The sequence below is a fragment of the Apium graveolens genome, chromosome 6, assembly GCF_009905375.1.
Source record: "Apium graveolens cultivar Ventura chromosome 6, ASM990537v1, whole genome shotgun sequence".
NCBI lineage: Eukaryota > Viridiplantae > Streptophyta > Magnoliopsida > Apiales > Apiaceae > Apium > Apium graveolens.
In genome coordinates this window covers 169954853-170026941 of record NC_133652.1, presented here as the reverse complement: position 1 = coordinate 170026941, position 72089 = coordinate 169954853, and the positions used below count along the sequence as shown (strand labels likewise).

Genomic DNA, 72089 nt, shown 5'->3' with positions numbered 1-72089 from the left:
TGTTTCGTTGTAACATTGGATGCTAGTTTTCTTGCTTTGAACTTATTTACTCTTGTGACGTACTCTGTTTTGATATAATTAGTTTATTTATTATTTTATTGTGTTTGTTTATCATGATTTCATATGAACCCATGATGACGATAAGTGCTATTATGGGCTAATCGTGATCATGGGGTTGCAACGGATTTATTATGGAATTCTTTAGTTAATTGTTTAATACTTTAGCGTGTGATGATTGCATGATATCTAGTATTGGTTGTGCGTATTCGTCTTATGTGCGTCGCGAACATATAAGATAGGGTGTTAATCTCTTGTGAAGCGACGGTGGATCTTGAGATTTAGAACTTGCCATGCTAGCATAGGTTCATGTACGTTGTGCATGATTAGTGGGTAACTCTAACAGTTTTATTTACCCTATGTAATCAAAAGGAATAACTTGTGCTTAAATCGTTGTGTTGTTAATTTCTGTAGACATATGGGAACTCAACATAATTGATGACTATTCAACTTCTATCTTAATTGTGGATGTTTGGTAGAATGGTATTAGTAGAATGAAAGTTGGCTTTTATCAGTTTCGTGTTATTCGATTAATATCATCACTGTCACATGCTAAAGGTAATAACAATGGCTATAGAAGGAAGTAATAATGAAGTTGTGATCTCATGAGTGTTTTATTATTGATAAATTGAAGTGTTAGTTAAGTGATTAATTAAGTAGTTAATTATAGTTAATATTTAATCAACAATTTTAAGTGTTAGTGTCTTAACATTGAGAAGTAATCATACATTGGTGAGTGAGTTTAATTAGACAATAATTTAGTCTGAGTCTCTGAGGGAACGAACTAGAAAGTATTCTATATTACTCGCGAACGCGTATACTTGCGTGAATATTAGCGCGTGTTTTCGCCCTAACATGGCACCTCTTCAACTTTTCCCCAATAGTTACAAGTTTGTTCTTGCTTTGTATATTATATATATGGACTTAGTATTTCCTCAACCCACCGTGGATGAAGTAAGCTACTTCTTCAGCCTAAGGAAATCTGATCATGGATATTACTATTTGGTTGTGGACAAACAACACAATAAAAAAGGATTTTCTTCAAGAAAAGTAAGTCTTGAAAAGGGTTGGAAGGAGAACTTCTTTTACTTCTATGACATTCTGAGGATTAGAATTCAATTTAACACTTCTCCAACTAAGGGCGAGCCTTGTCTTGCCCTAAACTTTCTTATTTCTTTTCTTTGCATACTTACTCATTTTTCTTAATTTTATTTTGTTAGACAAACTGATAGTAAGAGAGCTCGAGGGCATGCCCAAAAAGCGAGCAGAAGCCTTGTTTAGAGTGGCTGCTGAAAAGTGGAACTTGAAAATGTTAGTCACCAGGACTAACTTGATGTGAGCGGGAATCCAATATGACCAGGTAGGGACAAAATGTACATACATAAAATTTAGGAAGGGTAACCCTATTTCCTGTGTTATTAATGTAGACAGTGACGAAAAGATTTTAGAAGAAGAAGAAAAAGAGTTGGAAAACATTACTCTTTAAGGAGAAACTTCCACAAGTTTGATTTAGTGTAATTGTTTGGGCGCGCCTTCACCTTTGGGCGCATCCTTTGTTTATTTATGTGCTATAATTATTTCCTTCATTTGCACAGAGTTACTGTTTTCTATTTAGCAATTATCAAGCTAATTGTTTAAATATTTTATTGAGAGGGCATGCCCTATAGAAGCGGAACGCCTTTTCTTTCTTCTTTTTGTTGGACTGATTAATTTTCTTGGTTCTTACACAGATATGGCCCCTTCAAGAATCCCCAAGTCATTCGGGGGCGCCCTGGTGACAAGCCCAAAGTGCGAGTTCAGAAGAAAGATGCTCCAAAGACCCAGACACCTACTCCAACCCCCATCCCAGTATCTCAGCCAATTCTTGTTCCCAAAAGGTCTGTTATGGACTTGGCAGAGGGACAGGGCACGCCCAAGAGGGTCAGGAAAGGTGGCACACCTTCTAGCTCAGAATCTTTGGCGCTTAATCATCTTGGCCCCATGGCTTCCCTCTATGTGACAGATGAGAAGGTCCAAGAGTGACAAGCCATGGGTTTGGAGGAATCTAGTAGGGCTTCTATCAAGACATCTTGCCAATTGCTATTTCATTTCACCCAATCTGTGAACAGGAAGTTAGAGGAGAAGGCGCGCCTTGAGAGGCTGCAGGGAGATAAAAAAATCCTTCAGAATAATCTCAAAGATAAGGATATTCTCCATGCCAAAGACATCAAAGCTAAATATTCCCAAATATTTTTTTTACAAGGTGAACTTGAGAACCAGGGATCCCAACTCACCATTACCACTGAAACTGTCACTAATCTTCATAATGAGCTGACCGAAATGAAGTTGAAGGTGGAGTATCTCGAAGAGAAGCAAAAGAATGGTTGGTTGGAGGAGAAGAGGGAAGTAACAGATGATGCCTTCCCTCACGGTTTCCACTTCTACAAGATTGGGTTTATGGCAAATGACCCAGACTATTTCTTTGAGAAGTTTGGTGACAAGACTGTTGCAGAAATAGAAGAGTTCAAGAAGGAGTATGTTAGTGAGATTAGAGAAAGGATAGTTGAACTTGGTCTAGAGGAAGAAGTTGAGGGCGTGCCCACAAATGAAGACAAGGACGCGCCTGAAGTTAACCGATCTGATCCCCTTCAAGTAATTCCTCCTGGTGAAGATACTTAGGGCGCGCCCTGAATTTGTTTTCTTTTACATCATTCTCAACTGATCTCCTAAATACTCGAGGTGCCATCCCTCTTTTGAAGCTATGCAAATTATAAAACCAAATACTTTGATTTACTTTTGCATATTCTATCATGATAATTATTTGGATTTATCCTTTCTCGCTTCTATTCTTACCAATTACATGCCTTCTATAAGCATATAGGGAGCTTCCATCCTTGGGGCGAGCCAAAATTAGGGTGCGTCCACTAACGAGACATGCCTCATAGCTTTGGTTTTCAGAGCATTTTGTCATTACCTCTTCTATTTCTTTTACAAGTAAAATTTCCTAAGTCACAAATATATAAGGCGCTTCGAGCATTAGGGCGCGCCCTAAAAAGTAAATGCTATCTTAGAATGCATAATATTTTAAAGATCAAAATATTTTCTAAGTCACAATATTGAGGACACGCCTGTTTAGACATGGCATGTCCCAGGACTTTTGCTTTATCCGACCACAAATACCTTATTTGCTGCTTTTGCTACAGATTTAGAACATGCCTCTTGATTTTATATAAGAATCAATTTTTAAACAATATAAGTTAAGTATTATTTGGGCGTTTCCCTTCACAGGGCGCACCCTCAAACCTTCATTTATGAGTTTACCGTAAATTCCACAAGTAAATTTTGTTGAGGCGCTTCCACCCTCAGGGTGCGCCGTAATTTAACCATTTCAATATAATGTTGTGGGAGCGCTATAAATAACTTAAGACGCGTCCTATAAGTCATGTTGTTGGATACATTTCTTTCTTTTATTGATAATGCACTCTAGTGTGAAAATTACACCAGTCCCATGGCTACTATGCTCTGTGGGGAAATTATTTAAAATTTTATCCTTCAACTAGTTCTAAGGTACGTAGTCATATATACCACCCCCTAGGCTAAGAGGAATTTATTTGCTACTAGTGTATTACATAGAATTAGTCCTAGAAATGAGGGGGCCATAGCCGCACCCTACTGTTAATACTTTTGCAAGTGCTCCGCATTCTAGACCCGAGGAATGAGCTTGCCATCCAAATCTTTCAAGTGATAAGTCCATTTCCAAAGTACAACTTTAATTTTGTATAGTCCTTCCCAATTATCTCCGAGCACTCCATGCTGCGTAATCTTTGTATTCAGTATAACCTTTCTCAACATGAGATCTCCCACTTTGTGAGGTATGGATTTGACCTTTTTGTTGAAGTATATGGAAATCTTCTGCTGATAAGCAGCAAGCTTCAACTGGGAGTTTATTCTAGCTTCGTCCAATAAATCCAAGTGGAGCCTCTGATCAACTTATGCATCTTCCTCAACGAACAAGTCTCTTCGGAATGATCCAGATCTCACTTTCACGGGAATCATAGCTTCATACCCGTAAGTTAACATGAAAGGGGATTATAATGACTCGTATATTTGGTAATATTAATAAGTACATTTGTTGATTAATAAATAAATAAAATATGTTGTGATTGTTGCCAGTTTTGTGTTTTATATAATATTAATTGTATTTGGTTTAGTAACTACTACTAATTGATTTTATTCAATCGATTCTGTAGATTATTAGTTTGTTTGCATTTTTAATAGTAATTTAGTTACAAAATTATTTTATAAATCTGGGAATTACTTCTAAAATTATTTTTAGTGTTTTATAATTTCAATATATATTTTTAGTAATTTTTGAAATTTAGAAAATTATATTTTATTAATTAATTATTCATGTATGATTTTATGAGTGTATTCAATGGTAAATTTGATATTTAATTGAGAAATTTTTTAAAAATCTAGAAAAATATATTTTATTAAGTTTGGAATATTTAGAGAATTTTAAAATTATTTTGAGAATTTTTCGGATTATATTCATCCGCACATTTGTTCGTTAAATCGTAACACACGGTCGGATGCGCGTTTCAGAAATGCTTATTAAATTGAGAAAATTTTATGTTATTAGTATTTAATTATCTTGAAAAATTTAGTATTTATTTGGTAATTTTCCAAATTAAGTTTAACCGCAGATTGTTCGATAAAATGCATAATGCGAGATAAAACTCGGGCCTTCGGAGATTACAGGGACACGTGTCAAATTTTATAAAAGAATTTTAACACGTATCCGGTCTAATTGATACGTGTAGGCTCGACATAACTATCAATTGCATGTTACTAATTTATTTCCTAATTTCTAACATTAATTTTTAATCTCTTTCTATTCTATCTCTCTTATCATCTCTCTCAATCTCTCCTCCCAGTCTCTCTCTCGCGAATCTCTTTGTTTCTTATTCCAGTCATTCCTCTTTCCTTTTTTTCCCCGCTGCTTCCCCGTGTATCACCGTTTGCTTATCCCCCGTGCATTTTTCTGGCTACCCGGGTCATTCTGTTTCTCTGAATTACATACACACGTATGTGCATATATATATATGTGTGTGTGTGGTAATCTGTGTGAGTTTTGTATATGGTGGCTGCTTGATTCCCTGTTGATTGTTCCAATCATTTTGGTGGTTTCCGGTGGCATGTGTGTTACACGCGAGTGTGTGCATATATGTGTGCAGTCTGTGTTATTGCGTGCATAGTGAATTAGTTTTTTATTTTACTAACTTTTAATTCCTTTTTATGCAGGAAATTATTTGAGTGATATTTGTGAAATAAATTTCGTGCGAGAATTATTAATCATAATCAGTGGAATTTGTTTGGAAACCCGAATTATTCGGGCACTGACAAATTTTGTCGTCGTCAACAATGAGCCTCGGTGAGCTGACGATGGACAATGATGATTTTATCTGAATCCTACAATAAATAAATAAATAAAATTAGTTTGTACTTTTGGTTTTTGGGACAAAATAGTTATTTAGAAAAATACTGTGATTGGATTGAATTGATTGGTTTGATTGAATTGTGAGTCGATTATGTTTCGACGGGGTAGTCCAATAAATAGAGGAGTCGCTGCCCAATTTTCAGAAAAAATTATTTTCAATACGAGAAGCGTATTTTATTATATTAAAATTTTTCTATTATCGCAAGTATTGATTATGAGAATATCGATAAAAGTATTATTATCCGTGACTTGGTGAAATATTTTGCAAGATAGAAACCAACTCTAATCTATGGAATCGATATATATTTTACAAACGTAACTCCAACCGAGATGTGAGCGCGTGAAACCTTATGTTCTGTATGTTATAATATTGTATATTATACGAGTCAGGTTTATTAGATTGGGTTAGTTAGATTCCGAGGATTTCAAGCTTGTCATAATAACTAATTAGGGTATTATGTTACTGTAGATCCCAATCGAGGTTTACGAGGACTAAAGACAAACTAAAGAAGCTACCCTAGGAATTTCTGAGAAAGCGTTGCAAGGAAAATACCCCTGACCATACTTTTATGGTTCAGTATATATGAATAAACTATTATTTTATTTTCAAACAGGAACAAAAATGTTTTAAGTTACGTATCCTCTGTAGTTATAATTATTTGTTTAAATCCTATTTTGGGGAAAAGTAACTTCGAAAAGGTACCTATCTTCAACGGAAAATGAATTTTGAACAAAGTTTATGTGTGTTGTTGAATAAACTGTTTTAAATTGAGACAGGTAGAAATGATTTGAAAATTGGGTAAAAAGGATCAGATATTGGATGAGGTTGCGTAAAAGGCCAGAGTGGGCCAGGTTGGTTGCGTAAGAGGCTAATTCAATTACACACACTATTTAACTGATTAGTCCAGCATGTCAGGGACCTAGCTAGTCTCTGAGTTTCGGAACACGTAATTGTAGGATTTCCAGGGGAGCTATTCCGTGTTGATGGGCTGATCAGCTATCTTCATACTTGAATGTCCAATACATATCTGATTTGGTTTGATGGTTCCCGTAACGAAACAAGTGATTTGATACATTTGAGTTACAAATGTGAATAGCATGCTAAAATTAGACTATGGTGTTTACACAACACACATCTATGTTTTGTTTTATAAAGAGCATGCTAGTTAGTGATATCCAGTTTTTTCTTGGTTTTGACAGAGATTTACAATGATTTACAGATTACTGTTGTCATACTGCTTTATAATTATGTTCCTATACATGTTTAGTATAATATGTTTTTACTCTGTTATTCATATGTGGTACTGCTGAGCAATTATATATTCACCCTTCCAACCTGTTACATATATATATATATACATGTCACAGATGCCTAGGAGACCAGTTCGTCATGTTCAGGGAAGTATTTCAGTGCCACCGGTAGTAGGATCAGTTGAGGTAGTTTTGCGAGACCTATTTTAGGTCTGTGAGTTGCTGTAATAAGTTAGTGTGTCAGACTTTTAAATAAATGGTTGTTGTAATAGTAAATAGTTTAAATCATACTTGAACCTGGAAAAGATCTTGGTATTGGGGTTGTGATATTGTAGTAATAATAATCTAGTAATTTATAATTGTGGTTTGATATGATTAGTGACGTCAACTCCTGACCCCGAGGTTGAGGCCGTCGCAGTTGGTATCAGAGCTATAGGTTTAAGTCCCTGATTTAAGTTAGGAATTGAGTCATTAAGGTATAAGTCAATAACTCACATAGATGAACGAGTTTAAGAGTCTAGTCGAGGGTTTCGAAGGCATGACCCTGGCATCTAATGATGCTTTGATGAACTGCCCTAACCTTCTATTGTGTCTGCCTTGTATATATAGTATTGGCAGCGTCCGATAGAGATTTTTAGTTCTCCCTCTCGAGAGAGCGAGTCTGATCATGAGAGTTCGGATTCTGAGCAGACCCATGATGTCTTGGATGGAGAGAAACCAGTGTCATCCCCATCAGTCACTTATTCTATGCCAGGTAATGTTGCTGGACCGAGTATGTGACCTCAGTGAGTTCATATAGTATGTTATGATTATAGTCGACGACGGCTATGACAACCAAGTTTTGTTGTGTGTGGATTAATACTATTGTTGTATTTTGAACCCTTATACGCACTCTTTAAGTTACATTTTGTTTTCCAGAATGTTAGTATATCTCATAATAAGTTGCTTGTTTCCTGTAAGAAGGTCAAACTCGAAGTAAGAAAACCCAAAGTTGTGTTGATTCCATTATAACCTAGATTTTCCTCCCTACCCATTAATTTTCTATTTAAATATTATTTCCTTCCTCAGTAATTCTATTGGGTGATTGAGGCAGACAATGCACATGATTTGATTATTTGTCTTTGTGATAAAAGGTCAGGTGGGACGCCACCTAATTATGTGTTGTAAACTATATGGTACTTATATTGGTCATCTTATGTACTTATATGGTTGTTCTCAGTCATATTTTCATAGAAACAGTAATAGTGACAACTGGTCCTTCTGCCGACACCGATCTTGTAAGTATAGCCTTCTTTCTTGCACCTATATTGGTTCTCAACCTTTGAGGCTCCTTGGCCCCTTCTACTTCAACATCAACCTTTATTTCTACATCTAAATCTTTCTCTAGCTCATTGGCTAGCTACATTTGATGATCATTAAACTCATCATTTCTTTTATCTACTTTTTCTCCTTCTGCTTGCTCAAGAGTAATTCTTTCTAGTTCCTCAGCCTTGGCATCTTCATAACCTTCATGTCCAGGAAAAATATGAATGGTTTCTCCCCCTCTGTATATGCATGCCCTCATTTGTTTTAAAATTAGGTTTGAAGCAGTTTTGTATTTTTTGATTTGAGCACCTAATATCTTCCATTCATCCTTATCAAGCATGGGACTTGAAAAGTGCACAGCTCATGATGGCTTCTTTCCCTTTAGATCATTTCTCATAGCAGGTGATCTAGCTTCAAAAGACTTGAATTCTTAGATGAATTCATTTATGGATGAAGGAGATCCCTTTTTCCTTATTTTGTTAATTGAAATGTCCGGAGTTATATTCTTCATGAAATTGGTTGTTGTTGGGATATTTGATGGCTTTTGCTTGAAGGTTTCAGATAGATAATTCAGTCTTTCATATATGTTGTAATACACCTTGATTTTATCCTCTTTGCTGACAAGGACTTGAATTTGAAGTTGTTGAGTAAAGGAAAGACTTGCAACAGTAGTGGCTGATGTAGATGTAGAATGAACAGTCTCAATTGCTTGAGCTACTCAATTCTCTCCCTTTTTGTTATCATCAAGGGTTGGAATAGTAGTAGAAGAGTTGGGGATCTGTTGCTACAGTTGTGTTTGAAAGGCCATTTATTTGTCAATATTGGTCATTTTGACCTCCATGAGACTCATTCTCTTGTCTAAAATAGCCAAAGTCTTGGAGTTGGCCCCTTCTTTATTAAGCCTTGAGTGGACTTTACTAACTGTGTTGAGAGGTAGCCTTAACTCCAAGTCTTCTTTGAAGTTTTCATTCACTTTATGAACTTCAATCATTATAGACTAGAAGTCTTGTTTTTTCTGAAGAATATGGAGTGTGTGGAGTTTAATGTTTGATTGCTGAAGCTTGACCACTAGTTAAGTTGGAGTTGAAGAATGTGATTGTTCAATTAAAGATTATTTTTACTGATTTAGGAGCTAAACATTTAGCTCTCCTGGTTGGACTATGTTAGAGAATAACCAATATGGAAGTTCTGTGGTAGATATGCCTGCATATCCTCCTTCACCATCTTAAGAATTATCATCTGCATCACTTCCAGTGGCATCATACTCAAAGTCATCATCAGCATCAACATATAGATTTGTAATAGCATTCTTAGGTCTCATCATAAATTCTGTAGTGTGAACCAAATTCAGAGTAACTTTAGCTTCCAAAATTTGATCGACCAGCTAGCACTTGGTATGTTGGAACATGATGCTCAAATATTGAGGCATCTAGATTCACACTACCCAAGACGACTTGATATTTTGAATGAAACAGAGCTTCACTAGTTTGAGTTGAAGGCATTCCCATTCAAGCATCCAATGTCTCCATCCTTATGACTCATGTACCTCCATTTGTCTCATTTTTTCTATTTTTTTGCATCAGGGCCTGCCTCTGGCTCACAGTCATCACGCCATCATCTTGACCTACTAAGGTGGAACTCTCAATCTCACTTGTTAAGCCTGAAAAAATGGTTAGGACTTTCTGCCCTCCTTCTCCGTTTGCCTGCTCACAAAGCAGCCTCCCACTCTCAGCAAGTGTTTCACTCCCTATCTTTACTCCTGTGAGTGTTAGAACAATTGTCTGATCATCTACATTAATTGTTGGAATTATTAAATGAGAGAGTTGAGACTCCTCTAATACAACTGGTGCAGAGTGATAATGTATGAACGGCTAAGAGATAGCCGTTGATGAGACAATTGGAGCTATCAATGGTTGTGCTATTAAGCTAGCCGTTGATGGACTAACACTTGTCAACTGCTGATAAATAACTATTAGTGAAGAGAATAAAATAGAAGTTGAAGTTGTTACTATAGTAGAATCTTTAAAGATTGATGAAATATTGAGGGGCATATACAAACCAGTATGGACTGGAAGAAATTATTGATGCTCCAACAAATCATCTAGAAGATGATGAGTATAAGTTTAAGAATGGGGCTCCTCCATTAATGTGAGAGATGGAGAATCAGTATGGGAAGAAGATATAAGATCAACATCCATGAGAGAAGTTGGTGAGCTATGTATTACTGTTTCAACAGTGATTTTGTAAAGAGTTGGGATGTGACTCCACATTTACAAGAGTCACATCAAGTTGAGTTTGAGAAGGCACAAGCTGAATAGGCGAGATAGCATATGTTGTGTGTGCACCATATGCACCCTTTGAGGTTTTTCCCTTCTTAGAATAGACATGTTTAATCGGTGAGCTTTAGCTATCAGTGTCCCTCCCCCTCTTCAGTCGTGTTCCTGGATGGAAACTCTTTTCAATAGTGATATCCTTTTGGGAGAATACCACTAGGGATGTGCTGATTTCCTTTTCAATGCCCTTGTCCTTTTGAGAAGACAAGTTTCCTTAAAAGATCATTAACATATTTTGTTTGACTTATAAAAATTCCTTCTTCCACTTGCTTAACTTGTAAACCAAGGAAATAGGTTAATTCACCCATGATGTTTATTTCAAACCTGCTTTGAATTAGTTGGCAAACTTTTTGCAAAATTTCTCATTAGTAGATCCAGAGATTATGTCATCCACATAAACTTGTACAAGTATACTAGAGCCATTGACATTTCTATAAAAGAGAGTTTTATCAACTATACCTCTAGTAAAAATGTTTTACAAGTAAAAACTGAGATGGAGTGTCAAACCAGGCTCTAAGTGCTTGTTCCAATCCATATAGTGCTTTTGAAAGAAGATACACATAATCTGGAAATTTTGAATCCTCAAAACCAGGTGGTTGGTGTAATAACCCCAAAATTTTGAACTTTTTGTAACCCTTATGAATAGTGTTTTTGCTGATATTGCTGAATAAGAAAAATTTTCATGCCACACTATGTAGGGGTTTTTATATGGATATTCTGAGATTTTATTAGTACTCTATATGGTATATAAGTGTATGTAAAGATCGTCAGAATCCAAATCCGAACACTTTGAATTTTCCAGGAAATCCACTAGATACAGAAAGAATTGAGTATAAGGTAACAGGATAAAAAGGATTTAAATTAAAGGATTATAAGAGAGGATCATAAAAGGAATATAATGTATTGAGAAAGGTTAAGGAATCCCAAGTAATAAGATCCCGGGTATGATCCCTCAAATGAGAAATGAGAACGAAAGTTAAGCGAACCGTATAATAGATCAGCGGTCATTAGGCGAACAATTAGGAGTTAATCAAGGAGGTTAGGGATGATGAGGTCATCAAACCAATAAGAAGAGGGCAAGTAAGGGGTGATGACATAGCAAAGGTGACATAAGCATGACATAGGGGGGGAGGAGGTGTGGTTGGTTTTTAACCACACAATTTTCAAGGTTAATAAGGTAATTAACCAAAATCAAATCAAAAGCAACCAAGCTAAGCTAAACAAATCACAAACACAAAAATCATTTCCTTTCTTCTTCAACATTTGCTCTCGGCTTTTCTTCATTTCAAGAAGAAGAAATTTCAAGTTCAAGTTCCAAGCTTCCTTAATTAGTAAGGTAATTATCTAGTACTCCTTATGCATAGATATGGCTATCCTATAAGTTTAAGCCTCCAATTCATTCTCAATCTCTTCAAGAAATCAATGAAGAAGATTATCAATAGTGATTTCAAGATTTTTAACTTGATTTTTCTTGCTTTTCCTTTAAGATCCAAACATCCCTAAGACATCTCAAGGCTTCTTAAGGCTTCCTAGCTACTCACATCACTTCAAGGAAGGTATAACATCTCCAAACCCTAGATTTACTTTGTATATTAGGATGATTTTGATTCTTATGGTAAAAGAGTAGCTTGATGCTTGCATGTTTAGAGTTTGGGTTGGAGTTGTAGTAAATTGGATGTTGAAATCTTATTGATTAGTTAAAGGACTTAAGTATAGTTTTAAATTCATGTTTGAGAATAACATAAATTGGACAACTTGAGGTGTTGGGGCTGTTGTAGTATGGCATGGATGGATTTTGGTTATATGAATGAATTGGGGTTGCTTGGTGGTTGATTTGGAATGGTATAAATTTGGGAAATCGCGTAAACATAGCCGTCGTAATGCCCGATTTACTTTAGACTGGTTTTTCTCTTAACATTAGGACCCGTGAACTCACTGCCAGGTTTTGACCATTGCCATGTTTAGATAGTTCATGTTACGAGCTTCGTTTTGATATGTGTTTCGTTTGATTCCGATGTACGGTTTAGGAGAAACGGCCGTTTTAAGTAACGACGTTTCGTGAACGAACCATTACCCCTCGCCTTACTTTGAAACATAGGTTAAAGACCTTAAAGGACTAATTGGAGTATGAAACATTTAAGTAAATTGTAATAGGCAGTCGGTAAGACACTCGCGAAAGAATCGCCTTAAAACTCGTTATGGTTAATTTATTAAAAATGGTGGAGCCGAGGGTACTCGAGCGACTTAAGTGAATCGTTAAGCGCAAAGCGAGCGTTAGAGTCTAAATTAGTTAAAGTATAGATTTATAAGTGACTTTGGTTTAATTCCAACTTATATGTTGTTTATAGGTTACCAGACTCGTCCCGAGCCATTTGTAACCCCCAGTCGCTCAGGCAAGTTTTCTACCCGTATAACTGTTGTTGTGATGTATATGTGTATATGCATGATCTTGTGATAAATGCATGTTTGTTATTAGCAAATTCTTGCGATATATTGTAGCATTTGATATGGTATATATGCATGCATGTTTCGTATTCTTGAATTATATATCTGTTGGTACAAATGCTTATTAGTTGCGTATACCCTGAGGATAGGGGACCCAAAAGTGAACCCTTTTCTAAAACCGGGAGTAGATGTTCCCGAGTATATGATATATATATAGTTATATATATATTGATATAGTTTTCAAAACTATTAATCGAATAAGGTTTATTCGATAACTTTATTTTATTTAATGAATATTACTTGAATATTCATTCGAGGACTTATGACTCAGTTTATATTATTTAATGAATATTATTTCAAATATTCATTCGGGGATTATGACTCCGTTTATTTTATTAATGAATATTATTTTGAATATTCATTCGAGGGCTTATGACTCCGTTTATTTTATTACTGAATATTATTTTGAATATTCATTCGAGGGCTTATGACCCCGTTTATTTTATTAAGGAATATTATTTTGAATATTCATTCGAGGACTTATGACTCCGATTATTTACTAAGTAATATTCTTTATTTTATTAAAGAATAATGTTTCGATAATCAAACTTATTTTTGATTATTCAAATAAAGATAATACTTTCGTATAAGTATATCTTTGGTTATTTAATACCCATTTCAAGTATGAGTTTAACAATTCTACTTCGATTATTTTATAGAGATTATCCTTTTTGGGAATATTATTATTTAAATAATAATATTCAGATATTTTCTAATATATTGGGACTGATTTATTTTAATAGATCAGCAGTACTCCAAACATTCTTAAAAATGTTTTCGAGTCTTCAAATTGACTTTTAAAGTTTAGAGCGGATCCCAAAACTCGTTTTCAAATTTAAGATCTTCCTTTTGAAGGGGACTTGAATACTCGTTCAAAAATCTAAAGGATCCAGCTCTGTGGTGTATTTTATATTCGCAACGAGGTTGCTGTTTTGATAAATGAATTGATTACTTACCCAACGTTCGGGAAGTAAGTCCATCTATTTGAGTCTGCATAAGCAACATGGGTTCAGTGGGCGTCCATGAAAGTGTAAGTGGCTCAGTGGGAGTCCATTAAATGCGTAAGTGGCTGAGTGGCAGTCCAGCATAAGGTCCTATTGCGGCCAGGGTGATGACCAGTGGGGAATTCGTCCATCTACTAGTAGAAAAGGTTACTTATTGGTATCTTTGCCTGATCAGCAAGATATCAGGTTTATGCCAAGGTTTTCTCCTTTCCAAAATTCATTGGATATTGCAACTCTGTTTATAATTTTTATAACAGAGGTTTTCAAGGAGTGTATGAAATGTATATATATATAAGTGTATATATATATCGGGACTTAATGAAGTATCTCGTAACTTCATTATTTATAATGATATTTCAAGGATTGAATCTATTCAAGTCTTATCTTGTAGTCTCATCTGGGTGATGAACTTTTGAAACTGATTATAACTTGAACGGTGGTAGTTCAAGTAGTATTCGGATATAAGTATATTGGAGTATCTTGTAATTTCATCTTTTAAACTTATATCTAGTAAATGATTATCTTGTGCATGTCAAAGATTTTCGGAAAAACGTTGAGACAAGGTTAGATATAAGAGATCACCTTGCAACGATATTTTATACAGTTTAAACGGGAACTCTGTGTATATTATACATGTCAGAGGATTTCAAAGATTGTGAAAAGTATATATGTACATACATACTGAATATTTTGCGACTTGGTCGCGGTAAGATATCAAACTTGGTTCATTTCTTCTTGACCAAGACTTTCATGAGTACTATGAGAATGCTCATATATTGTAAATCATTATACATATTATTTTGATGGGCTTGTTGCTCACCCTTACTTTCTTCTTTCATCACACAACATCAGCTAGACAAGATGAACAGGACCAAGCTTCCAATTCGCAAGCGGTTAGAAAATGTTCCGCAGTTTGCTGGAAGCGTTGATGCCGCCGTAGCTGAGGTAGGAGCTACCAATAGGCTAGGTTTTCAACTATTGATGAACCAGATTTATGTATATTTATGAATTGTAATAATGGCAAAGAAATGTAAATTTATTCAGAAACCCTTTTAAGGTGTATTGGCATATAATTGTGGAATAAAATGACTTGTGATTATTTTTGGATATTCATCTCTGAGACTATAACTTGTAGTGTGTGTGCTTATGGTGGGGTCACAGTACAGAATATTTGATTATTTATTAAGATTGGGTGTTATTAAAGGAAATGGAACTCGTGACAACCCGGATCCCCGACCCCGGATTTGGGGGTGTTACAGAAATGGTATCAGAGCGAAGCGTTATAAACCTCAGAGATGATGTGACATTAAGATAATAAGTTCACTAAGATAATAAGAACTCTTGCCAAGTTCATAGTCTGACTACCTAACATAGTACTGACAGTTAAAACCCTTATGGGAACCCTTATAAATATCGTGATAGTAACGTAGTTCGTTCTCGTATAGGGCAGCGGGGCACTGAACCCTGAGGTTCAGAAGCATCAGCAAGAGGATGTCTTATTACATGTTGGAGATCAAATTGTGAATCTGATAGAGTAACCTAACGAGGGACCGGATGAGATTCATAATGAGAATGTTACGGTTGAGGATGTTATCCCAGAAGGGATTATTGCCGAGGAGGATCTCATGGAGGATCCTGACGAGAATGAAGAGAGGACCGCTGAGGAATTGATGACCGTAGTCAGGGCGACTACCAGAGCAAGAGTGGCCGCGAGGGTGGCACTAGAGAATGAAGAGTTACCAAGGGCACAAAGGTTAATGAGGGCAGAAGGAGTGGGGCCTTCCACGACACCAATTATACCAGTATCAGACCCTCTTCCCGAGGCTCCTGAGGACATCCATGAGGTTCCACCAATTCCTGTTCCCTCCCCTGTACAGAGCCCAACACCTACTGAGGAAATGCCACCTTTATCTCCTGCACCATTGTCACCTGATACCGTGCTTGGTTATCCATTTGGATCCCCTGGGCCTGCACCACCTGCACCCCATGGACTACTAGATGCAACCACTCAGGCTTCTCTTATCGTCGACTATTACATGACTTTGGGTGGCCTGTTCGAGGCCCGTAATGTTATGAGTGATCTGTTTGATCGACTTACTGCACCAAGGATTGAGGGCGGGGTACTTCCGGCAGGATTAGCTCATAGCATGGAAAGGATTGAGGCTACCACCCTTGTTACAGCTAGAGGCCATCTTGAGGGTCAGATTGATCCCGCTCTACTTGCCACTATCTTAGACCTCATCACCTATGTGATGGAGCAGGTTAGGGATGTTGTGCGTGCCCGTATTTCTTGATCCATGGTAGTGTGTAGAGCCAGAGCGATCAGACAAGGGTTTCATGTAGCACCGCTTTTGGAGGATTAGCCTAAGTTATGAATGATTAGTTTTAATGACGAGATGATTATCCATGGTAGTACTTTTGGGATATAAGCGATCAGATCAAATGATGTAATTCTCTTTAATGTGTTCAGTAGTTGTACCCTCGAACAAATGGTTATGTATATATTTGTTAATTTCAGTTCAGATCAGTTGTTTGTGATAAGTTCATATTGTTAATTGCACTATTAACACTTAAGAGAGTGTCATGAAGTTTATAGAACTTGAGAATTCATAATTTGCAATCATGCAAGGACAGAACAAGGGAAAGACTTAAGCAAAGTAAGTAAAATGAATATCCAGAGATTCTTAAAAATTTTCCAAGCATTATGCCCCCATGAGGAATAAGATTAGGGGCAAACCTTGAATGTGATAATTAGGGAGGTCGTAATTAAGATATAAGGAACCCAAAATATAATGAAGTGGAAAATGAAGATTTTAAATTAAAAGATGACCCCAATTATGGGGAGTAGGAAGAAATATTTAGACTGAGAAAATAGAAGTCGAGCAAGATAGGAAGAACCAGGATGGTACTCCTATTGGGCAATCCATAGACCTGCCTAAAACAAAACTTATACTTTTACCCTAACCACCACCTTGAGGAAACAATGTGGTGTGAAATTCTTTCAGGACCTTTAAGTCGCTAAGCTCTCAGAGTTCCAAGGGAATAGCTGACCCAGCCGAGGCAAGAGCCTGGCTAAAGGAAATACAGGAATCATTTGAGATTCTAAATGATTGACGAATCAGAAAATAGTGTTTTTGTCACTTACCCTCCTAAGAGAGAGACCACCCACTGGTGAAAGACCAAGAAAGGCACGGAGTAAGAGGTTATGATAAACTGATTACAGTTCAGTCAATTGTTTCAGGATAGTACTTCCCAAGGTTATGGAGATAGTGTAAAAGCTTTAGAGCCAGAACAAGGCGGACAAGTATGATGAATTATGAATCTAAGTTGTAAAAGTTGTCAAGATTCGTTCTGAGGACACGAATCCAGAATGACGGGATGTTTGAAATCAATGCTTATGTTGTGTTAGTTCAGGAAATAATGATAAGAGAAAGGAAAATAAAAAGAAACTGAAGTGGAAAGGAATATAAAGGCAATAGAGTTTGAGGAATAATAAGGAATTTGGGTATGAGGAAACCCTAAAGACTCGTAGCAATAGAAATAGAAAAGTAAGTAATCGTCAGGATGAGGGTGATTCACCATGAGTTAAGTTGATGGTTGAAGGCATAAGAGATACATATATGTTGTACCCCCTTCAAGTTGGAAGGATTCGGGAAACCTTGAGATAGTTCGAAGGATAAATAATGAGACGCGGATAGACCGAGGAGACAAGAAAGTAAGAAATTAGGAAAATTGGATGAAGGAAGTGACCTTCAAGAATGTGGAGTGTGAGACCGGTGGCTTGATACCCAGGAAGGAAGACACCAGGAATGAGAGATATCCCAACATTGAGATGACTGTTGAGATAAACAACAAAAGTAAATACGGAATTATTAAGAAGGAGTTCACGTTGAACACGACCAATATCTTCCAGAACATCCTTGTTATCATTACCGAATCAGGCAAGAAAAGTGGATAACCGTTATTGTCTTTTGAGGCCATATGGATTGACCTCATTTTGGATAAGGATATTATTATGAAATTAGGCATTTACTATCAAGGTGGGAATGATTGAATAAAGACACCCTCATCAGGGATATATGACTTGATTTATCCATGGAAGGATGCATGTACCTTTTTAGAGGTGGAATTAAGGATATAACATCGGTAACTTAAAACGAATCCTAGGGGAATGCATAAGGGTTGGCATTTCACCCTTAATAGGGACAGCATGAGTTTTGACAAGTATGAATTGGAAAGGATCAAGGTAACAACAACCTTTAAAGATCAGTAAAGAAATTTTTCAGAAGTACATAGACAATGGTTCTAGTATTAGTAAATGGTATTTTGATATGCCCTGTATCTAGGGAATACAGGAGGAACGATTCAAGGATAACCTTAGAGGTTTTACAAGGAGAAAGGTAATATTCAAAATTCTCAAGAATAGAAATATTGATAAAGGAAATATGACGTAATTATAATGATGCCAAGTGGGGCACGTGTTAAACCACGAGAAAGTATGGATCGAACCAGTAAAGGTCGAAATTATTCAGGGAAATTAGGACCTAAGATAAAAAATGTTCTAAGTATGATTGAGAGTCAGTCGTGACAGTGAGTAACCTCTAAAGACTGAGGCAATAACTTATGGAAAAATGATGATATTTTTTTTTACTCATCAGATTTTAAGGAAAACATCTTCACATAAGCAGTGATTGAAATGAGGTAGAAAATTTATTTGGAGGTGGTTAAAATGACATTGACTGTAAGGAAATTTTACTATCAGGAAAGGCCAAAGAGGTGGCCGACACTTTAAAGGTAAGAGGATAATTATAGGCGCTTGTGCCAAAGGAATACAGTGATGATGGTTAAAGCTGTGAAGGTTGTATTATGGTTTGGAAGATTGACATTCCTTCTGATGGCTATGCAGTACCCAAACGTAATAGTAGTTGGTAAAGGTTTAATTCGTGTAATCGCCATGAGCGGGCTATCTATCTCAGAAGGTACTATCTTGAGATAAGCCAGGACCATGTTTCAAAAAGGACTAGACGAACCTTTGAGTTAAGTCTTCTATTGAAGGCATATGATTAAGAATGGTATTAACCTGTTATCGTTGCTTTGATTGAAACTCTTCTGTAATTTTATATGCTTCATGTCTTGAAAGTACGTCAGGATCTAGAGTGTTCTTCATGAATTATGAATGGTAATTATGTTAACTCAGAAGAATTTGATACGACGGGTATGGACTCCGTATGGTTAGCTATTAAGATTCCAAGGAAAATGAATGACGACAGTAGGTCAGTGGTGGACCATAGTAATGCAGCAACGATTCTTTGAATAATGAGCCGATTACAACCGTGAGAGTTGTAGTGTAATGGATGTTGAGATTGGGTACCCCTAATCGGCTTGTGGTGATGTATAAGTTATCGTTGAATAGACTGGTTAAGTAGATTATCTACCTATTGAATATTTATTTTCTTCTTATCAATAGAGAGTCGTATTACTATACGAGGAAGGTTGCGATGCAAGCATAGAATTCTAGTAACGATGGTGTCTAGAATGAGATCCCAGATTCAATTTTCGATGTCGAGGGAGTTTCAAAGGTGATTATGTATAAGCTCGAGGAAGAGCATGGGTCCATAGAATGATGGACGGAATAGCAAAAATATTTAGGCATGTGAAATACGATGCTATAATACTTGATGTTGATATAAATACATATATGTTTTATTCTCCTATGACAAACCTCTATAGTTCAGAGGTAGATTCCAAGCCAGATATTTTATGGCAATATTTTTACATATATACAATTCTCTTCAGTTCGTTCTTTTCTCTTCTTTTCATTTCATGTAAGCTGAGAAGAACAACCCTTCCAGAAGGGGAGGTATTGCCGAATGACTATCTATCTTTGTGATAGAAGCCTAGTAGGATACCACATGTCGTTTAATTGCTTGTCAAGTGCTAAAGGCTGGCCACCTTCTGTACTAACTATGCAATAGAACAAGTGTTCATGATCATAGTGATCTCTCAACAAATTCCTTTACTTCTATATAATGGATCAAGCTTTCGAAGATGGAAGCAGCTAAAGGAAGTAGTATCAGTACGATGGTATTCCGATTCTAACGCGTTAGTGATACTAAGGTTGACGTGATTATTAAAAGGTTATAAAACGCTAACGAGCAAAAGTATAACCAGTATAATATTAGGAACGGAAGGTAGTAGCGATTACGAACTGGAAAAGAATGGGTATTGAGAAGCAAAAGCTCTAATGCTAAAAGCTATAATGAGAGTCTGTGCAATAGACTTGAGAGAATTTGGAATGATCACTTAATACGGATTGAGTTTTCTCACGATAATAGATCATATGTCAGGTATCGAGATGTCGTCTTATGAGATCTTTGAGGGAAGAAAATGTCGATCTCCCTTATGTTAGGAGGAAGTTGTAGAGCGCAAGATGCTCGGACCAACAGTGGTCCAAAGGACCAAGGATATGATAGATCTAATCCGAGGACGGCTGGTAGTAGCCCAAGATGGACATGAGAAATATGTTAATTTGACACGAAAGGACAAAGAATAGGAAATAGGGGACCTAGTAATGTTAAAGGTATCCCTTGGAAAGGATTAATGAGGTTCAAAAAGAAAGGAAAGCTAAGCCTACGAATTGTTGGACCCTTTGAGGTATTGGGGAAGTTAGCATATGAGCTAGCCCTACCCCGAACATGTAGTAAGTTCATAACGTGTTCCACATATCAATGTTAAGGAAGTGTAATTCGGATGCCAAACAAATAGGGGCATATGAGTGCATAGACATGCAACCAGACATAACCTACATGGAGCAACCAGGAAGGGTTATAGATCAAAAATGGACAAATGCTTAGGAGAAGAGTTATCAAACTAGTCAGAGTTTGATGGTAGAACCACAATGTGGGAAAATTATGTAAGAGTTAGAAAGTGCAATGCTAAGAAAATACCCCCATTTGTTTTCTATTTGATTCCGGGACGGAATCCTTTTAAGGAGGGGAGACAGTAATAACCCCAAAATTTTGAACTTTTTGTAACCCTTATGAATAGTGTTTTTGCTGATATTGCTGAATAAGAAAACTTTTCATGCCACACTATGTAGGGGTTTTTATATGGATATTCTGAGATTTTATTAGTACTCTATATGGTATATAAGTGTATGTAAAGATCGTCAGAATCCAAATTCGAACACTTTGATTTTTTCCGGAAATCCACTAGATACAGAAAGAATTGAGTATAAGGTAACAGGATAAAAAGGATTTAAATTAAAGGATTATAAGAGAGGATCATAAAAGGAATATAATGTATTGAGAAAGGTTAAGGAAAACCAAGTAATAAGATCCCGGGTATGATCCCTCAAACGAGAAACGAGAACGAAAGTTAAGCGAACCGTATAACAGATCAGCGGTCATTAGGCAAACAATTAGGAGTTAATCAAGGAGGTTAGGGATGATGAGGTCATCAAACCAATAAGAAGAGGGCAATTAAGGGGTGATGACATAGAAAAGGTGACATAAGCATGACATAGGGGGGGAGGTGTGGTTGGTTTTTAACCACACAATTTTTAAGGTTAATAAGGTAATTAACCAAAATCAAATCAAAAGCAACCAAGCTAAGCTAAACAAATCACAAACACAAAAATCATTTCCTTTCTTCTTCAACATTTGCTCTCGGCTTTTCTTCATTTCAAGAAGAAGAAATTTCAAAGTTCAAGTTCCAAGCTTCCTTAATTAGTAAGGTAATTATCTAGTACTCCTTATGCATAGATATGGCTATCCTATAAGTTTAAGCCTCCAATTCATTCTCAATCTCTTCCAAGAAATCAATGAAGAAGATAATGAATAGTGATTTCAAGATTTTTAACTTGATTTTTCTTGTTTTTCCTTTAAGATCCAAGCATCCCTAAGACATCTCAAGGCTTCTTAAGGCTTCCTAGCTACTCACATCACTTCAAGGAAGGTATAACATCTCCAAACCCTAGCTTTACTTTGTATATTAGGACGATTTTGATTGTTATGGTAAAAGAGTAGCTTGATGCTTGCATGTTTAGAGTTTGGGTTGGAGTTATAGTAAATTGGATGTTGAAATCTTATTGATTAGTTAAAGGACTTAAGTATAGTTTTAAATTCATGTTTGAGAATAACATAAATTGGAGATCTTGAGGTGTTGGGGCTGTTGTAGTATGGTATGGATGGATTTTGGTTGTATGAATGAATTGGGGTTGCTTGGTGGTTGATTTGGAATGGTATAAATTTGGGAAAACGCGTAAACATAGCCGTCGTAATGCCCGATTTACTTTAGACTGTTTTTGCTCTTAACATTAGGACCCGTGAACTCACTGCTAGGTTTTGACCATTGCCATGTTTAGATAGTTCATGTTACGAGCTTCGTTTTGATATGTGGTTCGTTTGATTCCGATGTACGGTTTAGGAGAAACGGCCGTTTTAAGTAACGACGTTTTGCAAACGAACCATTACCCCTCGCCTTACTATGAAACATAGGTTAAAGACCTTAAAGGACTAATTGGAGTATGAAACATTTAAGTAAAGTGTAATAGGTAGTTGGTAAGATACTCACGAAAGAATCGCCTTAAAACTCGTAATGGTTAATTTATTAAAAATGGTGGAGCCGAGGGTACTCGAGCGACTTAAGTGAATCGTTAAGCGCAAAGTGAGCGTTAGAGTCTAAATTAGTTAAAGTATAGATTTATAAGTTTCTTTGATTTAATTCCAACTTATATGTTATTTATAGGTTACCAGACTCGTCCCGAGCCATTTGTAACCCCCAGTCGCTCAGGCAAGTTTTCTACCCGTATAACTGTTGTTGTGATGTATATGTGTATATGCATGATCTTGTGATAAATGCATGTTTGTTATTAGCAAATTCTTGCGATATATTGTAGCATGTGATATGGTATATATGTATGCCTGTTTCGTATTCTTGATTTATATATCTGTTGGTACAAATGCTTATTAGTTGCATAATACCTATGCTAGAGATAAGCAGTAGTTGCGTATACCCTAAGGATAGGGGACCCAAAGGTGAACCCTTTTCTAAAACCGGGAGTAGATGTTCCCGAGTATATGATATATATATAGTTATATATATATTGATATAGTTTTCAAAACTATTAATTGAATAAGGTTTATTCGATAACTTTATTTTATTTAATGAATATTACTTGAATATTCATTCGAGGACTTATGACTCAGTTTATATTATTTAATGAATATTATTTCGAATATTCATTCGGGGATTATGACCCCGTTTAATTTATTAATGAATATTATTTTGAATATTCATTTGAGGGCTTATGACTCCGTTTATTTTATTAGTGAATATTATTTTGAATATTCATTCGAGGACTTATGACCCCGTTTATTTTATTAATGAATATTATTTTGAATATTCATTCGAGGACTTATGACTCCGATTATTTACTAAGTAATATTTTTTATTTTATTAAAGAATAATGTTTCGATAATCAAACTTATTTTTGATTATTCAAATAAAGATAGTACTTTCGTATAAGTATATCTTTGGTTATTTAATACCCATTTCAAGTATGAGTTTAACACTTCTACTTCGATTATTTTATAGAGATTATCCTTTTTGGGAATATTATTATTTAAATAATAATATTCAGATATTTTCTAATATATTGGGACTGATTTATTTTAATAGATCAGCAGTACTCCAAACATTCTTAAAAATATTTTCGAGTCTTCAAATTGACTTTTAAAGTTTAGAGTGAATCCCAAAACTCGTTTTCAAATTTAAGATCTTCCTTTTGAAGGGGACTTGAATACTCGTTCAAAAATCTAAAGGATCCGGCTCTATGGTGTATTTTATATTCGCAACGAGGTTGTTGTTTTGATAAATGAATTAATTACTTATCCAACGTTCGGGAAGTAAGTCCATCTATTTGAGTCGGCATAAGCAACATGGGTTCAGTGGGCGTCCATGAAAGTGTAAGTGGCTCAGTGGGAGTCCATCAAATACGTAAGTGGCTGAGTGGCAGTCCAGCATAAGGTCCTATTGCGGCCAGGGTGATGACCAGTGGGGAATTCGTCCATCTACTAGTAGAAAAGGTTACTTATTGGTATCTTTGCCTGATCAGCAAGATATCAGGTTTATGCCAAGGTTTTCTCCTTTCCAAAATTCATTGGATATTGCAACTCTTTTTATAATTTTCATAACAGAGGTTTTCAAGGAGTGTATGAAATGTATATATATAGGTGTATATATATATCGGGACTTAATGAAGTATCTCGTAACTTCATTATTTATAATGATATTTCAAGGATTGAATATATTCAAGTCTTATCTTGTAATCTCATCTGGGTGATGAACTTTTGAAACTGATTATAACTTGAACGGTGGTAGTTCAAGTAGTATTCGGATATAAGTATATTGGAGTATCTTGTAACTTCATCTTTTAAACTTATATCTAGTAAATGATTATCTTGTGCATGTCAAAGATTTTCGGAAAAATGTTGAGACAAGGTTAGATATATAAGATCACCTTGCAACGATATTTTATACAGTTATAAACGGGAACTCTGTGTATATTATACATGTCAGAGGATTTCAAAGATTGTGAAAAGTATATATATACATACATACTGAATATTTTGTGACTTGGTCGTGGTAAGATATCAAACTTGGTTCATTTCTTCTTGACCAAGACTTTCATGAGTACTATGAGAATGCTCATATATTGTAAATCATTATACATATTATTTTGGTGGACTTGTTGCTCACCCTTGCTTTCTTCTTTCATCACACAACATCAGCTAGACAAGATGAACATGACCAAGCTTCCAATTCGCAAGCGGTTAGAAAATGTTCCGCAGTTTGCTGGAAGCGTTGATGTCGCCGTAGCTGAGGTAGGAGCTACCAATAGGCTAGGTTTTCAACTATTGATGAACCAGATTTATGTATATTTATGAATTGTAATAATGGCAAAGAAATGTAAATTTATTCAGAAACCCTTTTAAGGTGTATTGGCATATATTTGTGGAATAAAATGACTTGTGATTATTTTTGGATATTCATCTCTGAGACTATAACTTGTGGTGTGTGTGCTTATGGTGGGGTCACAGTACAGAATAGTTGATTATTTATTAAGATTGGGTGTTATTAAGGGAAATGGAACTCGTGACAACCCGGATCCCCGACCCCGGATTTGGGGGTGTTACAGTTGGCATATATACATTTCTTCCTCAAGTTCTCGATTCAGAAAATCACTTTTCACATCCATTTGATAAACTTTGAAGTTGGCATGAATTGCATAGGCAAGAAAAACTCGATTATTTTCAGTCTTGCTATTGAAGCAAAGGTTTCATCAAAATCAATTTCTTATTCTTCAGAGTAACCTTTAGCAACCAAACTAGCTTTATTCCTTGTAACTATGTCATTTTCATCCATCTTAATTCTGAATACTCATTTTGTTCCAATGATTGATCTGTCTTTTGGTCTAGGTACCGGTTTCCAAACTTTGTTCATTTTAAATTGGTTTAGCTCTTCCTGTATGGCTAAGATCCAATCTGAATCTGGAAGAGCTTCTTCAATTCTTTTAGGCTCTTCCTTTGAAATAAAGTTGCTATATAGATGACAACCCCCAAATTTGGATCAGGATTGGATGTCACCAAATAACTTTAAATAGTATAAACCTTTATATTAATACGAATATACAGATGACCTCTCATCTCTGGATCGATTACAAGTTATGGTATGAAACAAGAATCTGAACATCTCAATTTTTATAACAACCAACTCAAAAATTTTATTACCTCTTTACCAATTTCCTTGTCTTATCCATTCTGACATAACCAACTTCCTGAAGCTTGGATCTCACCATTTAGCTGCCTATGGTTAGCTATCTATAAGGTATCCTCAGGTAATACTGAAATAATAAGAAATAACAAAGTAAGAGTGAGCTAAAAATACCCCATAAATATCATAACTGGTTTCCAATTATCATTATCAAGAGAAACTCCCGGAGATAACATTTAAATGATTTTATAAACATCTTTATTTATTTAAAAAATTGAGCGAATAAAACATCGGCCCTTAACAGCCTTCAATCATAGATAAAAAATCAACAAAAATTTCACTGATTCATCTCCTAAATCAATTCTTTGTTCGGTGTTGTACTCATAAAACTTTCAAAGAAGCAATGCCATTAATGACAGTCAACAATAAATTAGAATGGACACTGGAACTAGCATATGTACTATACTTTGCTGATCAGTCAGAATATAGTATAGATCTATGCCCATCCGTATAGACCCACCATCATTTCAGGTACCCAGGCATAGTTTGGCCTAATAATCATAGGGTCCAGTCCATCCCTGGCCCTTAGGGTCCAGTCCATCCCTGGCCCTTTTCGTAACCATCCAGTTCGTAGAGTATTTTGATAATAAACCATTTTTGTTAAAATATCGTGATTCAGGGTTCGTAAATAAACCAGAATAATAGGTATTTGCTCAAAAGATCATAAATAATAATAAAAGAACAAGAATAAGGTATACTTGTATAATCAAGATTTATTGCAATGAAATGTAAAATATTTAACTATTCTGAATTTAGAATAGGGAAGAAATACTTGCCTCAATTGATCAGCTCTCTGATCTTTAATCATCTGTCATATAACTCAACTCTGGTATATTTGTACTTCCGTCGACAGACTATCCGACGTTTACTTGTCAATTACCATTCTATGTTCACCTCATTTTTGTATTTACTCGTCTCATATATCACATATAAACAAGCTTTACTTATAATCTCTTGTCCGGCCTTGAACGCCTCGAACTATGTGTATCTATCATAAATGATACTATTTTAATCAACCGAAAATATAAAATCGTCTAATTTATACGTCTATCCTTATCGTCTACCCACCCGATGATAATAGATAAGGATCACATTTAATTATATAAAATTTAAGAGACACGTGGCACATACTTCACATAGCACGTAAATATATAATTCACGTATCACATAATTCATATAACACATAACTCAATTTGTCAAAACATTCGACTTGATATGTTTAAAATTGAACTCGAGCCGAAATACGACTTTTCGATAACTACGTGACTCATAAATGTTTACAAAATAAGTGATCTTTCAATACAAAAGGATTTATGTCTCAAAAGTAGTTTTAATAGAAGCAGAATATTTTTCTGAGTCTAGACACGTTCGTTTCGTATTAAACAGATGAACGATCTATTTATTACGAATAAAATACGAATATAATACGAATAATTCAATTAATAATAATATTAATTTAATATTCAATACCTTTATATATTTTTAAAGGCTCGAAGTAATTTTAAACCATTATTTGGCTTAATTATAAATAATTACATTTTATTTACCTATTTATAGATAAAATTAATTGATTAATTGAAATGTTCAATTAATTAAATCCATAAATAATTAATTAAAATAAATTAAATTAATTAAATAAGTTTATGTTTTTTACAAATAATAAAAAAATTCTAGAATTAAAATAATTAAATTAATTATTTTAAAAATAATTGTTAGGTCCTAATATGTTTGTAGAAGGGGGGTTGAATATAAACTATACCGTTTAAGCGAATTTAATGCGGAATAAAAAAGTGAAACAAAATTCAAGTTAAATAAAACTATTATTAAACTTGAAAGGTGTTACAACAACGGTATCGATTATAAGGGATTAATCTCAAATAAATTATCACAAATCTAGAATAAATTCAACATGAACTTTTTCTATTTTTGCAATAAAAAGATCAAATGCTAAAAGCAATTTGAGATTAAGTTCTAGGGATTTTGATCCGCTAGATAGTTACACAAGAACAAGAGAATGATTTCTAGTGGTTTGGATTTAACTTTAAAACTAGAAATTGATGATCTTGAATTCAGCAGAGAGATGAAATGTTTTGTTCTGCGGCTGCTGTGTTCTTGGTTGGTTGAATATGTTGAGTGTCTGTGTTGAATGTCTGCTGCTTGTCTTTAAATTTAATCAACAGAACTGAAATGAACTGGAAAGACAATCTGTGAATTGGCATGACTTTCCGTGAGACAATCTCCTGAACTAGCATGACAATCGGTATGACTATCTCCTGAACTAGCATGACAATCGGTATGACTATCTCCTGAACTAGCAAGACAATTCCATAGCTAGTAGAACTTTCAGTATGACAATCAATTTGAACTAGCATGACTTTCGGTATGTCATACCAGTTCAATTGATTGTCATGCTGAATTAATATTGAATATAAATTCAAAATCAATTCTGAAAATTCATAATATTAATTCAGAATTAATTAATCAATTAATTCAATTAATAAATAAATTAACCTTTGCAGATATAATTTATTTTCTTAATTAAACTATATGACTTAATCAATTAATAAAGAATTTATACTACTTTTCAACAATAACCATTCTTCTGAAAATCTTCTGAAAATCACTGTCAATTATATATCAATTCCACCACTTCAATGTTGACACTCAATGTACTGTCTGGTTCATGAGTGACAAACTTTCGTGACATTTCTTCATGTCTTGACTTTGATAACTTGATTTTCTTCAGATTAAATCCCTGTATTTATCTAATACCCTGACAAGATCTCTGTCACTTGATTAAATCCACAATCTTGATTTATATCACTGAGGCTTGATCAATTTCTTGAACTTCTTCCAGTGAAGTAATTCCTCAAGTCTGTAGATGAACATTGTTTCTGAATCCTTTGACAGATGTTACTTTGTGAGATCTCTTTGACGATAGATCCACTATTTACTTGTTATATTCTTATTTGAGTTGAGTTAAATCCTCGAATAAACAAATAGGCTATGACATATGCCTTTCAATCTCCCCCTATTTGTTTGTTAGACAATAACAACAAATACCTAGAGGATAAGTCAACTAACAAATAAGAAAAAGATGTAAACAGAAATGCAAAGTAAATAGCAGAAAAGTTCTGGATTATATTTAACATTTTCCAGATTCCAAATAGATGTTCCTCTAGACTGAACATATCTTCAAGTAGTTTCATCTTCTTTTGTACAACCACATTTCCTGTTGAGAAGCGCATATCCCTCTTGCTTCTCCCCCTATGAGAATCAACTGCCTAAAGGAGATCACCTTGTGTTTACCACCTCTCTCTTACAATAGGATCCGTAGTTACAAACAACAATGGTGTGGTGTAGTGTACATGTGCTTTACCTTTTTCCTCCCTGCTATTTCTCCCCCTAGTTGAGGAATCCTCCAAACTATTACTTAAGCTTTTATCTCCCCCTTAGAGAAGGAATGTATGTCGTTGTCTGAAGGAGTTCTCATATTTCACTTGGTTGGAAAAGAAATAACAAGTAGTTTCTCTTTCTTCCTCACTGTGATTGTGTGATTCTGTTTAGTGTACCTCACATGTGTTTCACTCTTCTCTCCACTCATGTTTACACTCATTCTCACAAGTGTATCACTCCTCTCATAGCTCCGAAATTCAGCTGTACCTGCAAGGAAAATCACCTTAGCCATCCTTAAGGAGGTCACAGGTGGTGTAATGGGAGTTCGCAAATCCCCATCCTTGTTAAATTCGTCAGATGAATCTGAGTCATAATCTATAAGTTGCTAGTTTCCCTTTGAGGGTTCCAGATTTGAATTCTGGGAAGGTAAACAATGATCCAACGAATTTAGCATAAAGATCAAAGTTCCCTTCTAATGTTTCTGAAGACATTTCCTTGTGACTCATCAGGTAATATCTGAATCATTGTCAACAAGTTGCCGATCTGCGCCTATGTCAGATCCACTATCCGCAGATGCATCCAGGGGATTTAAGCCTGGGGAGGTAGACACTGACCACTGACATATGGCTTTTGGATCAGTATCCTCTCCTAACACCTGTAAAGGCAATTGGTCCATTAAAGAACCTTGAAAAATCGAATCTGACCTTAAAATGGTCGAAACTCTTATTTCTGTCAACTCCTCCTTTGTGTGTGTAACCTTTCCTCGTGCATCAAGAATTGTTTGTGTTTGAGGTGGTGACACTACATCGGATACCCTGGATGAGAGGCAAATTTCAATAGATGCACCATGTTGAGAGAATGAATCTAGTAACTGTTTTTGTGCCTTTTCAACCATTACATCTTTTTGAGAAGATGTATGGGGAATAGCAGTTGTCTCGGTTTAAATACTACTCATCTTTGTAGGAGACAGAGCTGATGGGTTGACTTCAGAACCTTCCTTATGTGGTGCACTAAGGCACTATCTCCCTCACGCTCATTCATACTTCATTTTAGTGGTAAGAGAGTATTGGTTGGTTCTGTTTCTGTGTTTGTCTTTACAATCTGGGATAGAAGTTGTGGGTTTTCAACCTCATGACTGTCAATAAAAGAAAGTCATTGGAGACTGAACCTGTATCACAGAACATGTGAAAATATAGAGATCAAATGTACTTAAGATCTATAATGAATGAAAATTATACATTTAATCTTTTGAGAGAAATGATGTACAATAGTGATTTCAAAAGATTTTAAATGAAATAAGAAATCACTAATGTTGAAAGAAGTTTAAGTTCAATGATAACATTACCAGCTTGCAAACAACCATATCCCTCAGTTAAACCTTTGTTGTTATCTCCAAAGGTAACCACTGTGCCAGCTTTCTCAACCACTTTTGATAGCAAGGCTCTATCTCTGGTCACATGTCTTGACGATCCGCTGTCAAGAATCCACACTACCGGTTCCACCTGTTTACTGCCCTGCACTACAAATGGATTATACCTTCTTCGGAACCCAAACTTGATTGGGCCCGGCATACTTGTAGAATTGACCTTTGTCAGGCAAATCAACATTCTTAACTTTAATGTTCTCAACTTTCTCAATGACTTGACATTTGACCTTGTAAATAGCCTTAACAAATTTCTATTTAGGCTTAGGCACAAATGTCTCCTTTCTAGCCTTAGGAGGACTAGCAGTCTTAGACCTATCATGATTCCTATTATTCACATGCCAATGAGGAGTAGTCTTATCACTAGAAACATGCTTACCATTAAAATAAGCATACATCAAATTAAAAGCACAAGATATACAATTAGGAATACCACATGCTTTATGAAAGGGATTAACAACAGGCAAATTATGCATGGTAGATATGGCATTTTGGTTATCCAACTCATGTGTGTCTGAGTTAGTCTCAGTTGCTTTCACAACTTTGACTGGAGCTTTCGACACACTTGGCTTGGAAACAACCTTCTCATTAGCACGATCTTCAGCACATATTTCTTCTTGAATAATAAAGGAGGCCTCATCAAATGGTTAAGCAATTGTTCCTTTATAGAGGGGTTTATCAACACCCTTAAGCACATGTGGTACTTCCCTACCTTTAGCACAAACATGAGGAGGGGAGTTTATGCCTAATTCTCCAATAGCAGCATTGTAATCAAAACCTATTCCAGATGTTTGATTAACAGCTTGCTTACTGTAGAACTCTTTAGCCTTCGAACAAGACTTAAAGTAAGCTTTAACCTTAGTCTCAAGACCGGTGATCTTGTCTATGAGAATAGTTTCGAGTTTTCTATAACAGTTAACTCTATTCTCTAGAAAAGATACTTGTTCTTTTAATTTGTCTTGATTAATGTGCACAAGTCTTAATTAGTTTGATCTGCTGACTTAACAGTTCATTATCACGACGAGCACAATCTAAGGAACCTCATAGATGATAAACTAATTCAGCATCAGTAAATTTTACCTCTTTTCTTGATGATGAAGTATTTCCATCAATAGCCATAAGAGCAAGATTCCCAAATTCTTCATCTTCACTATCAGTATCATCCCAGCTTCTTCCCTTTGCCAGATAAGCCCTTTCAGAGTTACTCTTCTGATTTGAATCATAAGAGTTCTTCCTTACTTGCTTTGGCTTCCTGCATTCTGTGGCAAAGTGTCCCAACTCATTGCAGTTAAAACATCGAATGGTGCTTCGATCAACCATCCCTGTTTTGTATCCACCACTGCTGGTGTTAGAGGATGAATATCCACCTTTCTGGAATCTGTTGTAGTTGGACTTGTACTTGAACTTGTGATTTCTCTTAAATCTGACATTGGAGAATCTCTTGACAATCTGGGCCATTGACTTATCTTCCAATTGCTCCAGCTCTTCCAAGGAGTAAAAATCATTACCGGATTGATTTGTAGTAGTAGGATCATATTCTGCTACTAACACATTTTCCTCAGCCTTGGAAGACTGTACCATTCTCTCTGACTGTTGAGATTGTTGTTGTTGTTGTTGACCTTCAGCTACTAGAGCAGTAGATGTGCTGACCACTCTATCTTTCCCGTAGACTTCCTTTTGCTGAATCTGCTCCAACTCATAGGTTTTTAACACCATAGAGCCTTTCCAAAGAAATCTCACCCAGATCTCTCGCTTCTCTTATGGCAGTGATTCTATGTTCAAGATGAGTTGGCAGTGTTAAAAGGAACTTTTTGTTGATCTCCCTGATTGAGTAATATTTTCCATTTATGTTCAGGTTGTTGATCAATGCATTGAACCTCTCGAACACTTCAGTAATTCCTTCTCCCGGATTGGATTTAAAATGTTCATACTCAGAGGTTAGGATCTCTAACTTGTTCTCCCTAACTTCCTCTGTGCCTTCATTAATCACCTCAATAGTTTCCAAAATGTGTTTGGAACTTTTACAGTTCATCACATGTCTGTTCATCAAGGGATCAAGGGAATCAACTAAAATTAATTGAAGGCTGGCATCCAAGGAGGCTTCTTCCTGTTTAGTAGAAGTAAAATCCTGAGGATCTTTTGCATAGGTTCTAGCTTTGGTAATTACAAAATTATCTTCTATAACTTCCGGTTCAATAACCATCAGAATTTTTGGACCCTTCTTTAACAAGTTCAGATATTTGGGATTTGCAACTTGTAAAAACAAGAGCATCTTCTTCTTCCACATAATATAATTTTCCTTATCAAATAGTGGAATTTTAACAGTTCCAACTTTTTGTGAAGTCATTATGAATTTTTAAATAAATAAATATTCAAGGAGTTGAAAAATCACAAAAGTCTAGCATCTTGATTTGTTCGTTAATCAAAAGGCTCTGATACCTATTGTTAGGTCCCAATATGTTTGTAGAAGGGGGGGTTGAATACAAACTATACCGTTTAATCGAATTTAATGTGGAATAAAAAAGTGAAACAAAATTCAAGTTAAATAAAACTATTATTAAACTTGAAAGGTGTTACAACAACGGTATCGATTACAAGGGATTAACCTCAAATAAATTATCACAAATCTAGAATAAATTCGACATGAACTTTTTCTATTTTTGCAATAAAAAGATCAAATGCTAAAAGCAATTTGAGATTAAGTTCTAGGGATTTTGATCCGCTAGATAGTTACACAAGAACAAGAGAATGATTTCTAGTGGTTTGGATTTAACTTTAAAGCTAGAAATTGATGATCTTGAATTCAGCAGAGAGATGAAATGTTTTGTTCTGCGGCTGCTGTGTTTTTGGTTGGTTGAATTTATTTTCTTAATTAAACTATATGACTTAATCAATTAATGGAGAATTAATACTACTCTTCAACAGCAACCATTCTTCTGAAAATCACTGTCAATTATGAATCAATTCCATCACATCAATGTTGACACTCAATGTACTGTCTGGTTCATGAGTGACTAACTTTCATGACGTTTCTTCATGTCTTGACTTTGGTAACTTGATTTTCTTCAGATTAAATCCCTGTAATTATCCGATACCCTGACAAGATCTCTATCACTTGATTAAATCCACAGTCTTGATTTATACCACTGAGGCTTAATCAATTTCTTGAACTTCTTCCAGTGAAGTTATTCCTCAAGTCTGTAGATGAACATTATTTCTGAATCCTTTGACAGATGTTACTTTGTGAGATCTCTTTGACGATAGATCCACTATTTACTTGTTACATTCTTATTTGAGTTGAGTTAAATCCTCGAATAAACAAATAGGCTATGATAAATGCCTTTCAATAAATAAGCAAATTGATTTTGAATAAAAACGAATTTTTGGAATTAAAATTAGGATTTTTGAATTTTTTTTTGAAAATAATTCCTAGAAACAGGTTTATGGAATTCAGTTGAGGCCAATAGGATCAAAGCCGGGTCATGCAACGGGTCGGAGACCAGGTCCTGAAAAACAAAAGACCTACCGGAAAAAATCTACAGATTCCGGTGAAGTCGACTATCCGGCCAAACTCCAATCGGGGTTTAAAGCATTTCATTCACTTCAATTTTTAATCCAAACATCATCTACATCGATCCAGCAACACATACAAGTATAACAACCATAATCAATCGACGATGCTCGGAGTCCAGCCAAAACTCCATGAACGCCGGCGAACCTTCAAGAAAACCAGGAAAAATCATTTTTTGATGAGTCCTCAACCAAAACTGATGAATCATATTTGAAAACAAAGCTTGAAACATGTATAATATAATCCCATGATCAAAAGCAACACCCATAACATCTATAATCCGTAAAAATGGAAAGTAAAAACAAGAAAAACCAAATACTCGACTTAGCTATTCTAGTAATCATTTGATGCAAATAAATATATGAATAAATTTTAAACACCAACAGGAAGCTTAATCAAGCATAAAAAACATTCAATAACTCCAGAATTAAAACCCCCAAATTTGATATAAACCCTAGGATTTAAAATTGAAAAATTAGCAATCTATGAAATGATTTGGTGGCATAATTGGATAGAGCTTGAAACAAGGATTAATTTGGTTATAAACACGACCACATTCTCTTTCCAAATCACCTCAAAATCACTGATTGATTCGAAGAACAGATTATGAAACCCTAACCCTAATTTCAGAGTATTTTCTGAATTTTAATATAATTTTCTGATTTTTATATATTTAAATAATAATTAAATTTTATTTATAATTACAAAAATAATATCCCCATCATTATTTAAGTCCTAATTATATCATTCAGTAAAAATAATTAGTCCAAAACTAATAATTAACGGAGGATAATTTTTAATCCAATAAATATAAAAATTATGCTAAAAATCCCCAAAATTACGAATAATCCAAAAATGTGAAAATTTTGAATATTCGACAGTCACGAGATTTTATAAAAATTAAAATAAGATTTTGTGGGCTTTGGAGTACAGGTAGGGGCCCGGTAAGATCATTTTTCAAGAAACAAAACATTTTCAAGATTAGATAGAAGTTCCGAAAATTCATATGGTAACCTCCATATTATGCAAAATAATACCAAACACTCCACTCGCAATATCGGGTATTAAAATGTAATCTTGGTTACATAATATTACATATAAATGCATTTATCCCGAATTAAAACAGCTGAAAATACATGAAGTCACACTGGACATATATAACACACAACATGTCAAATTTATGACCAACCATACTTCACATTATAATAAAGCACATAATATTTTATTTAATATCATGCAAAATAATTGTAATTTCCTGGGTCTTACACTAGATGCAACAAGAGCTACACATTTGTCTTTCCTTTGGCCCTTCTCTATTTCTTCATCCTATTGTATTTCCATCTCATAAGTCTTCAAGACACCATACATTCTGTCAAGAGAGTATTCTCTGTACTCAGATGAGTTTTTGACAGAGGCGGTTGTTAATTTCCATTCCTTTGGAAAAGATACTAAGAACTTCAGATTAGAGTCCTTGACTTGATAAACTCTACCATGCAACTTTAAGCCATTTAACAGCTTTTGGAATCTGTTGAATGTTTCACTCAATCCTTCACGCAAAATAAAGTAAAAATACTCATATTGTTGTATGAGAAGTAGCATCTTGTTTTATCTAACTTGCTTGGATCCTTCATACAGTGTTTGAATGGTGTCCCAGAAATCCTTCTCTGTAGAACTATTTTTAACATTTTCAAACATACCAGAGTTATGTCATTATAGAGAATGTTCATAGTCCTCGTGTGTTTGTTGATTTCTTCAATATCCTCCAGTGAATAATCATCTGGATTCTATACAATAATTCTATCTGGACCAATAAATCCATCAACAATAATAATTCATGTGATTGTGTCCGTAGGGACATGTTGACCATTGTCAATACAGTTAACAAAGCCTTCATCCTGAGATATCAAGTAAAATCTCATTTTCACTTTCCAGTATGAGTAATACCCATGTCCAGCATTGGAATCTTTATACCAACATCCTTCTAATCCATGGTAGATTAAACAGTTTCAAGATCTTTAAACCTTCTGTATGTTAAAAGCTTGCTTTGATTCCATTTGTTATTTACTATCAATTAATAATCATGTATGTTGACAGAGGAATTTGGTAGCAACAAAGTTTTGAGGTTTATAGCCGAAAACAAGATTTGTGATGATGGTTCTTCGTTGGAAAATGTGAACAGTATTTGGTGGTTATGATTATTGGTGGCTTAGATTGCTTAGAATTAGTGGTAGCTCATTTGCGCTCTCAACTTCTGACCCCTTGCAATTTTGTTAGGGCGAAAACGCGCGCTAATATTCATGCAAGTATACGCGTTCGCAAGTAGTATAAGATATAAATCAGATTCGTTCCCACAAAGACTGGTTTAGGTTAAGTTCAATTTATGCACCTATGCAACAATGTATGGTTACCGCTCAATGCTAAGACAAATAACAAATTGGGTTTTTATTAAACTAAGAGATTATACTAAATAACATTAACTAAGAAAATTGAGGTTGAATTACTATTTATGACAAACATGGGATTCTAACTTCATTAAATACTTCATTCAATAGCCTTATTATTCTTAACCTTAGCATGTGATGGTGATGACACTAATCAGATAACACAAAACTGATAAACGCCAACTTTCGTTGCACGAGTACCATTCTACCAGACATCCACAAAAGAGATAGAAGTAGAATAGGCACCAATTATATTGAGACCCTATATGTCTATAGAATTTTACAACATAACGGTTTAAGCATAAGTTATCTATCTTGATTACATAGGGCAAGTCAAATGGTTAGAGTTACCTATGAATCATGCATACGCATACATGAACCTATGCTAGCATGGCAAGTTCTAAACCTCTATATTCACTGTCACTTCAATAGAGATTAACACGCTATCTTATATGTTAGCTACGCACATAAGACGAATAAGCACAATCAATTCTAGGATATCAATCAATCACCACACACCAAGATATCAAAACAAATTAATTATTGAAATCCATAAGTAAATCCGCTAGAATCCCATGACAACGATTAGCCCATAATTGAACTCATCGTCATAATGGGTTCCAATGAAAGTATGGTATAAAACAAGATCTTAATAAACTGAATAATAATTAAAGTACGAGTAAACAAGATCTAGGTTCAACAAGAACGAAAATGAGCATCCAAAGTTACAACTTATTCAAAGAATCACAAGTTGAAAACAAGATCTTCTTTTTCAGAGTTGTTATGTGCTTCTAGGTCTTCTCCTTGGTATCCCAATCTTCCCGGATGATGAAAACCCTTTTTTTAAGTATATATACGCCCCTAGTGGACCTGGACCCTTAAAATCGTCAAATTCCACTCAAAAAAGACTTTTTCAGCGAAATCAGCGACCAGCCGTGCCCATAGCGGCCGCTCAGCTCTCCTGAGCGGGCGCTCAGCTCTCTGGGCGGCCGCTCAGCTCTCCTGAGCGGGCGCTCAGATAGCTGCTGGAAAAAATTCTGATGAATCTTGTTTTGGCCATAACTTGAGTTCTACTCGTCAGAATTAGGTGATTCAACTACTCACGCGAAACTAACAAGATTCTCTACAACTTGACAATGGCCTTGGCTTCCAATTCTGATCACTTTTTATCATATTTCCTTTAAAAGCTCTTTTCTTCATATAACTGATACCTGAAATGCAATAATACAAAAACACATCAAAATACCAACAACTTGAGTCCAAAACACCAATTTAAGCTTGTAATAAAGTGTTCCAAGTGGATATAAAATCCACTTATCACACCCCCAAACTTGAATCGATGATTGTCCTCAAGCATAAACAGACTCAAAACTACAAAAGAAACCTAATGCATGAATGCAACTACGTGAATGCAACTAAATGATAATGCAATCGATCCCCTCAGAATAACCATAACCAAATGAATAAGCCAATGCCTCTAAGAATGCAATGACTTTGAACAGAGCTCGAATAAATCCCACAAACCAACTCACAAACCAGAAACGTGCGTGTGTGGATGCTTAACAGATATACTCTCGATACTAGATCAATAACCATAACTTATCTATCATCGAAACAATCAAAAGTTTATAAACAGAATAGACAATAAACACATTATGACTCACAACACCTCCTTTCTACTAGAGTTATACAAGGATTCACACTATTATTGAACACATAGCAAAGATGCTTATTTGACCATGCAATGAATGAGGTCCCAAAAGACTTATGCAATAATACCCATGTAGCGAGCGTTAGGTTAGCGGATCCCAGACTATAAAAGCCTTAGGTCACTAGGCACAAAGTCCCCTAGAACTTAATAACTCGAGTATTAAAGAGCTCACTCTTGATCAATCATGCATAAACACATACTTTTTTTCTTTTTTTTTCTTTTTTTTCTTTTTTTCAATAATTTCTGAATGAGTGTGTTTCACTCCATCTCATTCAACCCTAGACTACTCATAAAAATATGAGCCGACTACTAGCCATTTAACGCCTAGCCTACAATAACTAGCAATGAAATCCAAGTTTTTCTCCAGATAAAAAAAATCAGTGTTTTTACGTCATTACGAGAATATCACAAATTCTAAATATAACCAAGTGATTAAATCTCCACAACAAACAAGTATGATCATGATCTAGATCAAAAGCAACCTTATAAGACTTTGTGAAAATATTTGTTTCTGGCATGCAAATCAATTCATTAAGACTTAAACATCCCTCTATTTGTCATCACCACACTCAAATCAACATCAACTTATCAAATATCATAGTTCATCTTAAGGGATCATGCTAAATATGCATGCAAATGCAACTATATGAAATCACATAAAAACAAACAAATATGTCCTAAATGATCAATCATGCAAATATATGAATGAACAACAATTAAACATGCAATATGAATCTATATGAATCTATATGAACACATACACTACTAATCCTTACATTATTACCCCCAAACACTACTAGAAAAACAAGATTAGACATCGCACCTTAGACATCGGTTAAGAAAACCACCAATGTTAAATCTACTTTTTACATCACTAAAACAAGAACCGATGTCTTTATATTTTTCGGACATCATTTGTCTTTGAAAACGATGTCTAGGACAAGATTAAAAAAAAGTAAGCGCGAGACCCCTCTTTATTTCCCCGCCTTAAGCCAAATATTTTGGTTTTAGTTCCCCCCATAACTTTCCCCCTTAATTTGTATTCCCCTCCCAAACAAACACGGGCCTTGTCCCAATTTTCATATTAAAAAAAATAAAAAAATAAAAAACATAAAACTAAAAACATTAAAACCTAAAATTGAAAATATAAACTGTCATTCAGACAAACGAGAGCAACGGTAGTGTTCTTCCCCCTTTGTTGTCCAAACATAACCCTAAAACTAACCCCGCCTTCGATTACTCCTTTGATTTTCTGTAATGACTTACGAAGGTTATCTAGTAGACGGGGTCCGATACTTTACAAATGAGCATGATGAAGTGAGGGTTGTTCAGAACAGTGGTGTGTCTTTAGTGGCTAATACAGTCCAAGTGTCTAGTGCCAAGGATTTAAATGCCATAGAGAGTGAGATGACATTTTACGGTTTTATCCTAGAGATATGGGAGCTTGATTATCATGCATTCAAGGCCCCATTATTTTTGTGTAATTGGGCTGACAATGACAAGGGCATAAAGGTGGATGATCTCGGGTTCATACTTGTCGATCTAAGTCGACAAGGCCATAAGAAAGATAAGTATGTGTCTATAGATTAGGTAAAACAAGTGTATTATATTGAAGATCCGGTTGATCCGAAGTGGTCAATTGTATTAGCCTCTACCACTCGAGACTATCAAGAGGTGTACAACGATGATGAATTAGGAGACACGACCATGGAAAATCCCCCTTTCTACAAACAAATTCCTACATGTGATGTCGGCGATGATGTTGAGCCACAAATTAGAGAAAATATCCAGGGCACTTGGGTTAAGAAGTGACCAATATGTTCAGTGATGTATTTTTTTAATTTTGTGATGTTACCATCTTATTGTAATGTTACAAATTTAGTGGAATTTGCTTTTAGCTTGAATCCTGTGTATTTATTTACCATTCTTGTGTATTTGCACTTCATTATTTACATTTGTTACAATAAGTTAGAATTAATTTTCTTGTATATTGTCATTTCTTGTTTATGTATATATGTATGTGCATGATAATTAGATTAAAATCTCCATGACTAATAGTTTTATGTTTGCATTTTCAGGTTGGAAATAAATGGCACCTAAAAAGAAGCAAAGTAAAATACAATTTGAAGAAGACGTCAAGGCAGATGAGGTAGTAGATAAAGTATCAGATGAGGTAGTAGATAAAGTATCAGATGAGCAGGCAATAGAAACTCAACCTGAAAATTTGGATCCTGAGGAAGCAACCCAAGCAACAGTTACGACTTCCGAAACTACGAAAAAAAGGTATGGAATGTTGGCAAGAACGATGATTCCGATTGACTATCCAAACTGGGCAATCGTACCAGTGGAATTAAAAGAGAAGCTTGATGTTAAGGTATATAAATTGTATTGATATGTGAATACTAGGAAGGTCCAAGAAAATTGTATTGATATGTGACTAATTTTCTTGTACTCATTCAAAAATTTGGTTTTAGGAAACATTCAGAGTTCCCAAGGAACTTCAGAAGGGGCTGTTACAGTCTGCAGCGGCAACGTGGAGAAATTTTAAGGTGAATTTGACTAAATACTTTGTGAAGCCTAATATTGGACAAAAAAGAAATTGCGAAAGCCTCCAAAGCAGTATGCTTATGTTGCTAAGGAGGCTTGGAAGAAATTTGTTGCTGCGAGGAATACCTCAGCATTAAAGGTATAGGCGTAATTATTTTAATGCAGTGATATTTAGTGAATAATATGTATAATGTTTTTGCTGTCATTTAGTGAAAAATATTTGGGAAAAATTGTATGTAAATAATATGTATAATGTTTTTGCAGTCATTTAGTGAAAAACAAAGTGAGCGAGTGAGTAATCGGAAATATCCTCACCGCCTGTCTAGAAAAGGCTATGTTGGATTAATGGAAGAAGAAGTAAGTGCCAATTAAAAAACTGTGAATTTTCTTAAAGTGAGTAGCTATATCTGCATATTTTTAAATTTTCTTCATTTTTATCAGTAAAAGAAAGGAAATTTTCCTGCCGATGAAGAACCTGATAGGGCTGTAATGTGGCACAAGGCTAGTAAGGGAAAAGATGATGAGGAGGTTAATCCAGAACTTGCTGAGATTGGACAAAGAATTGTGAGTATTTTATTCATAAATAGTACACACACATTATTCATGCAATTTTAAATACCTGTATTTAATTTTTTTGTGATTTGATTTCTGGTATATTCTTATTCCGCACCATTGCAATCAAACACAGTTATTTATTTGTAGAAGAACAGTTCTTGAAGTTTGAAAAGAAGCCAGAATTACATTCAACCCCCCTTCTGTAATTCTTGTTTAGATTTTTTGGGAATAACAATTGGTATTAGAGCAATCGCTTGAAGAACAAAGAGTTTAAAGATCAAAACAACTAACAAGATGAATAGAAAAGATGTTGGAGTAAAAATTCCATTTCTTGACAAAGACAACTATCACCATTGGAAGGTGAAGATGTACCTGCATCTCCTATCTCAAGATGAAGCATACATGGACTGCATTGAAAAAGGTCCACATATCCCTATGAGAGCTGCTACAGGAAATGAAGCATCGGTCCCAAAGCCACAAGCAGAATGGTCTGATCCAGATAAACAACAAGTTCAAAAGGATAAAAAGGCCATGAACATTCTGTTTAATGGTGTTAACAGTGACATGTTTGACAACATCATAAACTGCAAAACTGTTAAGGATGTCCGGGATACAATTCAAGTTATATGTGATGGAACTGAGCAAATAAGGGAGAACAAAATGCAACTCTTGATTTAGTAATATGAGCATTTCCATAGTAAAGAAGGTGAGTCACTCACTGACATTTTCTTTAGATTCCAAAAACTATTGAATGCTCTAAAGCTGCATGGAAGGATCTATCAAACAAAAGACTCAAACCTAAAATTCCTTAGATCTCTGCCAAAGGAATGGAAGCCTATGACAGTCTCATAGAAATTCTCAAGATTACAAGAGTTCACCTTGGATAGACTGTATGGTATCCTAAAAACCTATGAGCTTGAAATAGAGCAAGATGAGAAGATGGAGAAAGGAAGAAAGAAATGAGGGTCCATTGCATTAGTTACTGAGCAAGAAAAGGAGAAGGAGATAAAGGTTGAAACTATTGATTTTGCACCAAACCCTAGAGTTTATGAAGGCAAAGGTAAAGGGCTAGTAGCTGAACATGAAGGTCATAGGTCATCTTAGTCAAGATGACATGGATGACATAGATGAGCATCTTGCTTTTCTATCCAGGAAATTTGCCAAGCTCAAATTTAAGAAGAAATTTGGAGCAACCAAGTCAAACAGAAACATGGGTGATAAGTCTAAATTTAGATACAAGATGCATGCAAAGAGGAAGATAGATTTTGATGAAGATAAGGAAGACTACATGCCAGCCCAACCTACAACCTCAAACCAATCAGCCATACATACTGTGAAGGAGGCTAAATTCAAGGGTGATCCCAATATCACCTTTCATGGTGATCCTGTTGTTCCAAAGGATGAGCCTATAGATTGGGACAACTTGCCTCTTCCTGATCTAAACCTTCCCATATTTGCTAAACAAAGGAAGACAAAAGAAAGAGTGGTCAAATCAGTCAAGCCTATCAAGCTCAAATCCAAGCAAGTGGCCAAACCCAAACCTACTATCAAAAAAGGGGATAAACTCTTCATATGTGACATCAAAGATTTTTCAGACATAAATCTCTATCTAAATGAGCTTGAAGAAGTAAGGTCTATTGATGCCTACAAGCACCTTCCACAGAGACTAGTCTTCAAGTACAAGGGTGGTAAGGAAATTACTTGGCCACTTCACAGAATTCTCTATGAAAGCTTGTCATATTTTAAAATTTCATCGAGTAAATTACAATGCATGTTATCATGACTGTTTGTCTTCTTTACTACTTGTATTCTTCATAACTTCCATTTATGTATATGTATATAAATCATGTATCTATCAACCTAGATCCATAATTTTAGGATTTTAAATTTCAATTTATGTTTTTGGAATCTCAACCGTTACCCTAATAATCGTCTAAACCCACTAAATTTATTTTAGAATTTCAACCGTTCCCCAACATAATTAGGACGCGCCCTAAAGGGCTTCTGTGGAATATACTTTTAGGTCTTCACAGTGAAAATATAAATAATTATCTTTTTAGGGCACGCCATCTGAGCATAGGACACGCCTTAAAGGACTCTCATGAGATCCACTTTTATTATAGGCCAGATATAAGTGACCCCCATTTCAAACGCGTTATCTTCCATGTTTCTCTTTTATTTTGTCACCTATTATGGTAATGTGATAATCAGGGCACGTCACTACTCTTTAAGGCGCGCCTTCTACTCTTTGTAGTCTTTTTTCTGTCATTCACTATTTCCTATTTTTTCTTTGGACACGCCCTCAAATAGATTTTTCCATTTATTTTGACAGGTGGAGGATGAGGCGCGTCCTCTCCCTTTTATCCATTTAACGACTTCCTCACCAAACTTGGGATATATTCTCCCCCAAATATCTATTTCAAACCAGATTTTTCAGACACTCACCAAACTCTCGAATTCTTAGAACGAGTGGTGAGCCTTATTCGGGACTCTAAGGAAGGCAAACTTATGGTGGACTTTTCAGACGATTCTTCTTCAAAGAACCTCCCTTTAGCTCAAAGAAAGGGAAAAAATAAAATTTATTTCAACGGAAAGATCACCAGCTCCTGTTGATACTGACCTCAATGATTGGCTTGAAGAACTAAATGCGGATAGATATAGGGGGTCGAGATTGGGATAAATGTGGATGCTAGTCCCTCAAAGGTTCTTACAAATCCATATCTCATAGCTTGTCTCCACAACCATCACAGGGCGCGCCTACTTCCCCTAATTATGAGGGGGCGCCTGAAGAGGATTCTCAACTTCTTCGAGATGAGATGAATTTCTATGATGAAGACATTCTTCAATTCTCTAATTCTCCTAAACCCTCTCACGTCCCTTTTGTTCATTGGGAGGTTTATGATAGTGAAATTACTTAGACTGGAGTAAGTATGAGAAGTGTACTGAAGCCGTGAAGAAACGTTTTAGGAAGGACCAAGGAAAGTTATTATGTGTAGGACTTTCATGTAGCTGCTCAGAAGAACAACTAGAGTGGTTGATGGAACTCTATAATATGCAAGGCATTTGGGCACGCCCTTTGAGCATGATGTGTTCCCATATTTTCAACTATGGATGAAACTTTAGGATTCCAAGAAAGGTTACAAGTCCGAAGTTGGTTTCTTTGGGAGTGGGCGCGCCCTTACATCCCTATCCAAAAGAGGTGATTGAGATGTATGACGTGGCACCTCTTCAACTTGTCCATAATAGTTACAAGTTTGTTCTTGCTTTATATATTATATATATGGACTTAGGCTTTCCTCAACCCACCATGGATGAAGTAAGCTACTTCTTCAGCCTAAGGAAATCTGATCATGGATATTACTATTTGGTTGTGGACAAACAACACAACAAAAAAGGATTTTCTTCAGGAAAAGTAAGTCATGAAAAGGGTTGGAAGGAGAACTTCTTTTACTTGTATGACATTCTGAGGATTAGAATTCAATTTAACACTTCTCCAACTAAGGGTGCGCCTTCTCTTGTCCTAAAATTTCTTATTTCTTTTCTTTGCATACTTACTCATTTTGCTTAATTTTATTTTGTTAGACAAACTGATAGTAAGAGAGCTCGAGGGCATGCCCAAAAAGCGAGCAGAAGCCTTGTTTAGAGTGGATGTTGAAAAGTGGAACTTGAAAATGTTAGTCACCAGGACTAACTTGATACGAGCGAGAATCCAATCTGACCAAGTAGGGACAAAATGTACATATATAAAATTTAGGAAGGGTAACCCAATTTCCTGTGTTATTAATGTAGATAGTGACGAAGAGGTTTTGTCCAATATTCTTGAATGCTTTTAGGCTAAGTGTTTCATTGAGGCGCGCCTCCATATTTGGGCGCGTCCTTTGTTTATTCATGTGCTATAATTCTTTCCTTCATTTGCACAGAGTTAATGTTTTCTATTTAGCAATTATCAAGCTAATGGTTTGAATATTTTATTGAGAGGGCACGCCCTATAGAAGAGGCACGCCTTTTCTTTCTTCTTTTTGTTGGACTGATCAATTTTCTTGGTTCTTACACAGATATGGCCCCTTCAAAAATCCCCAAGTCATTCGGGGGGCTCCCTGGCAACAAGCCCAAAGCGCGGGTTCAGAAGAAAGATGCTCCAAAGACCCAGGCACCTACTCTAACCCCCATCCCAGTATCTCAACCAGTTCTTGTTCCTAAAAGGTCTGTTATGGACTTGGAAGAGGGACAGGGCGCGCCCAAGAGGGTCAGGAAAGGTGGCACACCTTCTAGCTCAGAATCATTGGCGCTTAATCATCTTGGCCCCATGGCTTCCCTCTATGTGACAGATGAGGAGGTCAAAAAGTGACAAGCCATGGGTTTGGAGGAATCTATTAGGGCTTCTATCAAGGCATCTTGCCAATTGCTCTTTCATTTCACCCAATCTGTGAACAGGAAGTTAGAGGAGAATGCGCGCCTTGAGAGGCTGCAGGAAGATAACAAAATCCTTCAAAATAATCTCAAAGATAAGGATATTCTCCATGCCGAAGACATCAAAGCTAAGGATTCCCAAATATTTTTTTTTGCAAGGCAAACTTGAGAACCAGGGATCCCAACTCACCATTTTAACTGAAACTGTCACTAATCTTCATAATGAGCTGGCCAAAATGAAGTTGAAGGAGAAGAAGGAAGTAACAGATGATGCCTTCCCTCACGATTTCCACTTCTACAAGATTGGGTTTGTGGCAAATGACCTAGACTATTCCTTTGAGAAGTTTGGTGAGGATACTGTTGTAGAAATAGCAGAGTTCAAGAAGGAGTATGTTAGTGAGATTAGAGAAAGGAGAGTTGAACTTGGTCTAGAGGAAGAAGTTGAGGGCGCGCCCACAAATGAAGACAAGGACGCGCCTGAAGTTAACCGATCTGATCCCCTTCAAGTAATTCCTCTTGGTGAAGATACTTAGGGCGCGCCCTGAATTTGTTTTCTTTTACATTATTCTCAACTGTTCTCAGGAATACTCGAGGTGCCATCCCTCTTTTGAAGCTAGGCAAATTACAAAACCAAATAATTTGATTTACTTTTGCGTATTCTATCATGACAATTATTTGGATTTATCATTTCTCGCTTTTATTCTTACCAATTACATGCCTTCTATAAGCATATAGGGAGCTTCCATCCTTGGGGTGCGCCAAAATTAGGGTGCGTCCACTAACAAGACATGCCTCATAGCTTTGGTTTTTAGAGCATTTTGTCATTAACTCTTCTATTTCTTTTGCAAGTAAAATTTCCTAAGTCACAAATATATGAGGTGTTTCCAGCATTAGGGCGCGCCCTAAAAAGTAAATGCTATCTTAGAATGCATAATATTTTGAAGATCAAAATATTTTCTAAGTCACAATGTTGAGGACACGCCTGTTTAGACATGGCATGTCCCAGGACTTTTGCTTTATCCAACCTCAAATACCTTATTTGCTTCTTTTACAACAGATTTAGAACATCCTCTTGATTTTATATAAGAATCAATTTTTAAACAATATAAGTTAAGTAATATCTGTGCGGTTCCACCCTCAGGGTGCGCCGTAATTTAACCATTTCAATATAATGTTGTGGGAGCGCCATAAATAACTTAGGACGTGTCTTATAAGTCATGTTGTTGGACTAATTTCTTTCTTTTATTTATAATGCACTCTAGTGTGAAAATTATACCAGTCTCATGGCTACTATGCTCTGTGGGGAAATTATTTAAAATTTTATCCTTCAACTAGTTCTAAGGTACGTAGTCATATATACCACCCCCTAGACTAAGAGAAATTTATTTGCTACTAGTGTATTACATAAAATTAGACCTAGAAATAAGGGGGCCATAACCGCACCCTACTGTTAATACTTTTGTAAGTGCTCCGCATTCCAGACCCGAGGAATGAGCTTGCCATCCAAATCTTTCAAGCGATAAGTCCATTTCCAAAGTACAGCTTTAATTTTGTATAGTCCTTCCCAATTATCTCTTAGCACTCCATGCTGCGTTATCATTGTATTTGGCATAACCTTTCTCAACACGAGATCTCCCACTTTGTGTGGTATGGATTTGACCTTTTTGTTGAAGTATATGGCAATCTTCTGCTGATAAGCAACAAGCTTCAACTGGGATTTTATTCTAGCTTCGTCCAATAAATCCAAGTGGAGCCTCTGATTAACTTATGCATCTTCTTCAACGAACAAGTCTCTTCGTAATGATCCAGATCCCACTTCCACGGGAATCATAGCTTCATACCCGTAAGTTAACATGAAAGGGGATAATAAGACTCGTATATTTTGTAATATTAATAAGTACATTTGTTGATTAATAAATAAATAAAATATGTTGTGATTATTGCCAGTTTTGTGTTTTATATAATATTAATAGTATGTGGTTCAGTAACTAGTACTAATTGATTTTATTCAATCAATTCTGTAGAGTATTAGTTTGTTTGCATTTTTAATAGTAATTTAGTTACAAAATTATTTTATAAATATGAGAATTACTTCTAAAATTATTTTAAGTGTTTAATAATTTCAATATGTATTTTTAGAGATTTATGGAATTTAGAAAATTATATTTTATTGATTAATTATTCATGTATGATTTTATGAGTGTATTTAATGTTAAATTCGATATTTAATTGAGAAAAGTTTCAAAAATTATGAAAATTATATTTTATTAAGTTTGGAATATTTAGAGAATTTTAAAATTATTTTGAAAAAAATTCGGATTATATTCACCCGCACATTTGTTCGTTAAATCGTCACACGCGGTCAGATGCGCATTTCAGAAATGCTTATTAAATTGACAAAATTTTATGTTATTAGTATTTAATTATCTTGAAAATTTTAGTATTTATTTGGTAATTTCCCCGAATAAGTTTAACCGCAGATTGTTCGATAAAATGCATAATGCGAGATAAAACTCGGGCCTTCGGAGATTACAAGGACACGTGTCAAATTTTATAAAAGAATTTTAACACGTATCCGGTCTAATTGATACATGTAGGCTCGACATAACTATCAACTGCATGTTACTAATTCATTTCCTAATTTCTTACATTAATTCCTTAATCTCTTTCTATTCTATCTCTCTTATCATCTCTCTCAATCTCTCCTCTCAGTCTCTCTCTCTCGCGAATCTCTTTGTTTCTTGTTCCAGTCGTTCCTCTTTCCTTTTTTTCCCCGTTGCTTCCCTGTGTGTCGCCGTTTGCTTATCCCCGGTGCATTTTTCTGGCTACTCGGGTCATTCTGTTTCTCTGATATACATACACACGTATGTGCATATATATGTGTGTGGTAATCTGTGTGAGTTATGTATGTGGTGGCTGCTTGATTACCTGTTGATTGTTCCGATCGGTTTGGTGGTTTTTGGTGGCGTGTATGTTGCACACGCGAGTGTGCATATATGTGTGTAGTCTGTGTTATTGCATGTATAGTAAATTAATTTATTATTTTACTAATTTTTAATTCTTTTTCATGCAGAAAATTATTTGATTGATATTTGTGAAATAAATTTCATGTGGGAATTATTAATCATAATCAGTGGAATTTGTTTGGAAACCCGAATTATTCAGGCACCGACAAATTTTGCCGCCGTCAGCAATGAGCCTCGGTGAGCTGACGATGGACGGTGATGATTTTAATCTGAGTCTGCAATAAATAAATAAATAAAATTAGTTTGTACTTTTGGTTTTTTGGACAAAATAGTTATTTAGAAAAATATTGTGATTGGATTGAATTGATTGGTTTGATTGAATTGCAAGTCTATTATGTTTCGACGGGTAGTCCAATAAATAGAGGAATCGCTACCCAATTTTCGAAAAAAATTATTTTAAATACGAGAAGCGTATTTTATTATATTAAAATTTTACTACTATCGCAAGTATTGATTATGTGAATATCGATAAAAATATTATTATCCGTGACTTGGTGAAATATTTTGCAAGATAGAAACCAACTCTAATCTATGGAATCGATATATATTTTATAAATGTAACTCCAACCGAGATGTGAGCGCGTGAAACCTTATGTTCTGTATGTTATAATATTGTATATTATATGAGTCAGGTTTATTAGATTGGGTTAGTTAGAAATCGAGGATATCAAGCATGTCATAATAACTAATTAGGGTATTCTGTTACTGTAGATCCCAGTTGAGGTTTACGAGGACTAAAGACAAACTAAAGAAGTTACCCTAGGAATTTCTGAGAAAGCGTTGCAAGGAAAGTACCCCTGACCATACTTTTATGGTTCAGTATATATGGATAAACTGTTGTTTTATTTTCAAACAGGAACAAAAACGTTTTAAGTTACGTATCCTCTGTAGTCATAATTATTTGTTTAAATCCTGTTTTGGGGAAAAGTAACTTTGAAAAGGTACCCATCTCCAACTGAAAATGAATTTTGAACAAAGTTTATGTGTGCTGTTGAATAAACTGTTTTAAATTGAGATAGGTACAAATGATTTGAAAATTAGGTAAAAAAGGATCAGATATTGGAAGAGGTTGCGTAAAAGGCTAGAGTGGGCCAGGTTGGTTGCGTGAGAGGCTAATTCAATTACGCGCACTATTCAACTGATTAGTCCAGCATGTCAGGGACCTAGCTAGTCTCTGAGTTTCGGAACAGGTAATTGTAGGATTTCCATGGGAGCTATTCAGTGCCGATGGGGTGATCAGCTGTCTTCACACTTGAATGTCCAATACATATCTGATTTGGTTTTGTGGTTCCCATAACGAAACAAGTGATTTGATACATTTGAGTTACAAATGTGAATAGCATGCTAAAATTAGACTATGGTGTTTACACTGCACACATCTATGTTTTGTTTTATAAAGAGCATGCTAGTCTGTGAGTTGCTATAATAAGTTAGTATGTCAGACTTCTAAATAAATGGTTGTTGTAATAGTAAATAGTTTAAATCATACTTGAACCTGGAAAAGATCTTGGTATTGGGGTTGTGATATTGTAGTAATAATAATCTAGTAATTTATAATTGTGGTTTGATATGATTACTGACGTCAACTCCTGACCCCGGGGTTGAGGCCGTCGCAGTTGGTATCAGAGCTACAGGTTTAAGTCCCTGATTTAAGTTAGGAATTGAGTCATTATATATAAGTCAGCAACTCACATAGAGGAACGAGTTTAAGAGTCTAGTCGAGGGTTTCGAAGGCATGACCCTGGCATCTAATGATGCTTTGATGAACTGCCCTAACCTTCTATTATATTTACCTTGTATATATAGTATTGGCAGCGTCCCATATAGATTTCTAGTTCTCCCTCTCGAGAGAGCGAGTTTGATCATGAGAGTTCGGATTCTGAGCAAACCCATGATGTCTTAGATGGAGAGAAACCAGTATCATCCCCATCTGTCACTTATTCCATGCCTTGTAATGTTGCTGGACCGAGTATGCGACCTCGGTGAGTTCAGATAGTATGTTATGATAATAGTCAGCGGTGGCTATGACAACCAAGTTTTGTTGTGTGTGGATTAATACTGTTGTTGTATTTTGAACCCTTATACGCACTCTTTAAGTTACACTTTGTTTTCCAGAATGTTAGTATATCTCCTAATAAGTTGCTTGTTTCCCGTAAGAAGGTCAAACTCGAAGTAAGCAAACCCAAGGTTGTGTTGATTCCATTATAACCTAGATTCTCCTCCCTACCCATTAATTTTCTATTTAAATATTATTTCCATCCTCAGTAATTCTATTGGGTGATTGAGGCAGATAATGCACATGATTTGACTATTTATTTTTGTGATAAAAGGTCAGGTGGGATGCCACCTAATTATGTGTTGTAAACTATATGGTACTAAGACTGGTCGTCTTATGTACTTATATGGTTGCTCTCAGTCATATTTTCATATTCTTAACCTTTCCTTTCGTTACAATTGATTCATTGATTTCAAAATTCCATCCGCTACTCTTTGGAAATGAATTTCAATAGTAACCTCTGTAGTTAGATAGTCCTAGTTATAGAGATTAAACCAAAGTTGACTGTCAGAGGAATAAAAGCTTTATATCAAGTTTTTATTTCAGAAAAAAGCAACAGAGAGGATTCAGGATCTAATGGCGACGGTTGCAGCCTTAGAAAAGTTAATTCAGTGATTGGCGAGTCATTTGTAGGTGATAGAAAATCACTTTAGAGGAATGGTTGGTTGAAACTCAGGCTAGTATGCCAGTAGAGTCCAGAGTTCCTTAAGTTTGACTTGATTTACTAGTTTGCTCTATGTAGTTTATTTCTGATATAGCCAGCCCAGTTTTGTTGTGTATCGGATTATTTTAGCTATTGTATTTTAAGTAGTGATGAAAATTTAATCAGTTGTTGTTGTATTGAGAAGCTATACCTGAAATTTAGTATTTTTAAATTCCATTCTTCCTGCATTGTTGTTTTTACTTCCGTTATTGTTGCTATTATTGCTAATATTGATAATCTAGATATCTTTTATAAGTGGACCCCGATAATAAAGACATGGGTATTTTTTCTGGGTAGCATTTTCCTAATACAGGGCACCGTTTAAACAGTGATATTTTCTATCATACATTCTCTTTATGTTTTTGAATAAATCCACTACTATATTTCAGAAAAATGCCACTCCAGAAAGCTACCAAGTCTAAAGAAAATAGCAGTAGTTTTGTTGGGGGTCCAGTTATAAATGAAATTTTAGATTTGTTGTGCCAACAGATGAATCTATTGGCCCAAAAACAACAACAATTCCAGAAACAACAATAACAACAACAACAGTTAATCCAGCAAAGACAGCAACAGATTCGGCAGCAACAGATTCGGCAGCAGCAACTTCAGTTGCAGCAACAACATCAAAGAGTGAACCATACCGTTAATTTTAAATCCTTCCAGAAGCTAACCGCCAGGGAAAAAGGAAGTAATAAACGAATATTGGGGGTTGTGGAAGAAAAACAAGACCAAGGGGGATCTAGTCTAAAGTTTCAAACAAATTTTGGAAGGAATAGGGATAGGGGATTTAGAAGACAAAACCTCTCTCAGAACCATGCTAGTAACACCTCAATCAGTTCTAATCAAGTCAAGTCGGTTAGGTCACCAATATCAGAGTGTAAGCAATATGGTAAAAGGCATGGCGGAGGGTGCAAAACAAATATTGAATGTTTCAAGTGCGGACGGAGAGGACACATTGTGAAAGAGTGTAAAGTGGAAAATCCAAGGGTCACCTGTTATAATTGTGGCAAGGTAGGACATCTTACCAAGAACTGTAGGAGTATTTCTCAAGGTAGTATGGGAGGTAGTGCATCGAAAGGGCCGACATCCAGTACACTTAAGGTTAGGACTTTTAAGATGATAAAAAGGTCAACTGCTCAAAATTTCCGATGTGGTAGCAGGTACACTCTTCCTTAATTTCATACCTTTAAAGTATTAAATGACTCTGGAGTATCTAAGTTATTTATATGTGGGTAGAATTTATTTAATGTTGGGATATTTAAACGAAACCTTAATTATAGAAGGGGCAAATCAAGATAAAGAACCTGTAAATCAGTTCTGTCCTAGATTCCCTATAGAATTCATTGGACATTCTTTTACGACCGGATTAATACCTTTGGAGTTAGGAAAATTTGATATAATCTTAGGGGTAGATCGGTTGTCCCGATGTTTACAGAAGCCAATATTAAGGTGAGTTTCCAAGGGCAGAAGAAAGATAAGAAGTTCTTTCAATCATGCGAGCAAAGGAGTTATTAAGACAAGAAAATAAGGCATATCTAACACATAGTAGATATTAAGAAAGAAGCACCTAAGTTGAAAGAAGTTACGGTAGTAAATGAATTCCCAGAAAATTTCCTAGATGAATTACCAAGACTACGCTTAGACCGTGAGATAGAATGTTTCATTGATTTAGTAACCAGAGCCGAATCATAGTCAAGAGCTCCATGCCGTATGGCTCCAGTATGAAAGAAGTAATTAGCTAAGTAACTTTAGGAATTATTGAACAAATGAGTGTTCAAACCAGGTGTATCTCTGTGGGATACACCAGTGTTGTTTATAGAGAAGGATGTAAATATGAGATTATGTACCGATTATCGGAGGTTTAATAAGTTGACAATTAGGGATAAGTAACCCCTACCTAGAATTGATGATTTATTTGACCAGCATAAGGAAGCGTGTTGTTTCTCGAAGATTGACCTAAGATTGAAGTATCATCAGTTGAATGTTAAGCCTGAAGACCAGAACCGTGCCTGAGATTTGTAGTGCCATGTTCAAAATTTTAAAAAGTGCCCTACTAAATTTCTAATTTTTTTACATGAAATTATTAAAAATTACAGTTTATAAATAAAATATAATATTTAAATAAAAAATAATTTTATGTCATAATCAAATTTAACTAAAAAATAGTTATATATGTAAATTTTAATATATTATGCTATATTGTAGAAATTAAATATTTATTTTAAAGAAATAAGTTATACATGTGGCTTATAATATATTATTTTCTACAAAAGTAAGATATAATATTTATTAACAAAAAATAGTCAAATAAAAACATATTTATACATAAACTTGTAATTTAGATATTTTCAACCGTTTATTTAATTTATTTTATACTAAATTGACTTGTTTCATATAGCATATACATTAAAATGGATATATTTAAGATGAATAATATATCTGAAATTTGAATCATCATTTCAATGGCATAATAATGTATATATTGTCACCAATAAAAAGTAAATGTATATAATCATATTAGTTAAATATAAATTTTTCATTAAATTTGGTAGTTTACCTCGCCAAACTAGAGCGTTGTAGGTGATTTACAATGCAATTTTTGCTTTTAAATGATTTTTATATTATTATTTTTAGAATTAATGTAACTTATTCAAAATAATAATTTAAAATTATTTAAATGTATAATATTTTTCAAATATTTTTCATTTACAAATTTTCACTATTAAAAAATTATATTTTTTAACTAAACATTCTTTTTCCTACATTAGTATACATATTATACATTTGTTTATGAAAAAATATAAAAATGTGTCCCGCCATATTTGAGGGCCCTGTGCAATGGCACCACTCGTACGCACGGCTCTGCTGAAGACATACAAAAGACTGCATTTGAAAACCAGATATTATGAGTTTCTAATATTGTCAATTGGATTAACAAACATACTAGTTGCCTTATAGGTTTAATGAATAGATAAGGATTACTTGGATAAGTTGTAATTGTATATATTAATAACATCCTCATCCATTTAAGGACTAAGGAAGACCATGCCGAATACTTGGAGATTTCTTTCCGAAGATTGGGAAAGAAGCAACTGTGTGCTAAGTTCAAGATATGAATTCTGGTTGGAACTGATTAAGGATTCCGATTGTTCTATTAATAACCACCCCGGTAAGGTCAATGTAGTGATAGACTCCTTGAGTAGAAAAGAAATATTGAATGTGACTAAGATCACTGAGAAGTTGGCGAAAAAATTGGAAAAGTATGAGATTGAAATACAAGTACCAGAAGATAATAAGGAGCAATTATATGAACTAGTATGTTTGCCCGCTACGCTTGGCGTTTAATTTTTATTTTATTTTTACTTTTATTTATGTATATTAATCTTAAAATGCTTGGTGGGAAATTAAAGAAAATATTTGCAAAATTTTATTTGGATCCAATTCGAATAACATGTGAATTTCATGAAATTAAAATTTATGAATTCATAATAAATCTATGATATCAAAATGAATAGATTGAAACAATATTATAAATTCTTATATAACATGGAATTTATGATTAAAATTGTATTTCTTTTATTTAATTTTATTACTCTTCATTTATATCATTAATTTAGTGCAAATGACAATATATAAGAGGTTGTAGATTAGATTTTAAGATACAATTTTATCATATCCAGAACTTGTACACAACACAATTTACCTTTAAATGTGAATTGTTATTCAACCTTTTTTATAAGAATAAAATGCAAAATAAGTAATGATTTCATCTTAATCAGAATTTTATTACAAACACGTATCAGACCTCAGAATTTTAATTAAGAAATAAATACCGTTTAATTGAACATTTATTTTGTACAATAAATCGTTATTGAAAATGATTGAAAGATCCTATAAACTTTTAATTAACTATTAAAATATGCATTAGTTTATTAGAACTATTAATTAAAATATTTGTATATGTTATAAAAATAAATTTAATCAGCAGTGGCATGAAAGCCAGAAGTGCTTAATGTGCAGTAGGAGCCAACCCCCTCCTTGGATCATCCATTTCCCAAATCTACACTGTTTTTAGTTAAGGGTACCGCACTGATTACAATTACGATCCCCCCATAATACCCTAATAAGCAATGCCAATAACGTAGTTATCATACATGCGACTGACGCGGATCCAAAATAAAATTTTGAAGAAATAAAATTTGAACTTAATTTATCTCTAAAAAGATTCAACACATAAAGATTATTATAATTTATAAATAATCACAATATTTGAAATTACATAACATAGACAGATTATTATAAATAATCACAATATCAAGTCTATCCCTGATGAGTCTGTATTTCTTAGCACTCTTAACAAAGTTTTAAATCAAATGACGAATTGCTTTCTCGAGAGAAACTTGTTGGTCATGAACTTTGGAGTTTGGATGGTAAGACCAATTGCAATACACAAACTAAGAATCACTTTGTAACCATCAAGAACACTATGCACCAGCTGTGATTTCTCATAATGTACCACTGCCGATGATTCCAATATCCCATAATGTACCACTGCATTTACTCTAGGCTTTTCCAATTCAATCACCTTTATTTGCTCATTAGCAGCTCCAGTGCTACAAAATTAAAAATATAGTTGATAATTAGCATGAATTTAACAATGTCAGTTCACTTGAAATTCTTAAACATGTGATAATTAACTTGAACTTAAAAATATGTACACAATTCCTGACACTTGAATTGAACGCTGACAGTTGAATTGAATGCTCATTTGAACAACTATCGACACTCTTTATAGACAGAAAACTCACAGTTCTTACTCAATTTTTTGTGAGCACCATCGATGTTCTCTTAAAAAAGAAATTCTGAGCTCCATTGGCATTGAACTCCATTTTAGGTAAAGTTTTACAGTGCATTAAAGTTATCGTTTGGGTGACCCTGTAAAAATACTTTTTGGTTATAGTGCACAAACTTGCAAGTTATAAGAATACTATTTATCATGTACCTCAAGAGTTTCAAGGAGAACATAATATCATTTTAGTATTGCAAAGTACAAAACACACATATACTAATGAATTAAACTTAACACAAGATATCAACATAGCAAAACATAAGCACATCACTGAAAACTAAATAAAAAGTGAACATACACAATAGCATCAAGTTCCAATTCCAAAACACCTTAAACTTCTTCATTTATCAAGAACTGTCATTTTTTACTCAGCTACAATTAATCAAATGTAATAAATAAATAATTAGCAACTCCCAAAAGTAGAATCTCAAATTCTCAAACAGAAAGACGTAATTAGATTATCATACTAAAAAACTTTCGCAAATGTAAACCACTACTACTTGAATATGCAACAACAGTATCATTGTAATGTGCAACTCTTTATTAATGTAATAAAGATAAGATACCAAGATTAACATATATTTATAAACATGACAAAGTGACTACACAACTTTTATATAAATAAGCTTTTGTATTCATTGAGTTTTGATATCATACAACTTCTACTTTCATCTCATAATGTAAATAATGTATTTATATAGAATACGGGATAACATATTATAAGAAAATCAAAATGGTTAAAAGAAATAAAGAAAATTTCACATATAAAGGAAATAATTCTCTATGACATTATATTAAATAATTGGTGACAAACTAATTTCAAATTCAGTGAGATACCAATAATACAATCATGAATATAAAAACACCAAAAGTTAGCTGCTTGCATTATCCTGTCAAAATATATTCAGATAAAAAGTTAAAGAGTATACCTGTTATCACGAAAAACATGTCAAGCGCACGACTTGCAAAACCAACTCATATATATACGCATCTCATCAAATCCTCGTCCCAAAATTCTAACAGAACTTAATCAAACAGTTGCACTACATTAAACCACAATGAACGACATCATCACATAAGTCATACATATAAAAGAAATTAACAAATTAAAGAGGGGGTTGGATGAACTAACCAGTTTAGTTCGTCGGAGTATGAACACTGTACTTGAAATCACCCAAATATTATAAACAACCTGTAATCAAATTTAAAAGTGAAAACAAAATATATATCACAAATTATATAATACAAAAGCATTAAAAATTTATACAACATGATTTGAAATATACGCAGGAGAAAAGTTGAAAGAAGAATAAGAGAAAATGTTTAACAGTGATTTTGAATTTGAAAAGAAAGATAAGGGTGATATAAAAGAATGAATTTGAAATTTAAATTATGTGATGGGTATGTTTTTGAAAAACGCTCATGTCTGTCCTATGTCTAATGTGTGTATGCATAAAACAAAACAGCATCACGTGATTTTGACTAGTGGGATAAAAATATGAGAGTTTCAGTGGCATTTTTTGTAATTAAATAGCAACTTTTAGGGTAGGGGTGTAAAAAGAACCTTCAAATGTGGATTCAGGATTTATCATACAGATAGATTAAAAAATGGTTAAGGTTTGTCAGACAACTGCAAGACTATCCCAGCCAGGAAATCTAAGTAAGAACGATCCTCTACGGCTCTGAATGGTCCACTGACTATGGAGGTCTATTAATCACGCTCCGGTCTTGCAGTCATGTTTCATCCACCAGACTTGGTCACCTGTCTCCTTAGAAATCAAGGATACAGAGATACGATTACTATAGAATAGATCCTGTTCAAGCAAGGTCCGAACGAGGTAATAGATCAAGGATTAGATAGTTTAACTGAAGAGGAAATTTGTACTCAAAAGGACAGCAGAGGTGTGTTTGGATTTTTCCTCTAGAGCACGAATTCCAATGTGACTAAGCTGAAGAATGAGATATATCGGAAAGCCCCAATTCTAGGTTTTTTAGCCACCCTGGAAGCACTAAAATGTACCGAGATCTGAGGGAGAACTTTTGGGTGGCTAGGAATGAAAAAGGAAATAGCTGATTGGGTTGGTAAATGTCACACTTGCCAAATATTAAAGGCAGAATCAAAGGCCAAGTGGATTGTTGCATCCCCTGGGGATTTCACAGTGGAAATGGGAAGGGATTGTAATGGATTTTATAGTAGGATTACCAAGGACTAAATCGAATCATGATGCTATTTGGGTGATTATTGATATATTGGCAAAGTATGAACATTTCCTCCCTATCAATGAAAAGTATTCTTTGGATAAACTAGTGAAGTTGTATTTGGATGAAATTGTGACCAAACATTGAATCCCTGTTTCGATTGTGTCGGATCGAGACCCAAGATTTAACTCAAAATTTTGGATGAAATTCTAGGATTGTTTGAGCACTAAGTTAAAAATGAGTACCGCTTATCTTTCCCAGACAGACGGTCAAAATGAAAGGACGATCCAGACGATAGAGGATATGTTGAGACTATGTGCTTTGGATTTTAAAGGAAACCGGGATGATTATCTGCCATTGATTGAGCTTTCCTATAATAATAGTTATCATGTCAGTATAGGAATGCCACCCTACAAAGCCTTGTATGGGCGTAAGTGTAGATCCCTACTTTATTGGGACGAAGTGGGGAGAAAAGAAGTTGTTAGTTCTTGAGTTAGTCCCGCTGCTTCCCTGTGTGCGGCCGTTTGCTTATCCCCGGTGCATTTTTCTGGCTACTCGGGTTATTCTGTTTCTCTGATATACATACACACTTATGTGTATATATATGTGTGTGTGGTAATCTGTATGAGTTGTGTGTATGGTGGCTGCTTGATTCACTGTTGATTGTTCCGATCGGTTTGGTGGTTCCTGGTGGCGCGGGTGTTACACGCACGTGTGTGCATATATGTGTGCAGCCCGTGTTATTACGTGCATAGTAAATTGGTTTATTATTTTATTAATTTTTAATTCCTTTTTATGCAGGAAATTACAGTGATATTTGTGAAATAAATTTTCTGCGGGAATTATTAATCCAAATCGGTGGAATTTGTTTGGATACCCGAATTATTCGGGTACCGACAAATTTTGTCGCCGTCAATAATGAGCCTCAGTGAGCTGACGATGGACGGTGATAATTTTAATCTGAGTCCTATAATAAATAAATAAATAAAATTAATTTTTACTTTTGGTTTTTCGGACAAAATAGTTATTTAGAAAAATATTGTGATTGGGTTGAATTGATTGGTTTGATTGATTTGTGAATCGATTATGTTTCGACGGGTAGTCCAATAAATAAAGGAGTCGCTGCCCAATTTTTGGAAAAAAATATTTTAAATACGAGAAGAGTATTTTAATATTTTAATTTTAATATTATCGTAAGTATCAATTATGTGAATATCTATATAAATATTATTATCCGTAACTTGGTGAAATATTTTGCAAGATAGAAACCAACCCTAATATCTGAAATCGATATATATTTTACAAACGTAACTCTAACCGAGATGTGAGCCCGTGAAACCTTATGTTCTGTATGTTATAATATTGTATATTATACGACTCGGGTTTATTGGATTAGGTTAGTTAGATTATGAGGATATCATGCATGTTAGAATAACTAATTAGGGTATTCTGTTACTGTAGATCTCAGTCGAGGTTTGCGAGGACTAAAGACAGACTACAGAAGCTACCCTATGAATTTGTGAGAAAGCGTTGCAAGGCAAGTACCCCTGACCATACTTTTATGGTTTAGTATATATGAATGAACTGTTGTTTTATTTTTAAATAGGAACCTAAACGTTTTAAGTTACGTATCCCCTCTAGTTATAATTATTTGTTTAAATCCTGTTTTGGGTAAAAGTAACTTCGAAAAGGTACCTATCTCCAACTGAAAATGAATTGTGAACAAAGTTTATGTGTGTTGTTGAATGAACTGTTTTAAAATGAGATAGGTACAAATGATTTGAAAACTGGGTAAAAATGATCAGATATTGGATGAGGTTGCATAAGAGGCCAGAGTGGGCCAACATGGTTGCGTAAGAGGCTAATTCAGTTGCGCGCACTATTTAACTGATTAGTCCAGCATGTCAGGGACCTAGCTAGTCTCTGAGTTCCAGAACAGGTAATTGTAGGATAGCCAAGGGAGCTATTTCGTGTTGATATCCTGATCAGCTTTCTTTACACTTGAATGTCCAATACATATCTGATTTGGTTTTGTGGTTCCCGTAATGGAACAAGTGATTTGATATATTTGAGTTACAAATGTGAATAACATGCTAAAATTAGACTCTAGTGTTTACACATCACACATTTAAGTTTTGTTTTATAAAGAGCATGCTAGTTAGTGATATCCATTTTTTTTTGTTTTGACAGAGATTTACAATGATTTACAGATTACTGTTTCATACTGCTTTATAATTCTATTCTTATACCTGTTTAGTATAATCTGTTTTTACTCTGTTATTCATATGTGGTACCGCTGATCAATTATATGCTCACCCTTGCAACCTGTTATATATATATCACAGATGCCTAGGAGACCAGTTCGTCATGTTCAGGGCAGGATTTCAGTGCCACCGGTAGCAGGATCAGTTGAGGTAGTTTTGTGAGGCCTGTTTTAGGTCTGTGAGTTGCTGTAATAAGTTAGTGTGTTAGAATTTTAAATAAATTGTTGTTGTAATAGTAAATAGCTTAAATCATACTTGAACCTGAAAATGATCTTGGTATTTGGGTTGTGATATTGTAGTAATAATAATCTAGTAGTTTATAATTGTGGTTTGATATGATTTGAACGTCAACTCCTGACCCTGGGGTTTAGGCCGTCACAGGGATTCTCCAGTAGTTGAACTTGGAGTTGTGTTATAAGACCAAAGAACCATTGGTAGCTGCTCTGGACAATCTTCTTTCTTTTCCTCCAACTTGGCCTTCAGAGTATGTTTAATGATCTTATTTATGGCTTCAGTCTAGCCATCACTCTGTGGATGATAGACTACAGTAAAGTCCTTTTTGATGTGCAAATCTTCGTAAAGTTTCTTTAATTCCTTGTTGTCAAACTACTTCCCGTTATCAGATATGAGCTTGTACGGAATACCAAATATGCAAACTATGGAATTGAAGACAAAATCTTTGATTTTCTTAGCTGTGATCGGGGCCAATGGCATAGCTTCTGCCCACTTTGTAAAGTAATCAACGACAACACCATATTTTACACCATATTGTCCTTAGGGAGTTCTCCTATAAGATCGATTCCCTGAAGGAATTTACGGATGAGCGGAAGCGTGATATAATAATTATTCCGTAAAAACCATGTATCGCACATATAGAAAAACATATAAATTAGAAAAATGGAGGAATCGTAACCATACCTTGAAAAATCGAAGCTTTATAAAACCGGTTGCTAGCAGTTGCTCCTCAGTGTGTGAAGCACTCTACCGGTATTCACCAAGAATGATCTTCTTCGATGAAGCTTTTTATAAAACCAAGCTTTTATAAAATGGAGTTTTTGGGAGAGAGAGAGGAAGAAGATGGAGGCTAGGGTTTTCACAAAACCAAGTATATGTTTAGAATGAGCCATCTCATTCTATTTATAGGGCTCTCCTAGGATTTTATAATATATCATTATATATATATATATTAGCCCCACATTTTATCTTTATAAAATGCTTTAATAATAATTAAAACTATTTTAATAATTATTTCTTTTTCTAAACTATTTAGAAAATAATTCTCTCTCTCATTATTTCATCAAAGAAAATATTCTTTTATGGTGTGACCTTGTAGGTTCAATATTATGCCGTAGTAGAAATAAATAATAATAAACTTTTATTAATTATTTACATGAATAATAAATTTCACTAAATATAATTAACTGATTAATTATATTTATTATACATCGTGAGTGATGCTTCTCAACATATCGCGACTATCCGGATAATATAAATTCACTACTTAGAATACCAAGAACCTGTCAATGACTAGTTACCGTACAATGAATTCCTTCTACCCTTACAATATCCTGATTAAATACAAGGCATGGATCTCGTGTCAGGCCTATCAAATTTAATCATATGATTTCTTATTCATAATGCAAAGTTCATATTAATGCAAATTAGAAACTCCTTTCTAATTTCATACACTCTGGCCAGAGATTCCAGAACTCGCATTGTAACACCCCCAAATCCGGGGTCGGGGATTCGGGTTGTCACGAGTTCCATTTCCCTTATCAATACTTAATCTTAACAGTCAACCAACTACTGAGTAATGTGACCCCACAATATACACATACACACACCACAAGTTATAGTCTCAGAGATGAATACCAAAAGTAACACAAGTCATTTTATTCCACAGTTATAAACCGTTACACCTTAAAAGGGTTTCTGAATAAATTTACATTTCTTTGCCATTATTACAATTCATATAGATACATAAGTCTGGTACATCAGAAGTTGAAAGCCTAGCCTATTGGTAATTTCTACCTCAGCTATGGCGGCATCAACGCTTCCAGAAAACTGCGGAACATTTCCTAACCGCTTGCGAATTGGAAGCTTGGTCCTGTTCATCTTTTCTATCTGTTGTTGTGTGATGAAAGAAGAAAGCAAGGGTGAGCAACAAGTCCACCGAAATAATATATATAATAATTAACAATATATGAGCATTCTCATAGTACTCATGAAAGTCTTGGTTACGCAGATATGAACCAAGTTTGATATCTTAATGCTACCAAGTCGCAAAATATTCAGTATATATGTGTATATATACTTTTCACAATCTTGGAAATCCTCTGACATGTATAATATACACAAAGTTCGAGTTTATAACTGTATAAAAATATCGTTGCAAGGTGATCTCATATATCTAACCTTCTCTCAACGTTTTTCTGAAAATCTTTGACATGCACAAGATAATCATTTACTAGATATAAGTTTAAAAGATGAAGTTACAAGATACTACAATATACTTATATCTTTTCCGAATACTACTTGAACTACCACCGTTCAAGGTATAATCTGTGTCAAAAGTTCATCACATAGATGAGACTACAAGATATGATTTGAATAGATTCAATCCTTGAAATATCATTCAAAAGAAATGAAGTTACGAGATACTTCATTAAGTCCCGATATATATATCCATATATATATATATATATCTTACATTTCCTGAAAACCTCTGTCATGTAAAGTATGAACAGAGTTGTAATATCCAATGAATTTGGAAAGAAAAGAATTTTGGCATAAACCCGATATCTTGCTGATCAGGCAAAGATACCAATAAGTAACCTTTTCTACTGTAGATGGATGAATTCCTCGCCGGTCATCACCTTGGCCGCATTAGGACCTCGCGCTAGACCGTTACCCGGCCACTCACGCGTGGATGGACTGTCACCCAGCCTCTTACACCTTCATAGACCGTACCCCGGTCTGTCGCTTATGCCGACTCAATTAGATGGACTTACTTCCCGAACGTTGGGCAAGTAATCAAATTGTTTTCTCAAAACAGCAACCTCGTTGCGAATATAAAATACACCACAGAGCCGGATCCATAAGATTTTGAGCGAGTATTTAAATCCCCTTCGAAAGGAAGATCTTAAATATAAAAATGAGTTTTGGGATCCGCTCAAACTTTTAAAATTCAATTTGAAGACTCGAAAACATTTTTTAAGAATGTTTGGAGTAATGCTGATTTAATGAAATAAATCAGTCCCGATATATTAGAAAATATTTGAATATTATTATTTAAATAATATTCCCAAAAGGATAATCCTTATAAAAATAATTGAAGTAGAAGTTTTAAAACTTATACTTGAAATGAATAATAAATAACCAAAGATATACTTATACGAAAGTACGATCTTTATTTGAATAATCGAAAATAAGTTTGATTATCGAAATATTATTCTTTAATAAAATAAAGAATATTATTTAATAAATAACCGAAGTCATAAGTCCTCAAATGAATATTCAAAATAATATTCATTAAATAAAATAAACGGAGTCTTAAGTCCTCGAATGAATATTCAAAATAATATTCATTAAATAAAATAAACGGAGTCATAAGTCCTCGAATGAATATTCAACTAATATTCATTAAATAAAATAAAGTTATCGAGTAAAACTTATTCGATTAATAGTTTTGAAAACTATATCAATATATATATAAATATATATATATAATATACTCGGGAACATCGACTTCCGGTTTTAGAAAATGTTCACCCTTGGGTCCCCTATACTAAGGGTATACGCAACTACTGCTTATCTCTAGCATAGGTATTATGCAACTTATAAGCAATTGAATCAACAGATATATATCAAGATTACGAAATAGACATGCAAATATACATTATCACATGCTCCAATATATCGCAAGATTTGCTAATTAACCATCATGCATCTATCACAAGATAATGCATATACATATGTATACATCACAACATCAGTATAACGGGTAGAAAACTTGCCTGAGCGACTGGGGGTGATAAATGGCTTGGGACGAGTCTGGTAACCTATAAACAACATATAAGTTAGAATTAAACCAAAGTCGCTTATGAATCTATACTTTAACCAATTAGACTCTAACACTCGCTTTGCGCTCAACGATTCTCTTAAGTCGCTCGAGTACCTTTGGCTCCACCATTTTTAATAAATTAACCATTAAGGGTTTTAAGGCGATTCTTTCACGAGTGCCTTACCAACTGCCTAATACACTTTACATAAATGATTTATACTCCAATTAGTCCTTTAAGGTCTTTAACCTATGTTTCAAAATAAGGCGAGGGGTAATGGTTCGTTCGCGAAACGCCGTTACTTAAAACGGTCGTTTCTCCTAAATCGTAAGTCGGATTCAAACGAACCACATATCAAAACGAAGCTCGTAGCATGAACTATCTAATCATGGCAATGGTCAAAACCTAACAGTGAGTCCTCGGGTCCTGATTGTTAAGAACAAAACAGTCTAAAGTAAATCGGACATTACGACGACTATGTTTACGCGATTACCAATTTTTATCCTACTCTAAATCAACCACTAATCAACCACAATTCAACCATAAAACCAAACTCCATACTTACAATGCTACAACAGCCCCAACAACTCAATATTTCCAAATTTATACTACTTCCCATCATGAACTAAAAGCTTTACTTAAGTTCTTTAACTAATCAACAAGATTTACAACTCCAAACACATCACAAAATCAACACATCTCTAAATACTCAATAATCAATCTTCTCATGAACCATACTAAACACAAAAGCTTTAAATATACAAAAGTAGGGCTAGGGTTTGAGATTATACATTCCTTGGTGAGTAGGAGTAACTACTTAGCTTGGAATCACCCTTGAAAGTCCTTACCCAAGCTTAATCTAAACAAAAACTCAAGAACAAAATTTTAAGTTCTTGAAAAACACTATTCACCCTCTTATTCCATGAATTTTAGGAAGAGATTGTGAAGGAATTTGAAGCTTAAATTTATAGGATAGCTATATCTATGCATAAGGAGTCTTAGATAATTACCTCACTAATTAATGAAGCTTGGAACTTGGATTTTGGTTTTTTTCTTCTTGAAATGGAAAAGAGGCCGAGAGCTTTTCTTGAAGAAAAGTGAAGTCAACTTGTGTTTTGGTGAAATGATTTGTTGGTTGGTTGTTTTTGGCTTTTGTTTTAATTATTTACCTTTTAACCATGGTGATTTTTGTGTGGTTCTTAATCAACCAACAACACACTTCTCTTTGGTCATGCTTAGGTCATCAATCCTATGTCATCTTCCCATGCTTGTTCTCTTCTTATTGGTTTGATGACATCATCCTCACTAATCTCTTTGATTAGCTTCTAATTACTTGGCTAATGACCGCTGATCTGTTATACGGTTCGCTTAACTTTCGTTTTTGTTTATCGTTTGAGGGATCATACCCGGGATCTTATTACTTGGGTTTCCTTAACCTTTCTCAATACATTATATTCCTTTTATGATCCTCTCTTATAATCCTTGAATTTAAATCCTTTTTATCCTGTTACCTTATACTCTATTCTTTCGGTATCTGGTGGATTTTCAGGAAAAATCAAAGTGTTTGAATTTGGATTCTGACGATCTTTACATACACTTATATATCATATAGAGTACTAATAAGATCTCAGAATAATAATAAAAGAACCCCTACATAGTGTGGCATGAAAAGTTTTCTTATTCAGCAATATCAGCAAAAACACTATTAATAAGGGTTACAAAAAGTTCAAAATTTTGGGGTTATTACACGCATACTAAGAATAACATAAGATATTCTCTTCCTATACTGGAAGGGGTAGATCCTCTATTGACGTTAACTATCTCTATACACAAATCCCTATGCCCAGAATAGACCTAATGGATGTCCTTGAGACTAAGGACTAAACCAAAGCACAGTTCATTATATACAAGATAACTTTAACGATCTCAAGTTTAAGGACACTTGTACAACTATCACTCAGTGAATAACTATTGACACGTGAGTAATCTCCATTAGTTGTTCAACTTATCGAGTCATGTTCAGTGAACTTATTCCCTAATAAGCACCTACATACTAGCTATAGTGTCACCACACAAATGCCTATGAGAACAGACATCCTGCTGAAGGGAGCAAGCATAGTATGTACGAATCTTTGCGGATCCACTAACATCCAATTAGTTATCCTATGATCATGAACTGTTTAAGTCTAGAGTTATCATCTTCTAGATCTCGCTATTATAATCCCATTATAATTCTAGAAGCTTTACTCTAAACTATGGAGCATCTTTTTTAAAACACTTTAAATAGATAAAGCCCATAATAAAACCAAAATAAGTCTTTTATTAATATCAATGAAATCAAATAGGAATACAAGAAAGTTCTTCCTAACCCATCATACATGATTGGATTTAGAACAAACACTTTCAATCTCCCACTTGAACTAAAGCCAATCACCCTGGTATCTAATACCCATCTTCTCTTTATGACGATCAAAGTGAATCTGAGACAATGACTTTGTGAGTGGATCTGCTACGTTGTTATGTGTGTCAACTCTCTCAATCTTGACATCTCCTCTTTCAATGATTTCCCTAATCAAATGAAAGCGTTGCAAAACATATTTGGAATTTTTATGAGACCTAGGTTCCTTGGCTTGTGCTATTGCTGCGTTGTTATCACAATACAACACAATAGGCTCCTCAATGCTAGGAACAACTCCCAACTCAGAAACAAATTTCCTCATCCAAACGGCTTCTTTTGCAACCTCACTTGCAACTATATATTCTGCTTCCGCTGTGGAGTCAACCGTTGTAGACTGTTTGGAACTCTTCCAATTAATCACACCACCATTCAAAGTAAACACGTACCTTGACATGGATTTGCTATCATCACTTTCTGATTGAAAACTAGAGTCAGTATAACCCTCTATTTTCAACTTAGATCCACCACCAAAAACAAAAAAAAATATACTTAGTCCTTCGCAAGTACTTAAGGATGTTCTTCACTGCTTTCCAGTGGTCTTCACCTGGATCGGACTGATATCTGCTCGTCACACTAATTGAATAAGCAACATCAGGCCTAGTACATAACATCGCGTACATGATAGATCCTATTGCTGAAGCATAAGGAATCTTACTCATACGCTCTCTTTCCTCAGGTGTCTTATGAGACATCTTTTCGGAAAGGGACACTCCATGGCTTATCGGTATAAGACGATTTATGATGTCAATGTTGTCCATGGCTGGTGGCTTTGTGAAAGCAATTGCTGGCGCAATCACTTTGCTGACTTGGATGTTTAGCATTTTCTGCTCCCCCTCACTCCTTGATTCCCCTTGATTGACTGGGACAATAAAGCTTTTTTTCTCCCCCTTTTTGTTATCAGCAAGTTGAGTAGAGGAAGAGGTTTGTGTTGCCACTAGCTTTTAAAGCAAGTCTGTCTGTTGTGCTTGATGTAAATGAATGGTTGTTTAAGAAGCCTCCATAGCAACCATTATTTTATCCAAGGAATCCACTTGAGTAGCAAGATCTGAGTTCTTCATTAACTGTCTCTTAATATCAATCATAGTTGCTTCTAGAAGTATAGCATCCAATCTTTCAGAAATGTCCTTTTTCATTTGATCAATCTCACTTTTGATGGAAGTGACATCATGATTATGTTGGAAGCCTTGGATTTGTTGTAATTCAAGAGAAGCAATGTCACGCCCCCAAATCCGGGGTCAAGGGATTTGGTCGTCACTATAAAACTTTAATCCAAATCAACCTGTTTAATCAATAAATAAATGCCAGCGGAAGATATTTATCATTTATGACCCGAAACCAATCCAAGATCTTTTAAGGTTACAGTTTTAGAAACATGAATTCCAAATTCCATAAATAATTTTCACTTCATTTTTAAAACTATTTTCAACAAATTCCAATTCAATACTAACCCACTAGTATAACTTCAAAAAGAAGTATACTAGGCCCAACTATAAAATAACAAAAATTATAATATAATATAAACAACTTTTCATAACAGAACTTACACTAGCCCGCAAATCCTAGACCAACAACCTTCTAGGAGCTTCTTCTTTGCTTCTTCGAATTACGCATCTAAACAGCGCAAACTAATCCTCACTGGAGGTTAAATTTAAAAACAGGTAAGTATGAGCGAAAAAAATGCTCAACAAGATCATTATAGCAAATATAGGGTCGTTTTGATATAAAATTGACATCTGCAATTGCGCAGATCATTTTAAAATCATAATTGCTGAAACAGAAAATTTATTAAAGAACCGGATAATTGTTTCTCACTGTATTAAAAACTCTGTTTGATATTTTCGAGCGAAATGATTCAGCAATACTTTGAATCTTGACGAGAATAAAACTCGTAAAGCAATGTTTACGGAAATATCGTAAACAACAATAACATAAAACAATGATTATGGATTGAATCATACACTTTATTCAAAACCAAACTCTTGATATTAATACCTATTTAATTGTCATATCAAATTAGATATCAATACAAACTTTGACGCTCACAACCAACCCGCGCTAAAATATGGAAGTCAACATCAATCATCTATATCAATACCACCTTTGATATTTAACAACTTAAATATCAACATCAATCAGCAACAGAATGAAAACTGTATTTCACCTTTATTCAAAACCAAAACACTCGATAAATCATTTTTCTATGATTTTCAAAACAATTTAATAATTTAGATTGAAATTCTCGAACGACGGTGTGTTGCCACCGGTGATCAGTCGCGGAGCAACAACGGTATGCCGAAACATAACCAGCTAAACAAATGGGGCACCCAAGGGACATATCGGCCTAAAGTTATTATATCCTGTATAATACCTAAAGCTCCGCTGGACCGCCGCCACAGCCTCTTATGTAGTTTTTGATCATCCAATCTTAAAATGTTTTATTGAGAGGGGTTATAATACTCGACACCCTCATAAACTTTTATTCCTCCATTTACTTGGGCAGGAATACTCGCAAAACCAACTCATTTTTCTCAAAACCCAAAACATTTATAGATCCATTCATTTGATAAGTAAAATCACTTAGCTCTTCTGAACATAGAATAGCAGAAGAGTACTTTCATAAACAGAATCATTTAATTCAACGATATATAAAATATTTATCTATTGCGAACTGAGAATAGGAAAAACAATACTTTCATAAGAAGATTTAAAATAAATATCACTTGAACAATAAGTGATAATAGGGATACTTGCCTTTGGGATTTAGTAGTTAGTCACACTCGCAAAGACGCATCTATTCTGACATTCTGTCTTAATATATCACCGTCCTTCTTTTCAACAGTTCATTGATATGTTGCTCCTGCGATTGCTAGAAGCCAGATATCCAATACCATTTCATCCTATTCTTTATCCCACACCTTGTCCTGATCACTCGAACGATCCGTATATATAATTAAAAGATATAATTTAATCGTCTAAACGATAATAACTCGACGAACTGCGCGTCAAAACCCTATCGTCTACCCATACGATACCCCACACATAAATGAAACAGTCAAACACAAGACTCTTGACCCATGTACACACGTAATTCATATAGCTCAAAAGCACATAACTCACGTGTCATATAATTCATATCACATATGCCTCGGTTCGGTGTTTGTTTCCGAAAACTACGTATATTCGTTGTTTTAAAAAATAGGGTAATCAATTATTACTAAAATATCTTGTCCCACCATGTAATTAGATTTCGTAAAAATTTAATTATATATCCTCGTTTGACGTCTCCGATAATCGTAGGTTATGTTCCCGTATTTTCGGAATTAATTTCCCGAAAATCGGGCAGCGTCTCCCTTGTTTATCGGTCTACCCGTCGAGCAATTCGACGTCAAATCACAACAATACTCCAATCAAACCAACAACAATTAATCACAACTCGCAAGCCCAATCACCAATACGATCTTATTATTTATTATTATTATTCGTACTCTTATGTTTTTATTCATATCTTTCTTTTCGCAATTAATTTTACCAACTAATTTTATTTATTTATAATTTAGAACTCAGAATTAATCATCATTGTCCACCGTCGGCTCGCCGAGGCTCATCGCCGACGGTGATAAAATTCGCGGGTTTTCGATTATATCGAACATCCTTCGCGAATTTCATTGATTAACATAATATATTCCCGTAACATATTTTATTTCACAAATCGAAATCAATTAATTAAGTTCCTGCAATAATTAATAGAAGAACAAAAATTCAGCCAAGGAATTAAATAAAATCAGTACGCGCCTATGCGCTGCCAAGACAGGGGGAAGGGAAAGTCGCCTCGTCGGAATCAAGCCGGCGGCAACCAACAACCATACTAAATCACAAGCAGATACACACATGCAATACACAAACACACATCGCACACACATGACACATATATATATACACAGATATACATATATATACCCGAATAAAGAGCCGAACAGAAAAAGGAAGAGTCGCGGAGATGCAGCCGAAAAAAGGCTCAGCGGAAAGCACAACGACAAGAACAGAGATACAGGGGAGGAAGAAAACGGAGGGAGGGAGAGTAGAACAGGAGAGAGAGTGAAAGCAATCGAGAGAAAGAGATCAGGGAGAGGTCGAGAGAGATGGAGCGAGAGAGATGAAGAGAGGAGGCGGTGGTATTGGCCCCGTGTGTATATTTGTGTGGTGTTTTTATCATTTTTTCTTTTTTTTCTTTCTTTCTTTATTTTCGTTGTTATTTCATCTCGTTCTTGAACCGCGAATGTATCATTACGCATCGCTTGCAAAAATTTATCGTAAATATATATATATAATAATTCTAAATACTTCTAAATATTTCTTAAAATCTTCAAATATTGAAAATTAATAAAAATAACATTTTTAAAATATTTTTAAATCACACATCTGCCCCGCATTTAACAATTTAACGAATTAGTGTGTGGGTGAATAAAAGCCAGAAAATTGCTGGAATAATTTTAAAACTTTCGAAATATTTAAAGGTTAATAAATTAAAATTTTCATGATTTTTGAAACATCGTGGAATTAAATACAGAGTTTACAATTAAATGAAATCAGAAAATCATTTAAAGATAAATAACAAATAAAATGTTGCTTTCTAAATTTTATAAATTCCCA

General features: G+C 34.8%; 1 long non-coding RNA gene and 1 other non-coding gene across 3 annotated transcripts; both read right to left on the bottom strand.

Annotated features, from left to right (window-relative positions):
• Positions 1-55842: 55842 nt before the first annotated feature.
• LOC141667052 (uncharacterized) lies at positions 55843-57834 on the bottom strand. Of its 2 annotated transcripts, none has more exons than XR_012552454.1 (4): positions 57590-57834; positions 57387-57500; positions 56417-56543; positions 55843-56221 (listed from the first exon to the last, which is right to left on the bottom strand). It is a non-coding gene; the product is annotated as an uncharacterized LOC141667052 (long non-coding RNA). The 2 variants fall into 2 exon arrangements; XR_012552453.1 differs by having other exon boundaries at positions 56426-56543; positions 57590-57829.
• A 239-nt stretch (positions 57835-58073) lies between these two features.
• LOC141669863 (small nucleolar RNA U3) lies at positions 58074-58290 on the bottom strand. The gene has a single exon (XR_012554115.1). It is a non-coding gene; the product is annotated as a small nucleolar RNA U3 (small nucleolar RNA).
• Between the last annotated feature and the right edge of the window lie 13799 nt (positions 58291-72089).